We start from the raw sequence: 72,089 nt of genomic DNA on the forward strand, positions 1-72,089 counted from the left end.
TTTTTAGATCAATCATTACCACCCCAACTATATTACCGTTATCAATTGCAACCAACCATTTATCACAAACATTTAGAAGGGCACTCTGAGTCGAATACATTGGCCTAAAACCCGATTGACAATCAGATAAAATTTTGTTCTCCGTTACATAATGAAATAATTGCTTATAAACAATCTTCTCCATTATCTTAGCTAGGATAGGAATGACAGAAATCGGACGATAATTCTCCATGCATGTCTTATCACCTCCTTTAAAAATTGGGGTTACACGTGCACATTTCCATTGATTGGGAATTATACCCGTATGTAAAGATTGATTAATGATGTGTGTTACTGGAGGGGAAATAATAAAAGCTACATGTCTAAGGAGCTTGGCTGGGAGATTATCCGGTCCAGTTGCTTTATTCAGCGGCAACGTCTTCATTATATTTTCAATCTCATCCACTGTAACATCATTAAAAACAAATTGAGCTTTATAAGAACTGGGGGTTCAGTGTGACGCCTCTTTACATTACCATCAAAATTATCATGCAAAGCTTTACCAATTGTTACGAAATATTCATTAAAGGCATTTGACACCTCTTGACCATGAATGTAATTATCATTCACCTTGATAGAAGAAGCACCGCTGTCAGCTTTTTTTTCAGGCGCTAAGTAGCGAAGAGTTTTCCATACCCTTTTAACATCTCCTACGGCAGATTCAATATTAGTGGAAATGAAATTACGTTTTGCTTGACGAATATGGCTTTTAACTATATTTCGAGCTTTTTTATATTTTTTCCAATCATCTATGCTTTTAGATTTTTTGGCTTTATATTTCAAACGATCTCTTTTGCGAATTAATTGTAATAATATCGATTGTCATCCAGGGAGATTCTTTTTGTTTAATTCGTGTATTCCTGAGTGGGGAGTGTTTATCAACAATTGGCATTATTAATGAGAGGAAAGCTGAACAAGCTGCTTCTGGATCTTCAATTTGATAAAGTGAATCAAAATCAATTTCTTTCATATCCTTCCTAAAGACCTCCTCATCGAATCTCTTTAAACTTCTACCTTTTTTGTATTTATGACTTACATTATCACTGCAACTTAGCTTTCCTAAGACACAATAATGAAATTATTACCAAATATGTGTGGCGCTCCGACAAAATGAGTCATAAGTCGCACGGGGAGTTTTCCCGTAATGAGCCGAAAATGAAGGGGAAGCACTACTCGGGTCGAATTTTTTTTATGACGGATTTTGATTCCTTTGTGTTTTATCTGTTTGTACAGAAAATTTCAGCGTGTGAAAATGAGTACAAGTGTCCCAAATCACCGTTTTTCTGAGACAATTTTTTCGGTTACATTTTTTTCGAACGCTCGCCTTTGCGTTGCGTTTCGCACCTATTGTTCTTGCCAGATCGAGACTCCGCCTCCGTTGCTAGGGTGTATGCTAATGAGGCATTGCTCTTGACCCCTTTGAAGACAAAACAAAGCATGGTACGCGCGGCGGCGTCGGCGGCCAAGCGGCGAGGGCTATAGAATTACGCAATAATAGTGAGCTGACCAAGGCTATTGATTGCATGACCAGCGAGTTTCGTTTGATACATGCACTCCATTTCAATGAGTGGTGATTAACATGACGCACAAATCGCACTGAAAAAAATAATTCCAACGAACGATCACGCAAAATTTATGATACTTTATCTATGAGCTAATACAATGATCACATATCGAACTCGAAATCTTTTTTATGCGTGTGTGTACTTTTACAACGGTTATTAATTGGCCTCATTAATGAATTTGTTCAAATAATCATAACTTTCGTTCCCTGGTATGTGACTTGCTGTTTAAAGTTCATCTCTGGAGATATAGTAGGGCCTAAGTTGTCAATTATTCTCGTTTTTATAAAGTCGACAATTTGTGTGATAATTTGCCAAATGTATGTAATGCGTACTATTATTTCCCTGGTTAATGAAACTTATTGCCTTATTACTTATGATGGTTTGGGCCGTGACGGCATGGAGAGAAATAGGAAGACAAACATTATTAATGCCCAGATAGCTCGTGTTCCCTTTGGAGGATATTCTGACTCTAGTCATCTGTGTATTTTTTTTTTAGAAGTAGGACCTATTTGAGAAAGGGACAGAAAGCTGTGTCGCTACTCAAAAGTGTGCTTCTTCATTTTGTTTTGTTTTTTAATCAGAATGTTTGTAATGAAAGCTGTTTGCCGTGTATTGCGTGTAGCTGACATGTGAGAGGTCAAGTCTGCAAAGAATTGGGACAATTGGGCTGGCTAACAGCTTTGCCAAGTAGCCAATAATTGCCCATTGAATTGCGTATTCTGAGGAATTTCGAATGAAAGAACTCGGACGGCAATGTTCACGCCTTGTATCCGAGTAAACCCCGCATCAACGAAGCCTTAAACAATGAAAGGTAAACTTCCTGCTATCAAGGGGTGGATAATCACGCAACCAGTATTCTTTCTTCGCCATTGATAGCAGAATCAATGACGGATGGAGCAACAGTGTTGAAGGATCGGCATTATGTCTGCTAATTTGTAAAGGAATTTTTCAGTCTCCTTTTGTGTTCAGAACCACAGTCAGTGACACTAACTTACTCTATCTCCTACAAGCTATCGTTACCATCTTAAAACGTGAATTTTATGAAAGGCTAAAAGTGATCACGGAATCAGTTCTTCCGCGTGACACATGCAGGCTTTTATAATAGCATACCAAGCATAAATCGTTTACCTGTATAGAAAGGGCGGGGATACACACTTATCGCAATCATCCGGATTTGAGAGTGATACACTCTACTACTTTTCTTCATCTTTCCCCCGACAAAGACCATGATAATTCAAAACAAACAAACAAATAAACAAACAAACAAGCAGTTGATTTATATCAGAACGTAGAGATTTTTTTTTGTGTTTCATGTATGTATAGGTCATCTCTTGATGTATAGTAGGCATTTGTTGTCGTTTTTACAGCGTTTCCTAATAAATGCCTATAGCGAAAACCCAACAAAAGTAAAAAGGAATGGGATATACTTCTAATGATAGTACCACGCCGTACAATGCATTTCACTGTATTTTGTAAAATTTGGTTACGTTTCTGTGCGTTTTACGTATACGGAAAATAAAAGGCAGATTGGTGCTATTAACATGCTAACACGCAACGCATTCAAAATGTTTTTTGAAATACACCGTATACAATATAATGTTTTAGTATACGGTTTGAAACTTTGAATTTGCGAGTCCTTTATGAAATTATGAGCAGGGTTATTACATTATCAAGCAAAAATTAAAGTATTTAGGGATTCGGATTTGCGCAGGAGACTAACAGTGCTATATATGGCGATCGTTCGCAACAGAGACAATCCTCTTCAATAGATATACAATGTAATTCTGTTTTCAGGAATTGAAAGAGAAACGAAAAGAAGTCAACTTTTTAACTTCATTTAGCTTTCTCACCAATTGAACTTGATTTGATCTGCCATGCATGATATGCTGTGTGCTCTATTAATTATATTAAATCATTTAATCGGCGTGCTTGTTTTTTATGCAGAATATCACAGGTAAGTTTAATTCATTGAAGTTCATAATGTTTGTACATATGGCGTGTTCGTTGTTTTCTATTTTCATTTTTATAATATATCACGTGTCCATTATCTGATTCTGACCACGAAAATATGGCGACTGTTTAAATGCGGAGCATGTACTGGAAAACTGTAATGTCTCCTGCCAGTATAGACAAACTAATTTCTAGTCTATCCCCGCTTAAAATTGAAATGAAATTGAACAAAAAACAAAAAACAAAACGAAGTTCGACTTTCAGTAGATTTCAACCGTTTTGTATAGTGCCTGATTCATGTAATGGACACAATTCTTTAGCACATAAGCAATCACACAACTTTCGTGAATAGATGTGTCTTAATGATTGCATCTCATGGAAGAAAACTCGTCTCCTTGCCTGAATTTTAGCTTCTTCCTGTTCAAGCTCGCGTGAAAGAAATAGTTGAACATCAATCGCAATCATTACGAGAGGCACATCCTTAGAAATAAGCACAGGAGTACTGAGACACACTACGAAATAAAAACGGGCCTTTTATCGCTATTGACAACGCATGACATTGAAATGCTTTTTTTTTTTCCTTGGGGGAGGGGGGTAATACAATTGATTATTCTGAAGGTTCGTTAATCACACAATGAAATATGGTTTGCTATTAGCTTAGGTTCGTTAACTAGAAAATTAAATGCGGTTCCTTTCCGGTAGTTCCTTTACCCGAAAGTAATCAAGCAATCATTTTTTTTTTTCTGATAAGGTTTGTGAATACAAAACGAAGTGAAGAAGGCCTAAGTATTAATTCCGAATATTTTTCAGTATTATTATTTATGATCCACTTCTCAAACGCAGAAAGATTGTAACTGCACATGTGATGTAAAAAAAAAAATCCGCTTAAGCTACAAGTTAATTGTTTTTTATATGCTATGCTATTAGAAAAGTGACTGAGAATCATTGTAAACCCAACGTGAAGCTGTCAAGCCTACATCAACCTTTGCTTCTGATACTTCTGATACTTCTGATAAGCGATAATTACTGTGCACGCAACGCCTATAAAGGAAATGTGCCTTTAATATGGCGGGAATTCATAATGTTACGGCTGTATACAGCTGCAGCAGAAAAGACGCGAAAGCAGTTTTTGATGCTCTGCAACATTACGACCATGTGCGTAATTTGAGGGTTTTAAGTACACGCAAAGAACACGATCTCAAAAGACGACTATCGTTAATCAACTTCATTGACTTTTTCTACCGATGCTGTCTTTTGAACCCCCGCTTAGAATAGGTTCTCAGGTTCTATTTAATAGGTATTGGTACTTGCTAAACGCATCCTCTTTAGTTTCCATTGACAACAACATGGGAGGAGAATGGAAGCGATGAACGCCCTCGCTAAAAGACGCTTCTCGTAAGACGCATTGCGTGCCCGCCTACAATAGGTTCTCAGGTTCTATTTCGGTATTGGTACTTGCTAAACGCATCCTCTTTAGTTTCCATTGACAACAACATGTATGGGAGGAGAATGGAAGCGATCAACGCCCTCGCTAAAAGACGCTTCTCGTAAGACGCATTGCGTGCCTTCTTTTCTTTCTACTGTTTCCTATTGTTTGTGAGTTAAAAATTGCGGCAAACCACAACGCAGCCGACACACAACGCGTACCGACTCATTCATGCGGCGGCAGCGGCACGGACACAAACGCGCCGAAGTTTACATTCGGGCTGCCGTATTGGTCAGAATCGTTAATGATAGACCTGTCCTGCGATTGGTTGATTATCTTACATACCCAAGCTATCGCCTTATACGGTAGTGCGTGCGATGGAGCGTAAACGCCGTCGCTAAGCAGGACAGTTGTATTGTTTCGTCCCGTGAAAGAAACAGGTTGTGAGCATGAACATAACCTGAACTTTGAGAGCGATTTTCTCCGTTATTTAGAAAATCAACTGACATAACAAACGTGGTTAATATTCGTTTTTATGATCTATAGGGATGTCGAAATGAGTTGTATTACATATCAGTGTAAAGCTTAGAGTCTGTAGAATTCACATATAGGCATAACTACGATTTCATTTTTTGCGACTTTTGACTCATTCCGACGGAGCGCCACACATATCAAATCAACTGTTGTCGACGAGTTGCTTGTGGTTCGAGTATAATCATTAATATACTGTGTGCAATTATAACACTCCATAATATCGACAAGCCTTTTAGTATGCCAAGCCATACACTTATTACTCACATCACAATTCATGTCCCCTAGTATATAATAAGGAAGTTGCATATCATCAATATTTTGCATTACATGTTCAAAGGCATTAAAAATCTCAAGTTTCGAGTTTGGTGGTCTATACCAACATATTACAAGAAAAGACTTTTGTTTTTGAAGTTTGGTTTCAGTAACAAATATTTCCAAATCCATATTTTGACAGAATTCATCCTTCCGTACAAATAAATCATTTTTAATAAACATAGCAACTCCTCCTCCGTTCCTATTTCGGTCGCGTCGTAAACATGTATAACCAGGAATAGACACCTCATTATCATCAATGCTTGAGCATAAGTGAGTTTCACCGAGAGTCATTATGTCTATATCACTTTGAGTAACTGTAGATCTTAATTCATCAATATACTTTAACTCTTTATATGCCATGGTGGAAACCCCCTGTGTGCCATGTTATTCTGAGACACGAAGGTAGTCATGCTTTGAGAAAGAATTATGTTTTTCCAAGTTGTATAGCTTCTACAGATTTCTGTTAAGCTGGACATAATAGTGAGCAAAGTTAAAGAGGAATGCCAAACTTTGCTTCCATATACAATGTATGACAATTCTATTTTCAACTTTTCTTTTGAATTACCAGTTGCTACATTACTGTAAAAGCATGACTTTTGCACATAAAAATAGCGTCAGAAACTTAGAATGTACAAGCAAATTTAGTTTGGAACACCGCTTGATAGTCAATCACTACATAGAATGCAAGCCGTATGTGAGGGGAACAAAAGCGCGAGAAACGCTTTGATTGTAACCGCGGGATTAGCGATTTTATCGATCGGTTTGGGGGGCTTTGTTTGTTGAGCAGAATATGCGAAGTTGGCACGCCGTCGACTGAGTTGGACGTGCGAACGTGGCACATAAAGAGTTGATAACGACAAACAATTTAAGTGGGCAATTTTCAGTCCCTTATATGATTTCAGTCTATTTAACTCAATTTGAACAGGGTCATCAAGCCCGTAATCAGAATTAAATGACCGATTTAAAACAGGGTGGTTTACGTCATCAAATGATTCATTAGAAATGGATGTGTTTGAACAATCAACTAGTGGTAAACCCTTCCAAAGACAGGCATCACATGTCCAGTCATCATTCGATCGAAAGAACGATTCTGATTTACTTGAGCATTTCAGATGACCCCATTCATGACAAACAATACACAGCATAGCATTTTGGTTATTTCTCACCGTTTTTTTACAGAAAGTACAGGGTTATTTGGGAGGCATTAACTAAGTTAAATTTACGTGTAGCTAAATTAATGCAAAATGTACATATTTAATATCTTTAAATATATATATATATATATATATATATATATATATATATATATACAATGTAAAACAGCTTAATTTGTATTGTGATTGTGAGGCACAAAATTACACTTACACAACTGGCCAATTTGCTGACATTAATGTCAGCAAATTGGCCAGCTGTGTAAGTTCATAGTCCATTTAAGTCACTCTCGTTCCGGATTACTTTGTTTATTGTTCTTTCATTTGTTGCCGTGACTTTCGCGATTATACGACCATCACTGGACCACGCGGATTGGACCTTGCTTTTTTTCTTAGCACTATTGAGAAGATGGAGATTTGCTTTTGTCAACTGTTCCTGAATTACGATGTTGGAGCCTTTCAGAAGGCGACGATGAGAGATTACGGCATGGCGAGTTCTATACTTGGTAAACTTCACCACAATGGGGCGTGGCCGCTTCATGGCGCGCGCACTATTCTTCCCCGGAGATCCTCTGTTGGGATTACCCACGCGATGAGAGCGGTCAATGTCCTGCCTGGAGATGTTCAGCCCGAGTTGATCGTTTGCGATGCTACAAATGAGGTCATCCGTGCTTTCTTTGTCTTCTTCTTTGACACCGAAGAACTGCAAACAGTTTCTACGTGAATACTGTTCCAGGTCCGCGGTTGATAGACGTACATTGTTAATTGTTGAGCGCTAATCCTCTACAATGGCAGAAAGGCGAGCTATCTCTTTGGATTGAAATTTGTTTTGTACCTCGACGTCCATCAGTCGCTTCTCCTGTTCATCCAAGCGATTTTGTAATCTCTCGAACTCCCTCCGAACGGCTTCCTGAATAGTGGCGTGAATCGACTTATTCAGCTCTTTGTTTTCTTTTTGAAGGCGCGAAAACAAGTCATTAATGAGCTTTTCAGTGGCGTCATCAACCCCAGCCGCCGACGTCGCAATATTGGAACTGATGATAATTTACTTTGATGTCAAATATTCAATTCAATTCAATTCAAATTTATTCCGTTTTTCGACAATAAAAAAAAATAACATGACATACATCACTCTTTCTTCAGTGATAGGAATCATATAAAAGAACAAACAAAGTGAGTTTAACAAAGTAAAACAGTCCTTATTATACTTACCGTAAAGATACATTGCAATGCCTGAAGTAAATTGAAATAAAGTGGAATATACAACGTACACAAGGCGAAAAACGGAGGGACCCACTGAAAAGACGGAGCTTGTAGAGTGTGGGCCCCTCGGGAGAGAAAGAATCAGTGGATAATATAATATAGTAATAATAGTAATAATAGTAATAATAATAATAATAATAATAATAATAATAATAATAATAATATAATGGGTAATTGTTGATAACTTGACATCCAGTTTGTTTCAGATCACAAAAAGTCAAATTTGAGTTAGCGACATATAAGCGGAAGATATTGAGCTTCATGAACGGGGGGGGGGGGGGTCCGTTGATTCCAATATACGGCAATCACGGTTGTGTTTCGTAAGATTCATATAATTATAAAGTCATTAACCTCATATAAGTGCTTCATAAACGTATAACGATTTGCCACACTGACAGATGTTACTGACTTGACAAATGTCACATAATGGCAGCAGAAATCTCGGATACAATTATGCTTACTATGAAGGCCAATCCTCGTCCGGTCACTCGTGGCTGACACGCGCTAAGCATACTTGGGACTGGGATCGATGATATAGGGTCCACTCAGGTTAGCAAAGTTCACGTTATACCAGGATTTTCACCAAACTGTCACATTTCCAAGTTCATTTTCCACACATTTCTCGTCACAGAAGAGATTTGAACATATTCAATTATAATCCATGTAACGAATCGCCGAACCAAAAGCTGATTTTTGTCGGTAGGCTAGAGCGAGTTCATCTTGACTCCTCAGAAGATAATTGCAGGCAGTATTCAATTTCTTCATTTCGAAAAGCTGGTACATTCATTTAGATAGCCTGTAAGATTGACTTACTCGCACACGGAGACACACGCTCGGAATTTCTATTTCGTTGCATGACAGAGACAATTTGATCTGAAATATGTTGGTAAATTGATTTCGACTTCACGCATTTACGTAAATATAACTTCAAGTCGCTATATTACATTCTTTTCTTTGTAGTTTTATATTTGTTGGAAATGGCGAAAGGATTGTTTTTCTTATGGTGTGGTAAGCATTCATCAAGTCCTTAGTCATCGTCGTCGAGTCTGAAAGCTGCGTAAAAATATGTTTGACGGCTTTCCGAGGAAATTTTTAAGTCAGCATCGTGATCTACAAGAGCCTCTGTGACAGATGAATGACCGTGCGATGGAGAAACTTCCAATGGTGAGAAGCCAGTACGATCAGCGCTGTTTATGTGCGTATCCTTGAAACAAAAAGTGTAGAAAGCAAGACATGAATTTCATTTCAGCCGAAAACTCCATGATATTAGTTTTAATTAGTATTGTTACACACGTTTGGTCTATTCATAACTATATGCGACCGCGCATCATTAAACGAACATAAAGTCACCCGTAGTGAATTGCGTGAGGACTGAAAATAAGTGAAATAGGTCAACCTAGCCAATCTTGAGTTTTTCATATTTCATGAAAGAGCAAGTCTTCTTCTACATTATGTTTAAGTTTGGGATCATAAAACAAACAGGAAACTGTGCTTTTAGTAGTTTTTCTCAAACACATGATTGTATAACAGTGTGATCAGATATTTCTGAAAAATCTTGTTCACACTCTGCACTTTCGACTCTAGTAACCTTTGACAGGATAATGCTACTGCTTTGAAAACGGTCATTAGTCAAGAACAAAATGTGTTGATAAAGCACGCCTAATTTAAGGATAATCTGATAATCCCTTCATTGTTATCGCTCCGTTGTGTAACACCCTGTTTTTTGTCCCTTTCATGGCACAGCTAGCATGGTTTGGAAAAGATTAAGCGCTTGAATAGACTCTTTACTTCAGAGCCTCTTTTCACAGTTCACACTTTTTCAGAATGTGTGCTTTCTTTCCATCATTTAGATAGGTTAAGAGAGTCCATTTGAATTGAATTATACATCATTTTAAAGCTTAGAGTCTGCTGTTTTAGAATCTACCCCTAACTAAAAATTCATGTCTGGCGACTTTTTGTTTGTTTTGTGGTGCAGGGTCACATATTCAGTAAAACATGTCTTTCTTCAAAGGAAGTATGTTGTGTAAGTGTTTGCTGAATTGTTGATTCATGACAGCCAAAATATTGCTTGTACGGAGAAACGAACATTAAAATACTTGAAAGATATTTCAAAATATTTTTTTATTATTATTTTTCGTCAGATGAAATGGATACATTCACATTAAACCTTCCAAAGCAATTTTCTGCTGAAAAGACATTAAACTGCTAAAAGAGAAACGACTTTGGAATGCACCTCCGCCAGTCCGAGCGAAACATTGATATCATGGAAACATGGAAGTTATGTTCATTCGAGTGAAAGGTGTATTCTAATGCCTGTTGCTTAACTTAAGAATTTATTGACAGATGAGATCAGAAGCAGCATGGTTATTTGAAATAATTTTTCTGTTGTTGTTCGTTTTTGTTGTTGGGTTATCCAAGTAATGAACAAAAAAACCCTATATCTACATATTCGTTTTGCAACTTTAATGACGTGGAGGGTTTTATCAATCCACACAAATGTCCATGCATTGCATTGCATAGGCCCTTCAGTGCTGATTTTTGCAGTTCTTAGTATGCGAAGACGTGAATCCCTAAACACAGCTTGAAAGTTTCAGATTTAATTTGTTTCAATAGTGCACACGTAGAAACGAAACAATGTGAGGAAACCACAAATGATTACATGTTAAGCAGGACTACGCATAAGAAGCAGATAATTCATCAAAAATTTCCACGTACATAATGCCATGGAATTTCTTAAGACAAACAGGTGTACGAGACCGTAACCTCGACCGACACTCGGTATAAAGGCTTTAATTTGATAAATAATACTTCAGAGAAAAACGGGTTTAATGTTTGCAGTAATTGTGTGCCTTCAGCCTTTTGTTTTTGTAAAGAGAGTGACTTGTGATTGTAACGTATTATGTATATGTGACCGTGCATCACAAAACGAACAAAAAGTCGCACACACTGATTTTGCGTGAGGACTGAAAATAGGTGAAATGGGTCAACCTAGCCGATCTTGACTTTTACATATTTTCCGACGGGGAGCAAGTCTTCTTCAACATTAAACTGAAATTTGGGGTCATCAAACGGGCGGGAAATTGTGTTTTTTCGCAGTTTATCTAAAAGATTTGTGGTAGAATAGTCAATAGTGTGATTAGGTTTATCTTTTTTCCCCTTTTTTTCATTTCTGAAAAATCTTGCGCACACTCTTCACTTTCAACTCTAATAACTTTTGAAAGAATAGGGCTACTGCTTTGAAAGTTGGCATTGATTATGGACAAAATGTGTTAATGAGGAATGTTTAATTTCAATTCAATTTGATAATCCCTTCATTGTTGTTACTCGGGTGGTTTCTTCCTTTTTTTTTGTCCCATTCATCGCACAGCCAGCACGGTTTGGTAAAGATTAAAGGGACATTCCAGACGGTTTTCATAATTTCACATCATGTATTACATAAATCAATAACTCCCTGTATAGATTTGTGGCATTTATTGTGGTTCTTGAGCAGAGAAACAATACTTTGAAAAACCTCAAACAAATTACACTGAACAAGGATGATGACATAGGAGGTTCACATATTTCAGAAATGTAACAGTGTAATTTCATGACAATACCGCTTGCTGGCGAGTTCACCTGTGTCTAATCTTTGCATGCCTTCTTCTTTTGTTCTGCTCCCTTGAGCCCCAACTCATGCATTCTTATGGTGACTCTGCCATGTCATCATCCTTGTTCATTACAATTTGTTCTAAATTTTAAAAATATTCTTATTCTTTATCCCAGTTAAAACAAATTCTGAAACTCTGTCCTCAGTACAACTAATTTATAGTTGTTCAAATGTAAAAATCTGAAAATCATCCGGAGGTCTCCTTTAAGCGCTTGAAAAGACACTGTACTTCAGAACCTCTTTTTTCAGTTCACACTTTTCCTGAGTTTGCATTTTCTTTCCAATATTTAGATAGGTTAGGAGAGTCCATTTGATTTGAGTTATACATCATTTTAAAGCTTAAAGTCTGCTCTTTCATAATGTGGTCATAACTAAAAAAAAAACTCATGTCTGGCGACTTTTTGTTTGTTTTGTGGTGCAGGGTCATATATATATATATATATATATATATATATATATATATACATAACAATTGTTTTAGAAAATTTCATCTCAAATGCTTATCTTAATCCAAAGCTATTACAAAGTTTATACAGATGGACCTTTTTACCTTAAACTGCGATCGAAATCACTGACGAGATTCCACGATAAAAATCGTCTATCTTCAAGATAGTCGATTTTACCATGTGAAAGGAACTCCTCCTGGGTAAGTGTAATCTAAAACCGTTCTAGACCAAATGTAGACTTATTAGAATACAAATTTAACCTCAGACACCAATGGATTAAAGCTTAGTGTTTTAAAGCCATGTTAAACCCACTTCACAGCTCCTTACAGACAGGACACTGGTGTTAAATCAGTTAGCGTAAGTTTTAAACAGAACACGGGCCTTAGTTTAGGATACGGTACTTGAAAATCGGCTAACTTTTAAGAATATAACTCATGTGGTGACCGTAGTTGGCTAGCTACGAGTTAGACGGTACCGTGACTGATATTTATGGTAAAAGGGTCCAACTTGAAGTTAGCCGACTTTACCGTAAAAGAAAAAAACAAAACAAAACGAAACAAAACAAAACGATTTGCGGTGGGAAAAAATTCTCTAGTAAAATGGTCTAAGTCAAAGATAGCCCGTTTTGCCGTGTAAAATATTACCTATATAGTATGTATCATTTATCTCTATCTTAAGATAGAAGAAGGATAAGAAATATCTAAACAACGAAACGTTTTTGAGAAAGCCGATGTCACCAACGGAAAGTACACCTAGAATTAGGTAAACATTAAAGTTTTCACAAAAGTCCCGATTTTCAAGATAGACCCTTTTACCATAGGACGGACGCGTTACTAATATGATGTTTGTCTGGTATGAAGAACAGCTTCTAGGTTGTGTAGTCTAAAAAAAAAAAATAGAACTAAAATACTTTATATTTAACTTGGGGAACGTCCATTATATACATGGAGAGAAATATAAAGAACATGAGTTTCCGAGTAAATTCAAGAGCACAACACAAGGGGGATATGACGGCCTTGAGGAAAGTTGAAGTTGGTATATGAAACTCTGAGGATTTGATTAGGACTTTATTTTTATAAGGATTTCAACATTGTAGAAAAGATCTGCGTCCAAGCCTTCAGTCATTGGGTTGTGTAAATCAAGGCCAAAATGCCTAATAGATTTTTGAACAATGCTAACTTTAGGATTTCGAAATGATGACCTGCTGCACGATGGGTAGAATATGAGTGATTGTTAAATTTTTAAAATAATACTCTTTTCAGACATTTCAGAGGGCTGATGAATTACATACTCATGCACAGATATTTCTTTCCATGTATGCATGTAAGTTAATCTAAGAATTTTTGAACACTCCAACGATCTTTCAGTGTGAGCTACGTACGTATTGAGAACCAGAAATAACTCTTCCCGCACATTTATTGAATTACAATGTATGAGCCTACATTACGAAACGAACAGAAAATCCACAGGCATGGATGTCTTCAAAGGCAGCACCTGAAAGAGCAGACTTAAGCTTTAAAATGAGTCCATTTGTTATACGTTAAACATCATGTAAACATTTAGAATCTGCACTTAAATAAATCTAATGTTTAACAGCGTTTTCCTGGTTTTGTGATGTAAGGTCACATAATGATTGGACCATTTGAGGTGTGCATCAATAGCAACCCCACCCTGAAAGTCGTCCACGCACAAAATTTCCCAGGACTTTAAGATATAGCAGAAGTAGAAACAGGGGTTTAACTCTCCGTTTGCGATATATATATATATTTTTTTATATTGATACTACCTTTTGCCTATTTTCAATAAGATTCGACATTTACCAGAAAGAGGCAATAGATTAAAACTATGGGAGAATGGGTCTGTTACAGGACAATGTATCTGCTGCATAAGGTTAACATTAATTAACCAAGTATATTCCTTGGAATTGCTGGGTTTAATTATTCACTGTCATCAGGGTCAGGGTAATTGCATGACGATTGAAAGGTGTGAGAAATACAAACTTCCAGGAGATGTCGGTAAATTAATGGAGTAAAATTGGCATTTTAAGCATTTACTGTGAATGCAAAATGAGGATCCAGTTAAATAAAATATCAGTCAAATTCTATTGCGGTTTTTGGATCCTTTTCCCACTCATCATCAATGTCTAAATACTTTCAACGTGTATCATTATTGGGTCTTTTTTACGCATTAAATTCCTTTGGGTTTGTATTCCAATTAACATTTATGTTTATATTTGTTTACGTAATTTCAAGTTCCATGAGTAATGAAGTCATCCAGATGTCATATTAATGAAGTCAGTCATATATATATGTATATATATATATATATATATATATATACATGTATATATATATATATATATATATATATATATATATACATGTATATATATATAATATATATATATATATATATATATATATATATATAAAGAGTTTGTTTGCAAAAACCGATAAGTCCATATTTGCCAAATGGATATATTTGCGATTAAAGGTCAAGAAAAATACAGAGAATGATAAGAAAATGTTTGCTTCTTTTGACTATAACTCAAAAAATATACCTTTTTTATGTAGTGACCAATATATCATTTAAAAGGTATTATTTTGTACTTTATGACAGAGATCGTACTTCAAAATCTTCAAAAATGGACCTAACGGTTTTTGCGAACAAACCCTTCATGAATATATGTACATTATATGTATATATGTTTATATATATATTCATATATATGTGTGTGTGTGTGTGTACATATAGATCTCAGTAGCAAAAGGTACATGTATATTCAGTATCTCAGTAGCAAAAGGTACATGTATATTCGATCAAAATCCACCTTTTGGTCTAGATGTACTCATTTTATGACCTCTTTACACCTATTTTAAAGTTAGTTCGGTTTCCAAAGTACTACATCCATTTTTGTTGGGTTTCAAAAGGTACTACATCCACGTCAATGACATCATCGAGAAATTGACCAATCAGAGAAAGCAATGACTTAATTCTCTATCATTGTCTACTGACTTAATCTGGGAACAATATAAGTTGGCTTTAGGCTTTTTGTCTTTCTGTTAAAATCACCACGCAAATCTGACAAGTATCTTGAAAAAACTCATCAGATTTTCATCAAATAATGGAGGCAAATGAAAGAAAACCATTTGACAAAACAAACCATCCCAAGATGGATGAGACATTAAAAGCAGTACACTAGAGCAAAGGAGAAACGGCGGAGAGACTGGAGATTTTTCGAGAATTTCATGTAGTAACACGTGCTGCATTTACTGTTAAATACCTCGGTGCTGTCCGTTACTGCTAGGGTGTTGAGTTTGAGCCATACATTGTCCCCAGAATTAAGTACAAACACTCTTTAAGCATGAATTATGCAAAGCTACTTTGTTCAATGCCAATGGCCTTAAGTTCTGACATCCCTACTAACAGTGCTTTACTAATGGATATGCTGTGCTACGTGCATAATGTAAAATACCAGGGCTGGAAAGTACGTAGTGGCATAAAGTTTTGAACACTAGATCCGTAATCATTCTGGTAAATGACACCTTTTACTTATACAATGTCAAAAAGGTAAAACCAAATGTGTGTTTAGTATTGGTAGTCATATTACTCGTCGAGGGTCTTGATTTTATCAGCTTTTAGATTGTCAGATTCATCTTACCTGATAAAAAACATACCAGATCAAATTTATGTAATGGATTTAATTACAGCGTTGAGAAAATACAGCATATTCAGATGCTGCTTGAAGAAAAAAAAAACATAAAGAAAATGAAGGGAAAAAAAAGAGATACCGGCAATGAATACAGTATTTTTTAGACACGTGAAAGGAAAATTCACAGAAAGAAAAATTGCCAAAACCAAACTAATACAACGAAGAAAACGACAAGAAATAATCAGATAAAGTAACCGTTTATGCACAATGAATCCCCTCCCGGCCACGCGGGTGCACGTCACGAGACCGACACCCACGAGTCATACAGCCCCCAAGTTATACAGCTCACAAGTCATACAGCCCACGAGTCATACAGCTCACAAGTCATACAGCCCACCAGTTATACAGCCCACGAGTTCGACACTGAGTAAATAAAGCCCACGAGTTCGACATCAAGTAAAATAAGCCCAGAAGTTATACGGCTCACGAGACCGACACTATGCACATAAGGCTCATGAGACCGACACTAAGCAAACAAAGCCCACGAGACCGACACTACACTTAAAAGGCCCACAAGACCGACGCTACGCATACAAGGCTCACGAGACCGACACTATAAAGCAAAGAAGGCCCACGAGACCAACCGGATGAACAGCGCCACCTATAGACTAATCAATTGTATAGGGTGTCCTGATAATAAAGAGATGAACTCAAAGGAAAGTTGCCAGGATGTAACCCCATCAGTTGCCCCCCCCCCCCTCCCCTAAAATGATCAGGATCTTTAATTGTGATTGCGTGGGTGTGTGTTTGTGAAAAAATGAACAAAATTCAGTAAAAGTGTGCAACAGATCTTTCCGTAATAAACCTGCAAGGGTGTTGATTTAGTATGAATTGAGTATCTGAATATAAGAACGACCCAACTCCATGGAACACCATTTCGAGTAAACTTAAAAAAACTTCATATCTTTTTTATTTGTCCAATGATATTCTATTTAACTGTGATGGGAAGGCAACATTGCATATACAAATTAGAACATATATTATTATGACAATTAACATTTACATTAATTGTGGAGAGGCCATTTTGTGTGATGGACTTTGGTCGTTCTTTGAATCATATGGACTTGGGTCGTTCTTTGATTCATATACATGATATTCTGCTATAGAGATGAGAAAAGGGTGACAGAGGGCGCTATAATATGAATGTAAGAATGACCCAAGTCCTTCATTCCTACATTCATATAAGATTTAACTCATTCATTTCAGGCACTTCCGGGGGTAATTAGGATTTATCATTTATACACAAGATGAGTCCATGCATAAGCTACAATTTCCCATGTCAAACTGAACTTGGCCAAAAATTGGACTTGGGTCGTTCTTATATTCAGGTCTTCAATCAAAAAACAATAACGTAATCGTCTATGAAGGTAGCGTTAGGGATTCCGAAAAACAAGATGCATCCATGAAAATAGCTAGTGTATTTCACGAAAAAAAAATGTACTGATTAGAGGAAAACAACACAAACCACAAATCGAGGTGAATCCCTACGATATAAAACGTTTTCATCAGTTTAATTACATTACAGTTACAGAAAAAATTACAAATAGATCTTACTCCAAAACGTCTAAGCAGGAGAGTAGGATATCTAATATAGCCTAAGTAACTAGTAAATCGAGAAAGAGAAGAGGTAAAAAGTACATCCTGTCCATCTTCTAGCTAAAAACTTGGAAAGCATATTAAAAATAGCACAATGGCATTATCAAAGCTCTAATATTAAACCATACATCGTAGATTGTCCTCTTTTATTGATTCATTTGTGTTTTTTGTCTTCTTTTTTTTTGGGGGGGGGGGCATGAAGAATACAATTCTACTTTTTTTTTTCAAATCGATAATAATGTCGCTCCCTGACAGACCTGCCCCTCTAGAACTAGGTAGAAGTACTTATTTTACGTCGTTCATAGTAGATGGTTTACCATCTTTCACTTGATAGCGTGACGAAATGGCACCCGCCAGCATAATTATTTTTTCTGTTCATGGAAGACCCTGTACAGGTAATTGACATGTAGATGGCGCTGTTTATCCTGTCTGTCTCGTGGGCCTTTTTTGCCTACTGTCGATCTCGTGGGCTTTCTTTGCTTAGTGTCGGTCTCGTGGGCTATGTTTGCCAAGTGTCTTTCTCATGAGCCTTTTTTGCGTATGACTGTATGGACTGTATGACTCCTGAGCCGTATAACTCGTGGGCTGTATGACTCATGGACCTATTATTGATGTCGGTCTCGTGGACCGTATGACTCGTGGGTGTCGGTCTCGTGGGATGCCAGAGGTAGGGGTGCACGTCACGAGACCGACACCCACGAGTCATACAGCCACAAGTCATACAGCTCACAAGTCATACAGCCCACGAATCATACAGCTTACAAGTAATACAACCCACCAGTTATACAGCCCACCAGTTCGAAAAAGAGTAAACTAAGCCCTTGAGTTCGACATCAAGTGAAATAAGCCCACGAGTTATACAGCCCATGAGTTCGACATTACGCACAAAATGCTCACGAGACCGACATTAAGCAAAGAAAGCCCAAGAGACCGACACTGTCCTTAAAAAGGCTCACGAGACCGACAGGCAAAACAGGCTCACGAGACCAACACTAGGCAAAGAAGGTCCACGAGACCGACAGGATGAACAGCGCCACCTAAACACCAATTAATTGTATAGGGTGTCCAGATAATGGCGTAAAGAAGGTAAAAGAGATGGAAAAAGAGAGTTGCAAGGGTATTACCCCGCCAATTGCCATCCCTCACCACTGAATGGTTCAAGATCTTTAATTGTGTTTGCGTATGTGAGTGTTTGTGAAAAAATAAACACAATTCAGCGAAAGCGCATGAGATGTTTAAACATTACTTTCAAAAATGCCCAAACACCCCCGTGTCTATATCTGCAACGCCAATACCAGTATACCTACTTAGAAAAAAAAGTAATAAAATGATGTGGACATTCAGATCAACCAGGTCCGAAATGAAGTTCACTACAAGAAAATTATTCACAAAATGTTGAATGATGTAGTGCACACCTGCTTTACACAAGGGGGGGGGGTTGTCAACTGCAAAGGTGTTGAAATAATAAAGACATCACAGAAAATTTTGTAATCGTCAATGAAAGCAGCGTTAAGAAGTCGGAGAAAGAAGATGCATCCATGAAAATAACTTTTCTACTTCATGAAAATTGACTGTTTAGTGAAGAATAATTATATAAAGACAAGCTACTGAAATCGAGGTGAATCGCTGCGAAAAAAGTTTTCATCCATTGAATTTCATATGTTAAAGTGAAATAGAAAATAACAAATTGTACTCTAAACAGGTGTATAAAGGCAGGCAGAAATGATATCTTATAAGGCTTACTTGAATTGTAAAGCGAGAAAGAAAAGGGCGAAAAAATTGCTGTTCCCGTCTACGTAGAAATTGGAAAAACCTATTGAATATAGCATGATGGCATCTAAAAGTAAACCATTTATCGTTCTTGTGGTCTATCATTTTTTCATTTTCTTTTTCCTGGGGGGGGGGGGGGAGGTCCTATGAAGAGGACATTTCTATTAAAAGAAACAAACATATTAACAATGTCGCTCCTCGTAGCGTGCTTGAACTGCCCCCTCCCCCCTAGAAACCAGACGTGTAGAAATACATACTTAATGTCGTTGATATGCAGATGGTGCTGTTATTAGTTAATCTAGCTCAACAGCGTAACGGAAATGCACCGCCAGTATGTAATTTTCCCCTTAAAGGAACACCCTGTACAGGTACATATTTGTAATTGATATGTAGATGGCGCTGTCCATCCTGTCGGTCTCGTGAGCCTTCTTTACCTAGTTTCAGTTTCGTGGGCTTTCTCAGACCCCGTTTACAGTGCGAGGCTCGGCCGCGGCCCAGCCCACCTTCATTTCAGTGTAAACGCGCAAAAGGCCAAATGCGAGGCAAAAATTTGCCTCGCATTTGGTCTCGCTCTGGAGGTGGTCTCGGTCGCGGCCGAGCCGCGGCCGAGCCCGGTCTTTTCTCAGTGTAAACGCAAACTGGGCCAAATGCGCGGCCAATTTTAGTCTGGCTTCCAAACCCTCTGCCTGCATCTTTCGCTATTCAGGACATTAACCTTCTCAACGTCGAAAACTAGTATAGTTCAAGGTGGTTTTGTCCTGCAAAGGATTTTTTCCTTCGGCAAAGACCTTTGCCCGAACGGCGACTTCGTCGCCACAGAATTCAGTTGGCAAAGTGTCTGAAAACCAGACAATACCAAATTGCGTTTGTTTAAAAGCAGAGCGCCACTACGACAAAATATTGAAAGGTTTGAATAAAACGCGCGGCCGAGCCCAGCAGTGTAAACGGACAAAATTGATTTCGAGGCTCGGCCTCGCAATTGAGGCCGGGTTCGGCCGCGGCCGAGCCGCGACCGAGCCCGGCCCCGCACTGTAAACGGGTTCTTAGCCTAGTGTCGGTCTCGTGAGCCTCTTTTGCCTAGTGTCGGTCTAGTGAGCCTCTTTTGAGCACTGTCGGTCTTGTGAGCCTTAATTGTGTAGTGTCGGTCTCGTGGGCTTCCTTTGCTCAGTGTCGGTCTCGTGAGCCCTTTGTTTCTAATCCCCCAGTCACATATAAACACGGATGCTCAAGGATCTACGCGGTGATCCGGGGAAATCCGGGGACGTCCGGGGAGATCCGGGGAGATCCGGGATTTTGGTATGACTATACACACGGTATCAACACGGCAGCTACACGGATAAGTCCGGCAGAGCGCGGCGTCTACACGGACAAACACGGCATCTACACGGATCAACACGGCAGCTACACGGATCAACACGGCATCTACACGGCAGCCACACGGACCACCCCGGATTGCTCTGCCAACACGGCAATCCCCGAATGACGCCGGATGTTTTTGACCTGCGAAAGTTGCCGTGTTGGCCACCCGGCGTAATCACGGATCTCTCCCCGGATCAGATCCGGGGTGGTCCGGGATGATTCGGGATGTCTATGTGACTGGGGCATTAGTCGAACTCATGGGCTGTATGACTCGTGAGCCGTATACTAGTAACTCATGGGCTGTATGACTCATTGACCTAGTTTTAATGTCGGTCTCATGGGATGACCCCATTCATGTGCCTTGAAGCAGAACTCTGAACAGGTTCATTATAAGCATGCACTCACATACACATCATTGGTTCCTGTGTAAAGTTCAAGTTTTGTACAGAGGGTTAATTTTTCATCACAAACTAGGACTTAACATTGAAACAAATCACGGATTTCCTGAAACTTGAATATAGACTTTCATATTCAAATCACCCCCAACAAAATTGTTCACTGTCAGTGACTATTCAGCTATTACTCATATCAATGAAATTTTATCCGATATAGTTTTTGAATTATTAAGGATAAAAAAGTTTGATTTTTTTAAAACACCTAGAACATGTTATTCTTTTTGAAACACCTACAGTGTAGTACATGTTATTCTTTGGGAGTGTTAATGGTTTTGGGGGTATTGTGCCAATTTTCTGCTGGTTTTTGTTAGTGTTAACTGTATTTCTTTCTTACTTAGATTAATCAATCTTGAAGATCTATATTATTACATGTATCGGCATCATAAGACACCTTTCTGAGGAGTCTGCGTCAGACATTTAAAGCTCGATATTCGATTGGGCTTCTTTCTTAAACACTATTATTTGACATGCTATAATTCGACAGATTCGATAGTCTCTTGAGATTTCAAACGTTTATGTAGAGTATTCACTGAAAGTCATGATTTTCCTTAATCATTCAGCTTTATAGGTTTTACTAAACTTTCGCGATTATAGGCAAGCAAAAAAAAAAAGTTGAGGCTCTCTTACTGACAAATACACGGATTTCAATCATTCATAGGGGATATGAAATATCCCAGGTTACTCAAATGTCGAACTTTCAACAGTGAGTTTATGTCTTTGAATTAGCAGTTACTATAGAAAATAAAATGGTCAACCCTTTAGTGTATTTAGGAGCAAGAAAAACTAAGCTTAGAGTCTGCTCTTTCAGAATCTGCTTTTAACTAAAAATCCATGTCTGGCGACTTTTTGTTGGTTTTGTGATGCAGGGTCGCATATACTAGATTGGTGTCATCGACTGTACGGTTTTATATTCATGAAGAGCTTACCACTAAAAGGCGCTAAATCGATTTTTTTTTTATCGAACTGCATGCTTTGCATGATTTGAATAGAGCTTTGGCATGTGCATTTACGTAAAATTTAGTAAATGTTGTTCCAGGAAATAGGAAAAATTCCAACGTGCAATTCACGCTTTCGACCAAAAAGGCGCTATATCTATTTCAGATTTCGACCAAAAGGAGCTATATCCACTTTCTCTATTCCTGTCTCTTATTAGTCTAAGCACGCTAGCCAAGGATATGCTGACCTATAGGAGCATACTACAGGTAGTACTACATGCAGTATAATACTGTCTAAAACAGTTCTTCACGTTCATGGATCACTCACTACCAATGTCGTCTGTAGTGTTGTTCATCACGATAACTAAGTTGAAACTATATGGAAATTTCATAATAGATGAAAGACCAGATACTGCTAGCGACCTCAAATGTTACGAAAAGTGGGAAAAATGTAACAGAGTTGAAGAAATGCAAGGCTTGACAGCCGAAAGCAATTGTGAAAGGTGAGTTTACTATTCTTAACGACTCCTAGATAAAGTCAATCCCATATGTGAATCTTGGTGTATGGACCGAGAAGTGCATATCATATACAGGTGGAACCTGTTGCGTTAATGATGAGCAACGTAGAATATTAGATTGTGGATGAATTACACATTTGTATAATTAAAGGGATCGTACAGTTTTGGTTGAGACCTAATTTGGGGTTTCTAACATTTTTTGGTGAAATAATGAGAAACCTCTTATGAAATATGAAAGAGCATGTAATTTTATGAGGAATTCAACGTTTATTTGATGAAAATTGGCTTTGAAATGGCTGAAATATCCAAAAAAGAGCGATTCTAATAAAGTGTGGGACCCACACTTTATTACGATCGCTTTGTTTTACTTTGTTTTTGGATGTTTCAGTCATTCCAAACCTGATTTTCATCAAATAAACTTTGAATTCCTCTTAAAATGGTATGCTCTGTACTACATCATAAGTGTTTTCTTGGTATCTCGAAAAAAGTTAAAAGCCCAATTCTCATCTCCACCAATACTGTACTATCCCTTTAAATGTCACAAAGACGCTGCCGAAAACTGCTTATCCAAAAGTGGCGAGCAAATGACGAAACATGGTGTCAAAGGAGGCCTGAGCTCTCGATCATATGACAAACAGAAAGGGAAAGCAATCACACAATCGTAAGGACTACATATACAAGAACAGCAGAGGAGGGCTAGGTCGTGTCGGTACAATCAGTTTTATACCCCCATTGCACAGAGATTTTCTCTCACCGGTCATTCATTGGAAGGTAGGTTTACTGCTCCCAACCACCCACTGGAGTTTATCGGATCGCAGACTGATGATTCCGACCTCGGTAAGTAGACTATAAAGTCAGTGTCAAACATGTCGGGCGGTGATCCGACGAGGCAAGATCGTCGGAAGATGTGACACTCACCTTCAACACGACCAACCAAGTTGAATTCTTCAGACTTCAATTTGATGGACTTCGATGAGGGGCGGAAGCAACAATCTTTGCTTTCGGTAAATGACCGATGTGAGAAAAAAAAATCTCGTGGAATGGGGGTATACGGCAAAATATGATTGTAAAGAAGTATATGCATACCTGCTTCGTACTTCCATGTTTGTCACCGAGCAAATGGTTCAATGGTTTCTCATTGATGGTGATGCTCTCAATCTGTAGCGAGTAGAAGGTGACAAAGAAACAAGCAAAATATAATTCTAACATTTTCCAACAACATAATCGTCTCAGATAATTATCGATATAATCTATTTATCTCTCTCTCTTTTTTCTCTCTCTCGTATGCAATTATTGAGTGACAGCATGGAATCATATACTTTGCTATATCATAATTAGTCGAATAAATGTGACTCTGCACCTCAAAACAAACAAAAAGTCGCCAGACATGAATTTTTAATTAAGACCATATTCTGAAAGAGCAGACCTTAAGCTTTAAAATGATGTATAACTCAAATCAAATGGACTCTCCTAACCTATCTAAATATTGGAAAGAAAGCACAAACTTGGGAAACGTGTGAACTGAGAAAAGAGGCTCTGAAGTACAGTGTCTATTCAAGCGCTTAATCTTTACCAAACCGTGCTGGCTGTGCGATGAATGGGACAAAAAACAGGAAGTAAACCACCAGAGTAACAACAATGAAGGGATTATCAGATTAAACTGAAATTGAGCATGCCTCATTAACACATTCTGTCCACAATTAATGCTAACTTTCAAAGCAGTAGCACTATCCTTTCAAAAGTTATTGGAGTTGAAAGCGAAGAGTGTGGACAAGGTTTTTCAGAAATGAAAAAGGGATTCTAAAGACACACCTAATCACACTATTCTACCAAAAATGTTCGAGATAAACTGCTTAAAAACACACTTTCCTGCCCGTTTTATGATACCAAATTTTAGCATAATGTAAAAGAAGACCTGCTCTTTTAGAAAATATGAAAAAGTCAAGTTCGGCTAGGTTGACCCATTTCACTTACTTTCAGTCCTCACGCAAAATCAGTGTGTGCGACTTTATGTTCGTTTTGAGGTGCACAGTCACAAATGGTCTCATACCACGCAGAGGACAAGGGATTTTGTTTTGGTTTAACCCTTTATGTGCCACGTTCGCACGTCCGACTCAGTCGACGGCGTGCCAACTTCGCATATTCTGCTCAACAAACAAAGCCGTCAAAACCGATCGATAAATTACTAATCACTGCTAATCCCGCAGCACAATGAAAGCGTTCCTCGTGCTTTTGTTCCTCTCTTATACGGCTTGCATTCTATGTGGTGATTGACTCTCAAGGGTGTTCCCACCTAGATTTGCACGTACATTCTAAGTTTCTGTCACGGTTTTATGTAATTTTGCAACTGGTCATCCAAAAGAAAAATAGAAAATAGATGCGTCATACAATTTATATCGAAACAAAGCTTGGCATTCCTCTTTGACTTTGTCTACTATTATGCCCATGTTAACAAAACTTTGTAGAAGTTATACAAATTGGAAAAAACAGAATTCTTTCTCAAAGCATGACTACCTTCGTGTGTCAGAATAGCGTGGCACGCAGGGGATTTCCACCATGGCACATAAAGAGTAAAGCTTTATTGTCACCTTAAATATATCTTGCAGTGTTGATTACTTCTTCATAAGATGAATACATGGATGTAGGCAGTTATCCTTGACTGTGGGGGTGTCATCATCACATTTTAGCCTCCAAAGTACTTTAAAAGACTATGTTTGTCAAACAGACTAATTTTATGCATTTTGAGCTGTTTCAGTGGAAGCCAAAACAAAGAAATACATTAAAATGACACAGTCATTCAAAGTTTTGTGATGCTGATGACTGCTTTGTACAAAGATCTAGGGCCTAGTACCACAACAACATAATAAGAAAATAAATTGTAACCAAGCAGGGGGAGGGGGTAGAGGAGAGGGATAGAGGAGAGGGGTAGAGGAGAAGGATGGAGGAGGGGGAAGGAAGGAGAAGGGGATTGGGGGAAGAGATCTGACACAATAGATCAACATTAATCAGCAATTGATCAGTTCTTCATGATGACTGCTATAAGATCTAGGGCCTAGTACCACAACAGCACGTTCTACAGGGATGTTTGCATACCCCACTTTTCTTTTCATTTTTTTTTTCTTAAAATAAAAGATGGGTGAGAATTAGCAACAAAAGTATAAAAACGTTTTTGTTGTTGCTCTTTTCTTTTGTTTTTCTTTCTGCTTGGCAGACGATTTTCACAACCCCTCCACTTTCTAAAACGTAGCGTTTCCCTGCATAATGCGCAGTATGGTAATATGGATATGAATTTGTTTGTATCTAATAATAATAAAGAATATAATCATTTTTCTAATAGCAAGTATTTTTCAATTCTCTTGATTTAAGCCAATAAAGCAAATCTCCCCAGTGGTATTTTTCCGTCTTTTTGATGGGGATGGGGCAAAACAGATAATATGTGCTAGGGAGCGGAGCGAGCTAGCGGGGGAGAGTGCGGAAGGGGGCCCCTCTCCCACACAAGGAAGAATTTGCATTTTCAGACCTGAAATTCAGCGATCTTGTGCACTCTTTGGTGAAATTTTGGATTTTTCTTGTATACAAATTAAGAAAAAAATAGATATTAACAGTTAATTGAATTGGTAATCGCAGTATCTCGGTTCTTGTTCCGCGTGTGCGACATCACTGTATAGGCCTACTTTGTGATACATGAAAGTTATCAGGGGAATAATGGAGGGGAATCGAGCGAGGAAAAGGTAAATCACAAGAGGATGAGGGAACTTTTAGATTTTTAGGATTGAAGTGACGGATTTAGCGCACGCCTAACTTTGAACGTGTCATGGTCGCCAAACGGCGACCTTAGTCCTGAAGTGTCATGGTCGCCGATCGGCTACTAAGAAGAGAGCGAAAAAACATTGGTCATTCAAGTTCCTGAGGTACCATAATTTGTTACACCAACAAACTCCAAATGAAATATTCTGGCAGCTGGTTAGCATATCCATCATTTCCACTAAAACAATGAGTATTCTTACACAGGATAATGTTATTGTCTACTCGTTTCCACTCGTATTGTTCAGCTTGGATGCTGTCATGCGGGAAGCTGCTTCTATTTTGTCACTGAAAGAGGATTAGTTTCGGTCAAGACTTTCATCCTTTTATCTTGGTGAGCATCACTAATCGTCCAAACGCTAGCCTACAAAAAAAAAGTTTTTGTTCTTGTGTATGCACGTGCATAGTGAACGGAAAGTAGACCTGTAAACCATGTCTCTTGGTACCACACGTATGCCCCAGTATGTTTTTGCGTGAGTGTCATCTCCTAGTTCGAAGTGAAATGAAAATCGAAGTAGAAATGTAATATTTCGGAACTACAGACAAAATATAGAGAGTTAAAGATGAACATTATTTTGCTTAGCTCAGTTTCAGAATTGTATTCAGCGTTTGCAAAGCTTAAAGAGAGTTGTTTTGAGCGACGACATGCGAATAGTACAAGTGCTAATCAATGCTTGTTTTGACACAAAATCGAATTGTCTCAAAACTTACGAAAGTTACTGGAAATAAACCTATGTAAGATTTTATGTGATTTTGACGCAAGCTGGCTTCATTGGTTTTGATACATCTCCACGAGTACGAAAGTACATTATAGCGCCTGATCCTCTGTTAGAGACAATGTGCAGTATGTTTTTCATGTAATTGTTTCTGCCGCTTGGGTTCACTGTTGCAATCCTTCTTTTTTGTTTTTCTTTTGAAAGTTTCTCTTAAGTTGTTCTTGATACCTCTTTTGGCATGCATTCTCTCTTGTTATGTGGCCTCTTCTTTTTTCTATACATTTAGAAGAAAAGTAGTTTTTAAAGAATTGTGTATGGCTTCATATCCTAATTTGTCGTGTTGTGCCATTTCTTGTCGTTATGACATTCGTCGTCAACGTGTTATGACATTAGTGGTTGTTATGATATACAGTGGTCGATTTTGACAGCGGGCTCCCCGGGGTCTCACCCTCCCAAGGCCCCCACGCTTTTGCATTTTCAGAATTGATATTCAGCAATCTCTTGTTGCATTTAGATAGAATATCAGAACACTTTTCTATGAAAAAAAAAATGCCCTAATTTCGGGAATCACTGGAGAACAAAATGACATATTGCCCCCCCCCCCCTCGTACTGCAGGACGTCCCTGCATAGGGGAGGGGTCTTATGCATTTGCAGAATACAGATTAAAATTTATTTTAGGTGATACATTTTGAAATCTGCAAATTTAAAAGTGGTCTTTGTTTGAATGAATAGAACCAAACGGAGGATGACGTGGGAAGGGGCATTCCCGTCAAAGGAGAGAGAGATTTTGCAAGTTTAGATATGAATTTCAGCAATTTGGAGCTCACTTTGGATGTAACATTTAGGCAATTCTTTATAAAAAATACAAGGAAATTTTCACGTCTTTGGAAACATGGGGGGGGGGACACAAAATGATATAATTGTTTTCATGGGGGGGGGGGGGGGGACTTCCCCCTGTCCGCCATGCTCGATGCTCCTAGGGAGGGGTTACCCATTTCAACATGCGGGTTATTGTTCAATTTCAGACCTGAAGTTCTGAGATCTAAGTGCACACATTTTGGTGAAATATTGCAATTTTGCTTCTGTCAAAAAAAAATAGAAACATTTATATTCAGATAAATAATATCTGCTGTGAAAGGGTGTGGAAAAGAAATAACCCCCCTCTAGCACAAGTTAGATGTCACAGTTTCATTCCTAAACTTCATATGGCGCACACTTTTGTTGAGATATTTGAGGTTTGTTTTTTTATGAAAAAAAAAAAAACACTGACTGTGGCTACTCCCACACAAGGGAAATTTTACTCTTTTCGGATCTAACATTTTCGGTTTTTCCCCCAACACAAGACGGAGTGTTTTGCATTTCTAGAATTGAACTAGAACAATCTAATGCACGCTTTTGTGTAATGTTCGGGAAAATGTCAATCCCAGGCCGTGCTAGGTCTAATTTGTTTTATGATAACTAAGTGGACCTTTGGAATTTATCATAATTTAAGTGACACATTTACGAACCTTCGTAAACGAACCCTATTTCATTTTCGGATTAACGACCCTCGGATAACGAACCTTTTGAATAACGCCACAAATGTTCGGATTAACGAACCCTTTTTCATTTCCGGATTAACGAAACCTCAAGGTTAAGGGAATTTGTGTGTTTCGGATTAACGAACCTTCGGAATAACGAACTTTCGGAATAACGAACAGCACCCCCTCCAGGAACGACACCTCTGCATACAAGGAGGCTTTATGCTGAAAATAATTCGTAACCATAATAGAATCTGGGAAGATTTTCAATCCAAGACGTGAACTAAATCTATGGGAAAACCCCTCCGTTAACCAAAAGTATCTATATATGGTACGCATAGTTACTTTCTCTTTCTACCCACCCGACGGAACTACTCCATTTTTTTAAACCGAAGTAACAGACCTGGCGCACACGTTAGGTGAAACATTTAGAAAAATATCAATCTAAAAGTGCACTATGTTGATAAGGCCGAAAGGGGGATGGTATTGATTGGGTAGACTTATCCCCTTCCCACACGAAGAAGATTTTGTATTTTCAGAATTGAATTCAGCCATCTTTGGGTGAAATATTCAGACAGTTTTCTATCAAAAAGGCAAGAGAATTCCCACATCTTTGGAATAACGAGGAGGAGAAAATGATATGTTTGTACTCTATATTTTCATTGGGGAACCATCTTCCATCATCACTATTGTGGCATTAATCTTCATGTGCATGTTTGTATAATACTCACTTTTTGTACTGCGCCTTGAGCACAGGAATTGGCGCATTATAAGTACTCTGTATTATTATTATTATCCCCTTCCCCATCCCCTGCCTTGCCTCTGCATATGAGGTAACTTTTATAAATGAAAACTCACATGCTTTGATAAAAGTGCGTCAATCTACAAAAATTACAAAGTCTTTCGAAAGCGACCCGGTGGGGAGGTTTTGTATATCTATGATTGCAATTCAACTATCTGGGGCATACTTCAGGTGGTATTTGGCAAATTTTCCGACAAGAAAGTTCGAGATTTGTCCTCATCTCGGGAATTGTTTTGGGGGATAAATTATCTGTTTCCCCCCAATATTTTCATGGGGCAGGGAGAATGCCCCTTTGCACCCCTCGCAGAATCGACGACCCTGATCATCCCTGTGTACTGGTGTATGCCTACAGATGTATCCTGACTGATTCATAATCGCTTGCTCAATGATTCATGCAATGGAAGGGGGTTAAATTATTGCGGTGTAGCTTTCTTTTTGTCTGTTTGTTATTGTACGTAATTTTCAGATGATCCTGAGCTTCACGCGTCACAGCATGCATAGATAAAGGGCTACATTATCTAAATGTTGTCAACGTCGGGATCAAGCAGATACGTGTGTTACCATTTTGGAGGGTGCGAGGTGAGCGAACATACACCTCAGAAAATTATCTATATAAAGTCTAAAAGATAGGACACTCTTAAGATCTGTGAGCTCTTTGTATGCAGGAGTAAGAACGTCATGCAATATACCGAAATTGATACAATCACATTTCTGCTTCTTCCCCCCCCCCCCTCGGGGAGGGGGGGGGGAGGGGTTGGGTTGGGGTGATTGTGCAGGCCATTCCCATATTCCATTTCCGATGAGGGGGGGGGGGGATACATCACCCATCCACCCGCGATTTACACCATTGCCCTGTAGAATTCTACGTCTAGCCTTAGGCTATTTTCATCGTAAGTGATAGGTATAGATGTGTCTAACAAGTTAGTGGAATATGACATGTGCACTGCATTGTATTGGGTATATGTATTCATATCCTGCATCTTAATTGGCTTATCAAGCTTCTACTACGTCGTCCTGCGAATAGGATAGGCGTATAGGTCTAAACCAAATCCTAACCCTACCGGCACTGTTAATACTACCCGATACAAGGCTAAAATAGACTCTTTTAAAAGCACCGTTCTCTCAATAGTAGGTCTAGAAATCTAGTGTAGATCCTCTACAAAAATGTGTGTATCTCGTGATCTCGTGTACTGAGTATGTTAGGCTTTCGCTGGTCATTCGGTTTGTCCGCTCAGCATCCGTTGGATGGCCTGTCTGAAAAAAATTTACTTAAGATCTTATATTTTAAGACCCTGAGGTAGCATTCTGAAAGTTAAATCATATTGGAAGTTTTCAATGCAAAAATCTGGCTGTACTCTTTTTTCTTTTTCTTTTTTTTTTCTTTTTGGACATACTGTCGTGTGACGGGGCCTTGCAAACTACTTTTATAGACCAAACACTGGTTTTAACTCAGTTAAGTTCTTAGCAGAACACAGTCACAGTCTAGGGGGTACGGCGTCGGTCTGAAAGGGTCCAGATTGAAGGTAGCCGACTTTACCGTGAAAAGAAAAAACCTACCAACAAACAAACAAAAGCCAACAAAAAACAACAATGTGCGATGGAAAGATTTCTCTAGTAAAAGGGTCTAACTCGAACAGAGCCCGTTTTGGCATGTAATACACCACCGATAGTACCGATCATTATCTCTATCTTACAGTTATTGACCGTTTTGCCGTAACATCAAACAAACCTAAAAAAGGGTAAGAAAGAGCTTAAAAAACACAAACAAACGAAGCGTTTTGGCTACCAGCCGATGTCTCCAAAGGAAAGGGTGCCCAGAATAAAGTAAATATTAACGTTTTTACAAAACGTCACAATTTTCAAGACAGACCCTTTTATACCATGTGTCGGCCGCAAGTATTGTACAGCTAGAGCTCCACGTTTCCAGCATTGCAACGGAACTAGCTTTTATTTGTTTGAACCATTCTTAAGTCTGTTTTCTCCAATGGAAGCAATCAATTGAGAAGTTTGGCTTAAACTTGAGCAATTGATTTCTTCAGTGAAATACGTTATCACCAGATATTTATCTTAAAGCAGCTTCTAAGGGACGTCAAACAGGGCCAGAGGATCGGGTTTTTCGAAATAATCATTCAAATATTTAGTTAATCTTTTTCCTAACCTTTACTAATGATGTATAATTCATAACAGGACACGCTTTACATTCAGATATATTTGACATCTATTATGTCAAACATTGTTTTGCGACAACGAAATACGGTGAAAACCGCTCCTAAAACTTGCTCTCGCCGTTTCTCTTTCAAAATTGTCCATGTTCCTGGACGGAAATCGTTAGGCATAAACTTCACAGCAGGTACAATGTGTGATTAAACCATTATTTATATAAAAAAAAACTAGAAAAAAAACATACTCCATTTATGGCATTACAGTACATAAGTTTTTATAGTCATCGAAATAAGGAAAGTGTGAAGCAGGATTTTTTTTTTATATCAGAGTTAGAAAAAAAAAGAGTTTCTTAATTCAAGTAATTTTTACAGGACATGTTGTCTGGTAGGCGAGTATGTAACTCAAGCCTCATTGCTCTGCTAAATCACGTGATGCAACAAGGGCAGCTTCTTTACAGGGCTACTTCATTTAACATAGTCGAAGTGCGACTTAATTGAGTTACCCGTAATTAGGATGTACTTAAAGATGTGAGAATTTATAATTGTAGCCGTACACCTTGTTTGCTTCTGCACCCTTTATGCAACGTTAAAAGTTCTCTTTTCATTGGTTAGTCAGTGTCGTTACCATCTGAGAATAGTCATTCCTCCGAACGAGAGGAACATTATCTGATATCTGATAATATTCTGCACAATGAATCACGAACACAGGAAGCCAGAAATCTCCATGTCTACCGTCGCTCAGAGCCCAATCACCAACTAACTGTAACACGCTCTTCCGCGCGTCCGCCCCAGCACCCATCTTTGGCTGCGTTTATCAACTTTCCCTTGTTTAAACAGCTTTCGGTAGCCCTTTACAAAGCCCTTTAGAAACGGCTTTCAAAACAGTTGCGTTTATCAACTCTCTTCGCGAACACGATGATTTCAACTGGCCTGTCACTGCACAGCTGCATTGCGCTATTCTACCCGAGGAGAAGTACAAGTACTGAAGTACAAGACTACAAAGCCGTTTTGAAATAGCTTTGCGTTTATCAACTCCCAAAAGGCTTTTACAAACAGGTTTCTGAAAGCCTGTTTAGGAAACCTGTTTGGATAGCCATACATTTGGGGCTTTCGAAAAGTTTTTCCTAAAGGGCTTTCAAAACACCTTTGCATTATCAACTCGTAAAAATTCCTTGAAAGCTGTTTGAATAACCTGTTTCTGCCGAGAAAGGCGAGTTGATAAACGCACCCTTTCGTAACGGCTTTCCTAAAGGACTTTCATAACAGCTTTGCGTTTATCAACACGTAAAAATTCCTTGAAAGCTGTTTGGAAAATTTGTTTCTGCCGAGGAAAGGAGTTGATAAACGCACCCCTTGATATACCAAACTGAATGCTCTCAAGCCGGCCGCCTGCCTCGCATAGTGTTAGCACTTGATATGCGCGATGGCAATTGTTAATAAATGTTATTATTATTATATTGATACATAACCCACATAGAGTTTCGTTGTGCATGAACTCATTACATCATACAAAGTCAAATCAATCAGTTGATTTAAAACATCATGTCACTTTACCAACTAGCAAACCGATGGTAACATCTCACTTGTTCTTTCGATGTTGTGATCTGTGAAGCAATCGTCGTGAAGAATGTCCTGGGTAATTTGTCGCATGTGATACGGGCATGTCTAAAATGGGGAATATGACACAGAAATTTGGCTGCTGCTATTCCGTCCGACTCTGGAATTCGACCTGATTCAATCACCACCGAAAGTTCACAGACCTGGAGAAAATTGAATGAAGCAAACCCCAAATCAAGACAGAAATAAACCGAAATAGAAGAAAAGGACCCTGACATCCTTTTACCCATTTATGTGCCATATTGGTTTGACGGAATAGCAGCACAAAGTCACTCTGCTATTGTTATCTGTTTTGTTTTTTTGTTGGTGATTCAGCAACAAATTGTAAAAATATGTTTGAAAACATAGTGGAAGTCCCTCGTAATGACAATATGTCTTTATGACAGTGTTTCGAATATTATAAAATCTTGCCATGTCGAATGAAGATGTTCTTCTCCCTATAATGAAATATTGTTGTATCGGTGTCCTTAATGACGGGTTTATCTCGGTAAGTATGAAGAGACCACACTTACACACACAGACTTACACACAAAATCATTATTACTATATATATATATATATATATATATGTGACCCTGCACCTCAAAACAAACAAAAAGTCGCCAGACATGAATTGTTAGTTAAGATCATATTCTGAAAGAGCAGACTTTAAGCTTTAAAATGATGTATAACTCAAATCAAATGGACTCTCCTAACCTATCTAAATATTGGCAAAAAAGCACAAACTCAGGAAAAGTGTGAACTGAGAAAAGAGGCTCTGAAGTACAGTGTCTATTCAAGCGCTTAATCTTTACCAAACCGTGCTGGCTGTGTGATAAATGGGACAAAAAACAGGAAGTAAATCACCAGAGTAACAACAATAAAGGGATTATCAGATTAAACTGAAATTAAGCATGCCTCATTAACACATTCTGTCCATAATTAATGCCAGCTTTCAAAGCAGTAGCACTATCCTTTCACAAGTTTTTAGAGTTCAAAGTGAAGAGTGTGGACAAGGTTTTTCAGAAATGAAAAAGGGATTCTAAGGCCACGCCTAATCACATTATTCTACCAAAAATGTTCGAGATAAACTGCTAAAAAACCACATTTTCCTGCCCGTTTTATGATACCAAATTTTAGCATAATGTAAAAGAAGACCCGCTCTTTTAGAAAATATGAAAAAGTCAAGTTCGGCTAGGTTGACCCATTTCACTTATTTTCAGTCCTCACGCAAAATCAGTGTTTGCGACTTTATGTTCGTTTTGAGGTGCACGGTCACATATATATATATACATATATATATATATATATATATATATATATATATATATATATATAAAGTATATACATATAAACTTTTATATATAACAAGTTTAAGATAAGTCAACAAGCGGAGGCCCTGTCAACTTGTACATCGATGATAATTCTTATGGCATACCATGGCAGAAGCCATCCGTATGAAATTTATGGATTAAGAGCTTAAACGTAATCGCATTGTTCGAGCAATACAATTCGTTCTGACTTATATGAGCACAGAAGCATAGAAAAAAAGGAAAATGTAAGGTTTACTGAAAGTGTGTCTCAGGGGCACAACTCAGGGAAGTGAGGCTACCATCTACACACTCTAATTCAGTTTTAAGTAAATATTAGTGTATAGACAGAATGTATATTGTTAGTGTATTATCCGCCCCGTTGTTGGCGCAACAATTTTGCATTCTCAGTTATGAAATTGACCACTTTTACTGTTTGGTGGATACTTTATTTTCTGCAAATCAATATATACATGATTTACGTAATCACTTTTTAGACGAGGAAAGTTTTTTTTTATTGTTCGTTTAGGTCTTTAGAAACTTATTTATTCATTCATTCACAATATCTTTTAACAGGGACATACCGTTCAGTTCAACTGACGACCGCAGACCTGCTTGTCAAGGAAGCCCTATATACAATGTATACAGACAGGGGTCAACAAACTGCGGTTAATGTTAAGTTTTTACCGCGTGTTCGATTATGCCTATAACTTTTGATCCATATGTCCATTTGTGACCAAACTTGGCTGGTAACTGTCCCTTGGGAGTTGAAGGTCACGCCAAGGTCAAAGTTCATAGGCGGGGTCAATGAACTTTCGGGAGCTAGAAAAAACAACCTAGAAATGTTGCTAAGGCGACTGGTATGCCTCCGTCATAATGCATGATTCTACTTATAGGTCTATAGTTCATGTGGACAATGTGTGATTACATTTTCACAAAATTGGCAAAATACTAAAATGACAAGTTTGTCACAAATGTGTCGAATGTTCATCTTCCTTGACCTAGGTTTAATCGGATGAATAGGAGAACATGCACTTGGGGATTTAAGGATTTCAAATTGACTTTGACCCATTCATAGGTTTATGAATTGAGTAAAGTTTCAAGGTATGGAGAAAAAGTGTAATTTCTGTATGTATATCTGTATTTCTGTAATCACTGTCAGGCAGAACATGCATAAATATGTAATAAGTTTCAAGGTAACTCGAGCCACTTCCGAGATATGGAAAAAAAAAAGTTAGTTCAATACTTTCTCTTGATCTGTGACCTTTTGACCTTTGAGGTCCCCCTCCCCCGAAAAAAAGACAGTTTCCAGAGAATCTCTATTAGTTTATATATGCATACACAAAGTGTAAAAAAAATAATCCTGCTGGCATTGCATAAATATGAGGGAAATAGTAAAATTTTGAATTGTTGCCCTAGACCTTTGACCCCTAACCTTTGACCCATGAACCTAAATTCTCTAGATGATTACTGCAAGTTAGTACATACATATATACTTTGTTCCATGAAGATACCTAGAACAATTTCCTAGGTATGGAGCGAAAAGGGAATTTTTGATATTTTCACTTGACCTTTTGACCTTTGCCTTTGACTTCATGACCCCAAACTTTCGCCAGAGAATCTTAATAGGGTAATACATGTATACACTCAGTTTCAAGAAAATATCTGCAGGCATTGCATAGATATGGTGGAAATACTGAAATTTTACGTATTTGACCTCGACCTTTTGACCCTTGACCTTGAGCATGTGCACCCAAAAATTGATAGGCACAACTTCACCCCATAATACACAAACATGGCAGGTTTCATTTGGATACATCATAAGGTTTTGTAGTTATCCTGTCCACAAAATACATTACGGACGGTCGGAATTACGGACGGAAGGACGAACGGACAGACGTACAGCCCGAATTCATAATGCCTTCGGCACCACTTTGTGGCGGAGGCATAAAAGCATTAATCTATTCTACGCGAATCTGCGAGACACATTTCGGCACTTGCCTTGTTGTCTCTTATAAACTTACCTCATTTTAAACGAAAAGGGTGATTTTTTTTTTTGCAGTAGATTAAAATAGGGAATGATATTAATTTCATATTTGGAATGGCGATATAAAACTATTAAATTATAAGTCATGTATCATTTTTCTAAGCACATATATATATATGAATATGATATCTTTTTTTGAGCACACTCCTTTATAGGTTCTTTATATTGATATACAATGTTTGTTGATCACTTTTTTTATGTGCCTCGAGCCGGTAAAATTATCTTCTTGCTGCCTTCTTTTCATTAAATCGAGTTTACAGTTCATAACTTTCTGAGTGTTAGGCAAATATTAGAGCCTTCATCCAGAGGTGCTTCTGAATTTTTTAGGTGATCCGAGTATCCTCTCGGATCATCTTCTGTATCTTTACTGATTTTTGTTCCTTTTCTTTCCCTTCTTCTTTTTCTTTTTCCTCAAAAGTTGTGTAGAGGTTAGCTCAGAAAGACCTCTGCCTATCAATTTCAAAATTATACCATAAATGTATCGTGTCCCAAAGATGACAGATCTAGTAAAATCAGTGTCATCAGTCGACAGTAACGTCACTATGACGTCATTATATGAAAACATATTTTCATTTATATCTCATTAATGGAATGAAATTTTTCAATGAAATTTACGTCACTTATAGTTCAAGTCAAGCTTATTCTACACACATTCTCAAAATTGTTATATACCCTTAAATCGTGCGCGTACGCGCGCGTTGAAATATTTACATGCTGCAATCGAGCTTATTATTATTTTTTTTTTTTTTTTGCACACGTTTCAGACCATTTGGAGAATTTGTCTTGAAAAATAAAAAAAAAATGGACGGGTGCATACTCTCTAAAAAAATCGAGTGGAGATTTTCACTCTTGAAGGAATGAATACAAAAAAGAGTGAATTTAGAGTAAAATTGAAGTGAATTTTGAATGAAAATATTCCTTTTCTCTCATTTTAGAGTGACCTCAGGGATCACGCGAAGATTTTGGAGTGATCCACGACGTCACTCTAAAACGAGTGAAAATGAACGTTTTCACTCGAAATTCACTCCAATTTCACTCAAAATTCATCCTTTTTTGTATTCACTCCTCCAAGAGTGAAAATTTTCTATTGATTATTTTAGAGAGTACGCGCTCGCGCATATACGCATGCACAGCTAAAACGCAATAGAAATGTCCCGTTTTTTTTTTCACTTTGATCGGATGTCTGAAATGTCAAGGAATATCTTTTGCAAGTTTCAAGTCAGTCCAACTCAATATGACGTCATACAGGCCCGTCAAAGTTGAAATTCCGCGCGCGCGTCTGTGGCGATATACAGTGCAACTATGCAAAAAAAAACCCGCCAATTTTAAATCCGATTTTACTCGTCAGGATGGACGGTGACCCCCCCCCCCCGGTTTTTTCTTTACATATTCTTAAAGCTGATGAGTTGTACATGTCATTTCATGGGTTGGCGATGCTAAAAAAAGTGATTAAAAGATATCCAATTCCCTAATAAAATAACACAGTAAATTTTCGAAATTACGTCATCAAATTTCAGGTTTACTCGAGCGTATCTCACTTATCCTTTGCCGATTTTCACCCAGATTTCAGTATGTTGTAGCTTATCAAATGTTCCTTCATAGTTTTATAACAATTTTTTGATTGGATGATTCCATCACCTTGTAAAAATGGATTAAATATAATCTTGTCAAATTTGACCAGTTTACGTGTTATGTCTATGGGAGTGCAGTTTTTCTGGAAATGAAAATTGACATGACTATCTTTATCGGGCACTAGCTCACTTATGAATTTCTCCGAGATATTTATATGTTGTAGTTGAGACTTTTGGCTATAGTAAATGTGCCCTCCCTTTTATTATTTGACGTCGGCATCACGTCGAAAAACTTTGTTAAAATTGGCACTTGGCGTCATTTTGCTTAATGCCCAGCACATGTGGAGGATGAAATAGGTCGGTATAGCGCATCCGACTCGTAATCCTAAAGTCTCCGGTTCGAGGATCACCCCTACCAATATTTTTTAACACTTGCTATTTTTTTTTTCTTAAGTTAGCCTTATTCATCCTTCCTAACTTTATCCTTTTGTTCCATGCTTCTCCTTCTAATTTCTATAAAATAACTTATTTTTTCTTTATTTTTCTTTCTTTCTTCTACTTTCTGTGCAATAATTCAGCAACAACACCCGTCCGGCTATCAACCCCATATTTTGCACGTGTTTAGTTCATGTCACGTACATTGTTTCATAAAATACAACTACTTGATGGGACACCATCTTGGGTATGTAAATTAGGGTCAAAGGTCATAAATGTTTCATTCTGTATCTTGGTGAATACACGTCCTATCTTTCCAACATTTTACACACGCAAAGACCATGTTACAAGACTCATTATACAAAATAACCGCTGTTTGCTCAGATGCAATCTTGAGTGTGCAAAGTGGGACCATAGGTCATATGTACTCTTGTATGTATTTTTTTTTCTGTATCTTCATTAGTGTATACGGAATTCGGTAACAAGATGGCAGCTCTGACTCCCTTTTCTAAATGAAAATCTAAACATCGCAAGGCCAATGTCCCCTCAACACAAATTATACCGGTATGGTCATGCCAATTGGGGTCAGGACTCAAATAATTGATTTCCGAATAGATCGGATCACCTAATATATATATATATATATATTTTATTCACGTTCCATATTCCACATTTCGTACAAGTTTTATATTCCACTTGATTTGAAGCAGAAATGTTTTTCACACAATGGTCAGTTTGAACCAATAATGCACAAATATATAAGGACATATAATTAACGTGTAATATGAGGAACCCACTAAAAAGCAAAGCTTGTAGGATGTGGGTTCCAAAAATATAACATAGGGTTTTAGTACAGTATATCAAAGTCAGAAGTGACGTAACATGCAACATTCAAAATATCGAGAATATTACAATGTTTACGGGATGTACAAAGTATAGTATATAATGTTTTATGACTAATATGACTAATATGTCAGTGTTGACAAATTGTACCTCTAGTCATACATTTTTGTTCTTCAATCATTTCTTACTCTTGATTTTTCTTCCCTTGAGATGATAGAAACAGGAACTCATGCTTTTGTGAAACCAGTGCTGCATTCGAATCAATAAATGAACAAAAATGAATGGTTACAACGCCATCTGGAGGTTGATATGCTAAGAACTCATAAATATTACCTCAGACATTGAGCGACAAGTGAGGTTTCGTTCTCGAATGTGATGATTCGCATTATAAGAGGGAATAATAATTTATAATGGACATCAATCTATAATTATAGTCGCATTTGTACAAGGTGAACGATGACATACCTGGCAGGATTGCGCCATTTCAGCTGCTGTTGACAAGAAACCATTGGGCAAGTTGTGACATTTCACATGAAAGGTCGAAAGATGTGGCATAGTACAAACCCAACGCGCCAAATCTTCTCCCATCGAGGACTGATATTGAAAATTGTCATTCCAGTAGCCAATGGACAACGTTAGATTTTGTATCTGAAGGAAAAAAACAAACACAAACCGATTAGATAATAGACAAAAAAAAATATGGGAGACAGATATATCTTTTTTCCATATCACATGATTTCACATATAGGTTTTCAGTACACATTTACAATATGAAAGGGAAATTTAACATATTTGGCTGAAAAAAAAAATGAATGGCACCTTTGAAAACATTATTTTAAGGTAATTCATCTATTAAAAGAAAGAGGACGTTTTACAATGCAGTAGCTGAAAAGAAGATTTTTGCCGTTTTGTGTATACGTTCATAATAGAGGAAAGTGTGCCATGTAGACATTGCACACTTGTAAGCATATTCGTTTCAACTGTCCCAGCCCGATGATTATATCGTAATCATGGCTGTCACAATACAAGATCAAATTTCAGTAATGCATTTTATAAAAGGATATGAAAACGAATTATCAAGATTTACCGTATGCGCACGCAATCACAATTGCAAATGAATGAAGAATGATAAGAAAAGGGTTACGGTTAGTGAACTTAGCAAAGAAACGAGGTAGTCTTGTTGCAAGTTATATATATAATGCATATGTGACCCGCTACAACAAAATGATCCTAAAGTCGGGCGAGGTCGATTATTTGAAAATTGCATGACACAATTCCCTAATCTTTGTGATTTAAATTGATATATAACACATCTTATAAAAATAATCGGCTGTGGAGATATCGATGTTTAAAAAAGAGCATGTCGAGACGTCTAGGAAATCACTGTTTCGAGAAAAGCGCCCTAAAAGTTCTCCTTGCGACGCAATCACGATCAAGGGACACGCAAGTCAGTATTCACCTCCGGACAATAGAAGGTAAGCCCTAGCAACCCCCGAAATGTTCATTCAAACACAGCGTCGACGGTCTCCTCACCAACCAATCAGTGACCAGGAGACCAGGAGAAGTGGCTGGGCATAGCGCACCCCGCCAGCACGCACCAGTCGACTGGGCAGTGTGCGAGCTTCACGCTTCGGTTAGCGGCAAGCAGCATACTGACCAATGACATCACTCTGGTCGTTGTTAGGGGCGGAGCCTATGTGTGGCGCTCAATCCAAATGTTCGAACCAGTTTCTGCTTCGTTGAAAAGCCAAAAACACATGGCCAAGAAAAACGCTATTTTTTTAATCTTTCCTTCCGTCATTTTGCTTCAAAATTTCGACAGATGATAGAAGACATGTCAGACTCTAATAATATGTCAAATTCAGAAAATCGTAAGTTTTGATCAATTTCGATGCTCTGACTTCAAACTCGATTTTCACGGCTTCGACCGTGCGCGACTTTAGGACCATTTTGTTGTAGCGGGTCACACACACATATATATATATATATATATATATATATATATATATATATATTTATATATATATACATATATATATATATATATATATATATATATATATATATATATTTGTGACCCGCTACAACAAAACTATCCGAAAGTCGGGGGAGGACAGTTTTCAGACATTGCCAAGCTATTACTCCCGTACTCTTCTACTTTAATTTAATGTATAGCACAACTCATAAAAGTACTCGGTTGCGGAGATATCGATGACTTTGTCAGCGCATGTCAAGTGCTGAGGAAATCAGAGCTTCGAGAAAAACGCCTTCAAAGTTGTCCTTCCGACGCTGATGGTCATGGGAAGGAATGACAGTTTTCACCACCTGACAATAGAAGGCATTCTCCTATAGCGACCTCCGCCATGTTCAGTCAAATTTAGCGCCAGCGGGCTACGCACGACCAATCGGTAATCAGGATGCCACGCACTGACCAATAAGATCACTCCCTCGTTGCTAGGGGCGGAGTCTAGCTGCGGCGCTAAATCCAAATCTTCGGACACGTTTCTCTTACATTGAAAGTCGGAAAATCATGGCCCAGAAAAACGCTAATTTCTTGCCTTTCCTTTGATTATTCAGCTTCGAAATTTCGGCAGATGATGGACAAAACATTAGACTACGAAATTATGCCGAAAACAGAAATCCGATTGTATTGACCAATTTTGATGATGTGACTTCAAACTCGATGTACAATTGAGCCAAAACAAGGCAAAATTTAAAAAGTAGGAAATTCTCCAAATTATTCATTTTACCTGAAAGAGTATAACTCAAGCTTTAATATGAACCCAATTATACTAGGATTTTCCCAGAGGAACAAGTTTTTATTCACCGCTGAAGTTTACCATGTCCAGAGCAGCGAACGTCCGTGAGGAATAGTACAGCACATACACTTGAATACCATTTAACATAGTTTGCAAAGATCTGATTCAGTTCAAAATCCTAACAAAATATCTTAAGGGACATGTGTTCGTGCTAGAAGAATATTAAGCTTGTACTCTTAACCTGTACGTAATGGTAGACAACTGATGATTTAACTAAATTCGTCGTTTCTGTTGAAATATTGCTCTTCCGCTAAACACTTTCTCCACTTTACGCGCATTTTACAGAAACTCAATATTTTGACCTCTTATTTCACTATCCCATACTTCAATCCCCACTCCCAAATAATAACATACCTTTTTAAGATGTATCTGATCTAGGCAGTCTCTATAACCCAACGTACATAGCATAGTTTTCAACACGGAGGTTCGCATGTAGCTCACGGACGTTCGGAACAAACAAGATGCAGCTCTCTAGAGTTGGAAACGCATTCTACTCACAACAAACAGCAATTTCATGTCGAGAACAAACTCCTCTGCAAAATCCTGAACAGATATTACCAATACTCAATCATATAAGCTTGTTTATCTTCTCATACTGAGGAATCAAAGGAAACAATTTTTCCATCTCTCGTAAATGAACGTACAAAAGTACGTGTAATCTCAGTGACGTAGTCCATCCTTGAGAACGAATATATTTATCAAAATTTCGTTATCATGAAGTAAAGATTCAGGTCCTAAATTTGTTATCTAAAGTCTACAATGCAAAATTTGCTTATAACGAACATGGTCACAGCTAAAATTATGACAAAGAATTAACATAGAACGACAACAGAAATGTGCTCCGTTATAGAAATACGAAGTTTAGCTGGAGAGAGCAAACGAATACGTTGGGAAGAAATCCCTCTATGTTTGCTCCTTGTGTTACACACAGTTACCGAGGAGAATTCGTATTATTATATTAGTCAGAAATTATAATAGGTTCGATACTGCGAAGTTTCGTCATAACAAGACACAATAAGTCCATATTACTTGGATGGATGTTTGTGACTTCGATATTATACAATATGGTTTGTTATAACAAACATTTTGTAGCGCGTCCTTTCGGAGGCTCGTTATTCATGCAGTTTGTCAATACGAAAATTGATAGAGTTCGTATAATTATGAAGCTTTTTTATTCGGTAAATGATAGGAATCTCCGAAGGTTAATCGAAAGGTTTATTAATTGGAACATGAAAAATCATGTTCGCTTATCCAAATGTGGAGAAACAAGTTAACAACTAAAATCCTCCAAATTTCAAAACCTCATAATAACCGTTTTCACCTAAACGAATATCAGGCCCTTTCCACTTTTAGAAGAACGGACGTAAAATAATGATCCTTAGTATTTATCTCTCGGACTAACAAACTTTCGGAATAAGAAAATTTTTGATAACAAACCTCCTTAATTAACTACAAACTTTTTGTTTTCATTTTCGGAATAACAAACCTTTGGACATCGGAGTAACGAATCTTAGGAAGAGCGAACGTATCAAAGTGCAACCTTAAACCTATTCTTAATCATTACTTTTTTTAACATGTGTTTTCAAAGTAAGCACAAAAGCACAAACAAATTGACGATCTCTCTGTCTCTTAAATGTAAAATGAAAAAAAAAATCTTGGAAAGAATTACAAATGAACATTGCTTTTCATTGATGAGTATAAAACAACACCATGTGATGATAAGCGGAGGATTTGTTTGTTTTCATCAAACAATAATTGCATACTGCATTATTTTTGTTCGCTTGTGACGGCATTTCGATGAATAAAAAAAACATAAACAAACAAACAAAAACTTCCCCAGAGGTGGTACAACGGGAGTGCACTGGCAATTCTTTTTTCTGTGTGTTGGAGCTCGATCCCTTCTCTGTTTCTCAGTCATTTTTATTCAACTGCTTCCACGTCCTTTTTAAACTTTTCCATTTTTTATTCAACACATGCCCATTACAGACTTCTTCCGTCATTATCCTGCATGTGATTACGTAGCACTTTTCGGATTTGTTTTGGTTTGTTTTGCTTTGTTTCTGTTTTCTGTTTGGTCGCAGCATGTCCAGGCTATTGAGGGAATGAGAGAAAAATCGTCATGAAGAGAAAAATAAGAATGAATTAAGGCATTTAATATCATGACAATTACAGCGAACGTCCGTTATGGAGGCCCAAACTGGATGTGTTCTGTTTGAGACGGCAGCTACCATACTCAAAAGATAAACACTTGGCGCACCTGTCACTAAAAAGTGGCACTGATCCTCTTTCTCTCACTGTGTAATCCATTGACTTATTCTACCAACGAACATCCGTGACCAAAACGTTTTCCTTTTGTTATTACAAGTAAATTGGGTGTTGAACATTATTCACTTTTGGGTATGAGCGGCTCGGTGATTTGGTAATATTTTCAACTAACATTAACTTTATGTGCAGTGATATATTTGTAATTATCAGCAATTTCCTTTCTCGGACAGAACGTCCGTGAGAGAAACTTTCAGAACCTGTAACAGTACAAATTGTCTCCAGATCCTCATTAGAAAGAAATTTAAATGCACAGAAATTACAGATTACGCAAAATTCCATTTCCCTATAACTTTGTTTTCAGTGTTTAGCTGTTTTTGAATAATTAGAGGGAAAACAAGCGTAAAATTATGAGTAAATTTTCAACTGTTTCTTCATCATGATCACATAACGCCTTAAAAATTCTGAAACTACTGCTCTAAACTCATTATTTATTTTGTAAAACTTTATTTGTGGCTATTAGAGCTAAAAGTTTTAAAGAATACAGGACACTTTCGGGACAAGTTATCCCTATCGAAGGGATTGCATACGTCACGGACGTTCGCTGGAATTGTCACGGACGTTCGTTCTACAGATAGGGTCATGTTCCCGGACGGATAACTAATCGGCAGAGAGTACCTAGCTTTCCTAACTCTTTCAAAAATTTGAAAAGGTATTGTCAATGCAAGTTATAAGAAATTTGACATCCTTACAACATATGTATTGCTCAGAGGGGATCACGAGGTGAATTTTCAGAGAAAATATTAATTATTTGCTTGGTTTTCGGTGAATTGCAAGGTCCAAAAACTGCGGACAAGCCTCAGTCCGCTCCAAAAATAACATACAGCTCCTCGGCTAGAGAGCCAAAGGTAAAATGCACCTTCGTCATCAAAGCAAGATGGTGTCCCACTCGAAAACGTTTTAATCATCACGGACGTTCTTTTTTTCTCGGAGGTTCGTCTAGAAATATAATTTCGGTTCCTATTTGACAAAGGATGGACAGAAACTCAAAACAAACATATTATCGTGTGGCTAGATCTTAGTTGATTACGACTCAGAACAATATCACCAATAGCGTTTAATGGGATACGATCTTTATTAGAAAATAGCGGAAGCACGTCCGTGACGAAAACTGAGTTTAATTTTGCATAAAAGAGTATTACGTCCCATGTACAGCCAGCAGACGTACAATTTTTGCAGGATATGTTCATTAGGTGGAACACCAAATTTTCGTATACATTACAGTTGGGACAACAAAGTAGAATTTGCAGCAGCGATAGAAATAAAAGCACCACGGACGTTCGTCTGTTTAGGACTTTGATATTTCAATTGTTCTTTGTGATTTTATACGTGCTCATAAAGTTCTTATAATTTTGTGGTTCATACCCATGATATGTCAGATCCAGAACATGGTCAGATATTAGATGCCACGTACGCTTAAAAATGCATATCATTAGTTTGAAAAACAAAAATTATTGTGAAAATAGCGTTTTTACCGTATTTTTACGCTTTAAGTCCTTGTCAAATGAAAAATGTCAGGCAAAAGTCAACCAAACCATATATTTCCTGAAAGGAAATTTACCAATCTTTGAGATGACATGAAAAAATCTGGTTTCTTAGATCATCCTGGCGTGTTCTAAGGGAAAGAATGTCATAAGGTGCGAAAATTGGCAATTGTACATGGTTCAAAATTCTCGCCCATATATATATATATATATATATATATATATATATATATATATTTTCTTTTTCAGAATCTTGGTGAAATAAAAAAAAAAATCAACAAATAAACAAAATGCTGCCAGCCATGGATATTAGGTTAAGGGCATACTCTCAGAAAAAGACCCCACACGTAAATACAAATGACGTATATGTCAACCCAACTGACCCTTCCTAATCTGTCTAAATAATGGAAACAAACTACGCATGCACACTGGTAGAGATAACTTGGAAAAAGTGCAATTTGTCACTGTTGTCTTTAACGCCCATGAGCTCAGTCATGTGTGGCATTTGTCAACATGATTAGGTATCAATGAAAAGAAGCAGAGTTCTTCGTTCCTCACAACCAACTTTGCACTCTCCAGAGTTATTAGTTTTGAAATGGTAGCCCTCTAAAGTTGGATTGCCTTTTTTTTATATACACTCTGTATAGTAATGCTCGCTGGCTATAGAACTATTTCTGAAGATTTTACCTGACAGGTCGAAGCCTTGTCTGCAACGATCTTGTAGAAGTCCATTTGAAATTTTGAGGCAAAAGAATCCATTGTTACTTCGCGCAACACAGAGCTGGAGCACATTCCCTCCGCCAAGTCAAGTAACAGGTGGGTTCTTCGGCAGTTGAAACGGTCAATATGTAACGATCGCTTATGGGAAGAAACATCAACAGATTGAACAATAATTGTTATCAAATGTGGAATACTAAAATTCCAAACGCAGTCATTTTTTGAGGAGGAAGAACGATATTTCATTATATTCTTCTACATTAGCCAGGGCTAAAATTTTGCATATGACTTTATGAACATAATATGTCACCCTGCATCACAAAACAAACAAAAAGGCTCAAGAAGTGGATTTTTTTCGTTTACGGCAGCTAAAAAAAAAAAAAAAAAAAAAAAACATACTCGAAGCTTTAAAATGTTGTATAGCTCAATTGCAATGGATTCCCCTAACATACCTAAACATTGGACAGAGAGCACACAATCTGGAAAAGGGCTTACTTCGTTCCTTCGGGTGTTCGCGTTACCCGACATTTCGTAGATTAGGTGCCCTAATCTACGAAGGGTCGGGTAAGGATGGGTAAAATAATCACAATTTAATACAGATAATCCTTGACATAAGGCTGATCGTTTAACGCGACTATACGTAAAAAAGTGTTATTCAAGTGACGAAGTATCGGGTGAATCAGGGACGGCGAAACCAGTGAATAAATCAAAGCAAAAGACATTGAAACAGGCCACAAAATAGCACAAAAATGGCAATAACAAATAAAAGAGCATAAAATATCCTCAGAAACATAATTTCATGGCTAAATAAAAACAATAACATTACAGGATGGAGAATGAATACATTGTATCTAAACTTCCGAAAATATCCTCTTTTAGGTCTGATGGAACAGTAAAACACGCAAAAACCTACAGACATGGTTGTCAGTGTACGCTCGCTATGGCAACCAGATACATGTATAATATGGACATGGCTAAATTATGTTAAAATGTTTGCAACAAAATCACGACGGTACACAGAATCTATGCTCATTCAATCCCAAAGTTTGCATTTTGCACAGTTTTTAGGGTCGACAAAACATAGAATTGCATAGGCGCCGGAAGTGGGGGGGGGGGGGGGGGCGGGGGTAGGGGGCCCCCCCCCCCCTCCCAATCCAAAAAGTGGGGGGGCAAAACGCATTTTTACCTCCCCAAAAAGCCCCCCCCCCAAAAAAAAAAAAAAAAAAAAATAATTATAATAATAATAACAAAAATAAATGAATAAACAAAGAAAATAAAATAAATACATGTATGTATATATATGAATAAAAGGGAAAAAATATGGCTACAAACGGCAGCTTTTGGACTCTAGAATGTCAAAATTTTCAAGCTCGCTCGCATTGAATCGTTATGCCATTCTCCTAATGTTGCTGACAGTAATTGCTAGTAGTTGCGCCCGATGCCCCCACCCCTTAATTTCCAAAGCGAAAGATAAAATATAGCTACAAACGGGAGTTTTGGGACTGTAAAATGTCAAAATTTTCAAGCTCGCTCGCTTCGCTCGCTCGCATTGAATCGTTATGCCACTCTCCTAATGTTGCTGCCAGTAATTGCCAGCAGTTGCGCCCGATGCCCCCCTTAATTTCCAAAGCGAAAGGTATAGTTACAAACAGGAGTTTTGGGACTGTAACATGTCAACATTTTCAAGATCACTCGCTTCGCTCGCTCGCATTGAATCGTTATGCCACTCTCCTAACGTTGCTGCCAGTAATTGCCAGCAGTTGCGCCCGATGCCCCCCCCCCCTTAATTTCCAAAGCCAAAGATATAGCTACAAACGGGAGTTTTTGGACTGTAACATGTCAAAATTTTCAAGCTCGCTCGCTTCGCTCGCTCGCATTGAATCGTTATGCCACTCTCCTAACGTTACTGCCAGTAATTGCCAGCAGTTGCGCCCGATGCGCCGCCCCATTAATTTCCAAAATGAAAGATATACTGTAGCTACAAACCCCTTTTTGGGACTGTAGAATGTCAAAATTTTCAAGCTTGCTCGCTTCGCTCGCTCGCATTGAATCGTTATGCCATTCTCCTATAGTCAAGGCGCTAATTCCTGTACGGGCCTTAATTAAGGAGTTCGTTCAACCCACCCCGCAGAAAAAGTTTGACCACACAGAGTGGTAGATGGGACCTCCAGGAACACCCCCAGGTAGTATGTGAGTTGAAATTGTGGTATCAATAAAATTTTACAGGCCATTTTAGTTGCGACAAGACCTTATTGTTCGAAAAAGAGTCTGCGCACGCCAAGACTACTACACGCACCACTAGCACTGCTACAGGCGCCAGTGCCAGTGGTGCGTGTAGTAGTCTTAGCGCACGCAGACTTTTTCCTCGGCAAACAAGGGTTTTTGCCAGCAAACTCACTAGCTGAGGTCAGTGTAGTTTAGTTTCTAGCCGTTTTTATTTCGTGTATATTTTTTCCGAGTTGCAGCAAGCCGAGTGAGGTTGCATACCCAGTGATTGTGACCCCAAACCGTTCGGGCGTCGCAATCACTTGGTATGCGCCTTCACTCGGCTTAGCACAATAAAGTGGGCTTCTACACATGCGCAAGCTGCAACTCGGAGAGATGAAAACGAAATAAAAACGACTAGAAACTAGACTGGGGTCGGTTACGGCTGGCACTGAAAATTACAACATAATCACAGTTTTTTGCAGTTATTTCATGAATAATTCCTCAGAACACCGTAAAACCATATATGTATATGTTGCTAGAGATGTCAGCAAAACAATGGGATACATTGTAAGTTAAAATATTGTGCATGGTTACCATGGTAACCAGATGTATACAGGTGATTGATAATCCAAAAAAATGCCTCCAACTGCTGCAAACTTTGGTATTTTTTGTTCAGTTTTTTTTTTTTTGTAGATAGGTGAATTAAAAACAAACATTTCTATTGATTATTGTTCAAAAAAGTTTTTTCCCTGTTGCCATGGCAACCAGTAATATCCAATCAGGATTCAGCTGTCAATACTTAAGAACTAATGCCCATATTTTCAAAAAGCTCAATAAGCATGTCATTCTGCATAATTGTACCATTTACCGTACTTTTAACACATATTTGACTTCAAATTACAGGCAAATGTTGTTTCCAGCAATGTATGGACACAAAATTCCCTTCAAAATCTATGTTAATACAGAGAGCAAAGCCGACGATATTCTGATATTAGCTTTTTAGAGTATATATTTACAGAGAAATGGTTATTCGAAACAACCTTGGAAAAGAGCAGAAGAAAGCAATTGATTGTTCTTGTTCTTAAAGGAAATTTATTCAAGAATGCAGATAAATTCCTTTCTAAAGAAGGAATATACACGTACACTGCATTGTCCATCAATGGAATTAAAAGCGTATTTTTTCGTTGGTAAGCTAGGGTTAAAAATAAAAAAAAATAAAATGAAAAGTCATGACATGTAAATTTGTATTAAAACGTGCAGTAATGAATTAATGATATTAAGGAGAGAATGAGGGAAAATCTTAGGGGTCCTATCCGTTTTATCCAGGTTAACTTTGTAGTGTTGAGGTGTGTAGTTTAACCTTATAAAGCCCAAGGGGGGGGGGGGCACATTGTGCCCTCTACCATATCTTCATTTGCCGCTCCTAAACCCTTTACCCGATTTCAACCAAATTTGGTGGCTTTTCCTAAAATCTTATTACAAACATTTTGATATATAATTTAGGTATGTCCGATATCCCTGTTTGCTATGGCAACCGTAAACTGACAACCATGTTAGTCAGATTTTGTATAATTTTCTGTTTCAATTTCAGTTAACAATATAATTATGGATGAAATGGGGTTTTCTTGGCTATAGTTTGCTAAAGGAAAGAAATGTGAAGTAATTATGGTTGAGAATTACCCTGAAATGGTCTTCTTATTATTTCCTTTATTTTCTATATAATATAGGCATCAAACAATAGATATAATAGAAATAATCGAAAATACAGCATTTTTCAAAGATTACCTTTTTATTTTGTGTTATCTTAACACAAGCTTTGCCTGGAATATCATTTGTTTATCATAATATCAATCTGTAAACTTAAAATTTCAGTATTTTGGAAATATGAAATGTGATACAAATATAAAAATTATGCACCCATCCCAAGCATTACGTAATAAGTTTCATATATTTCTTTATATTGCAATGAATTACGCCCCCACATGTTGACCTTGAGAAATTTCAACCATAACAAATAGTGAACGTTGACTTGCTCTTCCTTTGTAGTAAATAAGAAAATGGTTAATATAAAATAACAACATATTTACTGGGGATAAAGAAATAGAAAGAAAAAACATGATTTTAGCATATTTCCTATGTATTTTTTATATTTTGGGAAATAGTGTCCTCAGTGGGTAACCTTGAGAAATGTTGGGTCATGTAGAGCATGAGTTGCTCTACCCATGTGCCAAATATGACGGTCATACATCATATAATAAAGAAGTTATGTAGGGGGGCACAATGTGCCCCCCCCCCCCCCCCTTGGGCCTGGAAGGGGTCAAAATAGCTTGGGCTTTATAGGGTTAAGACCCGACCTACAATGGGTGATCATGAGCACGTAAGGCAAAATAAACAAACGTGTCTGGATTCCAGATATTTTTTTTCACTTTATCCTACTTTATTGTGGCAAACTTATAAATGACTGTGGAAAATAGAAATTTATCTGAGCCTGAAATGTCCTTAAAATACCCTGATCCACAAATAAAATTGTTGAACAAAAAAGTTACAAAACTTGTACTGTAATGTATAACAAAGTACTGAAAGTCAGTCACACTGTGAGCTCTAGTAACAGGCATAACAAGAAATTCATATCTAACAAAGAACTGACGATTAGAACTTGGTTATGAAATATCACCATAAGTTGTCCAAATAATGATACCCTATATCGACAGAATGAATCAAATTTCGTGCACTTACAGTCCACGAAAAGCACAAAAAATGTATCTACACTTCAGATATAGCCTATAACAAACAGAATGATTCAAATTTCGTGCACTTACAGTCCACGAAAAGCACGAAAAAGTATTTACACTCGAGATATTTTTTTTTTCACTTTTATCGCACGCTGGTGAGGTACAAACATAAATGCTGATGGTATATTTGAGACAGAAAGTTGTCTGATTGTCTGAATTGTCTGACCCTGAGACGTCCTTAAAATACCCTGATTCACAAATACCTCGATCCACAAATAAACTTGTTGAAAATAAAGCTAAAATACTTGTGTATATATATGCATAACGAAGTACTGAAAGTCAATCCATCACACTGTGAGCTCTAGTAACAGGCTTAACAAGAAATGAAAAATTGAATTCATATTTAACAAAGAATTGGTAATTCGAACTTGATTATGAAATATCACCACAAGTTGTCCAAATATATATAGCTTACCAACGAAAAGTACGCTTTTAATTCCATTGATGGATAATGCAGTGTACGTGTATATTCCTTCTTTAGAAAGGAATTTATTTGCATTCTTGAATAAATTTCCTTTAAGAACAAGAGCAATCAATTGCTTTCTTCTGCTCTTTTCCAAGGTTGTTTCGAATAACCATTTCTCTGTAAATATATACTCTAAAAAGCTAATATCAGAATATCGTCGGCTTTGCTCTCTGTATTAACATAGATTTTGAAGGGAATTTTGCGTCCATACATTGCTGGAAACAACATTTGCCTGTAATTTGAAGTACGGTAAATGGTACAATTATGCAGAATGACATGCTTATTGAGCTTTTTGAAAATATGGGCATTAGTTCTTAAGTATTGACAGCTGAATCCTGATTGGATATTACTGGTTGCCATGGCAACAGGAAGAAAACTTTTTTGAACAATAATCAATAGAAATGTTTGTTTTTAATTCACCTATCTACAAAAAAAAAAAACTGAACAAAAAATACCAACGTTTGCAGCAGTTGGAGGTATTTGTTGGATTATCAATCACCTGTATACATCTGGTTACCATGGTAACCATGCACAATATTTTAACTTACAATGTATCCCATTGTTTTGCTGGCATCTCTAGCAACATATACATATATGGTTTTACGGTGTTCTGAGGAATTATTCATGAAATAACTGCAAAAAACTGTGATTATGTTGTAATTTTCAGTGCCAGCCGTAACCGACCCCAGTCTAGTTTCTAGTCGTTTTTATTTCGTTTTCATCTCTCCGAGTTGCAGCTTGCGCATGTGTAGAAGCCCACTTTATTGTGCTAAGCCGAGCGAAGGCGCATACCAAGTGATTGCGACGCCCGAACGGTTTGGGGTCACAATCACTGGGTATGCAACCTCACTCGGCTTGCTGCAACTCGGAAAAAAATATACACGAAATAAAAACGGCTAGAAATTAAACTACACTGACCTCAGCTAGTGAGTTTGCTGGCAAAAACCCTTGTTTGCCGAGGAAAAAGTCTGCGTGCGCTAAGACTACTACACGCACCACTGGCACTGGCGCCTGTAGCAGTGCTAGTGGTGCGTGTAGTAGTCTTGGCGTGCGCAGACTCTTTTTCGAACAATAAGGTCTTGTCGCAACTAAAATGGCCTGTAAAATTTTATTGATACCACAATTTCGAATCACATACTACCTAGGGGTGTTCCAGAGAGTCCAACCGACCACCCTATGCAGTCAAACCTTTTCTGCGGGGTGGGTTGAACGAAGTCATTTTTTCTGGGTCCCTGCGCCTGGACTACTAATGTTGCTGCCAATAATTGCCAGCAGTTGCGCCCGATGCGCTCCCATTTATTTCCAAAACGAAATATATAGCTACAAAACTCCAGTTTGGGAACTGCAGAATATCAAAATTTTCAAGCTCGCTCGCTTCGCTCGCTCGCATTTTATTGTTATGCCATTCACCTTATGTTGCTGACAGTATATAATTTGTCGATCGTTTCACACCGTCATTCCATAATCCATGTAAAGAAAACTTACAATGTTCCTCAATGACTGCGTTGTTGAATGTATCACATTCCGTAATGTATTGTAGTCCCATCGATGCTCGCGCACACACGCACAAGCATACAGACCGTCAAAATTACTTTATGGTTCCCCCCATATTTCGACCCACCGTACGCCACTTTACATATATATATATATATATATATATATATATATATATATATATATAATAGATGTGTGTGCGTGTGCGTGTGTGTGTGTGTATATATATTGTGTAACATATGCATGGTCTAATCTTGAGCCCCCTCCAATGTTTGCCCCCCCCCCCCCAATCCAAAACTGCTTCCGGCGCGCCTGTAGAATTGCATGGTAAAGCAGAGAACGTGAACTGAACCAATTAATCAGAGTTCTGTTTGAGTCTACAGGGTGCGTTTATCAACTCCTTTTCTCGGCAGAAACAGGTTATCCAAACAGCTTTCAAGGAATTTTTACGAGTTGATAAACGCAAAGCTGCTTTGATAGCCCTTTAGGAAAGCCTTTTACGAAAGGGTGCGTTTATCAACTCTCCTTTCTCGGCAGAAACAGGTTATCTAAACAGCTTTCAAGGAATTTTCACGAGTTGATAAACGCAAAGCTGTTTTGAAAGCCCTTTAGGAAAGCCTTTTCGAAAGCCCGAAATTTGTGACGATCCAAACAGGTTTCCTAAACAGGTTATCAGAAACCTGTTTGTAAAAGCCTTTCGAAGTTGATAAACGCAAAGCTGTTTTGAAAGCCCTTTAGGTCGCCCTATACTGCGGTTGCGTAACCATACGTTTCCAGTTTCTGAAAAGACGCGCGCCACGTAAAGTGCACACGAGTACGTGTACACAGGTGTATACATACAGCTGTGTGTAATGCACGCATATGCTTGAACAAGGAGATGTTTCTCTCACCAAGAAGGTTTGAGAAATAAAGTAACAACAGTCTCATTCCCTTTGATCCCATGTCTCATGCCGCTACTCAGTAATATTTGAAGTATGTGCTAAACTGGAGCTGCCTCACAGATAGGAAGACAATTGATTCATGTGGCATTGTATCATGACTCCTCACTCTCAAAGGAAGATATGTCTTTATGATGGTAATTGCTTTTCGCCGTCCCTTCTTAGAAAACAAGCGGCACATTAATAGTACAGGCAGTCAGGGCTTTGGAAAGGGCTCTCGAAAGGGCTATGGAAAGGGCTATGGAAAGGGCTATCGAAAGTTGATAAACGCAGCCGACGAAAACAAGCGGCAAATTAATAGTACAGGGAGTGGACAGGGCTTTCGAAAGGGCTATGGAAAGGGCTTTCGAAAGGGCTATGGAAAGGGCTATGGAAAGGGCTATCGAAAGGGCTTTCGAAAGTCGTTTAAACTGGGGAAAGTTGATAAACGCAGCCTACTTTGACCAACCAAACAAACTAATCAGTTTTGAAAAATGTTTCAGAAAGGGATTAAAAAGGTTTCACAATCTTATCAAATTTTAAAGGGATTATTTCATGCACCGGTAAAGAGATTCTGATCATATCTGAAAATAATTCCATCTTTTCTGTCAAACAACACAAGTATTCGCAGTGATGTCAAAGAATGTCTCCATATCGATACTATGTGGTTTTGTACAAGAAAGGACATTTATCCTGAAATAGGTCCCCACTCCATTCACCGCCATTCAGTTACACGTACAAGTGAACATACAATGTACTTTTTCGTCATAGTGCAGCCGGTGACTGCTATCAACCTCCATAGACTTTGCACATGGTAAAGACACACGCACCTAGAGGGGACCGATATCACGATTCAGCCCAATAAAGTCCATGGAGGTGGTATGAGCTAGCTATCACCAGCAGTGAAGAAATAAGTGCAGACAGAAACCACGATAATGCCGATAACAATGTTGTCAAGATGTTCAGATGGACCAGATCGTTATAATCTACGAGTCGAGACGACTTAAACTTTCGCCGCACATACTGTACAATATGAATGGTCGTCCATTGAAACCTGCATGATCACTTTATGGCACGCGAGCGTATCACTTTGCCATAGTTATGCACGGCGAGCAGTATGTGCTGCTAGCCTTGTATACAAACGCTTGTGATATTTTTTTCAGTGTAAAAACATAGGAATACAATCGCGTATTCGGAGATAAACACGCGAACTTTCGTAAATTTGCACTGGCTTTTTCTCGAAGATTCGGGTAAGCTGTACCCGATACTTCGTAAATAATAGGGGTCTAATTCTCAAATGCTCCACCCGACCCTTCGTATATTAGGGCATATAATCTACGAAAGGTCGTGTATCGCGACCACCCAACCCGAACGCGATCACCAGATGAAACGAAGTAAGCCCACCTGCACGGCGTGAAACACACGTCCAAAGTCCAGATTTGTATAATCGTGTCTACATGTTCTACTGCAGACGCTGTTGGCATGATTGTTCAGCACATGCATTTGGAAACCAACAGACCCATTGTATAAGAGATCGGTATAAGAGACAGAAGCAACCACATCCAATATTTCCTATGAGTTTTGCCAGAGAAATCACCAAGAATCTTCAAACTGAAAGTCAAGTACATGCTAAATGATAGACTTACAGCGATATTATGAAAACAGCTTTATGTCGTGTTCGACGAAAAGTTTACTGAGTATTTCGCACCTTGCACCAAGAAGAAAGGAGAGGTTTGACGTTTTACTGGTACTACCAGGATATACTTGAACGTAAGTCTTTGTCTCCGCTTGTATAGTTTGATTTTAAATGCTGGGGATTCATATTTTGAGATATAATATAGTAAGTTACAGATAAAAGTGTGGTAGACACACCTTGAAGCACATAGGATATACACAGTGTAGAAGGCACTCCTTATAACTCAGACGATACACAGTGCAGTAAGCTCATTATTATTGTATAACACAGATCGAAGGAAAAGCACGCTGGCGCGAATCGACTATTGACAAAATTTTATCGGCGTCTTCGTCTCTCCCCCACCCCCACCCCCGCTCCCTGCTCAAATGTTTCTATATACACTGTATGGTCTAATGCTCATGGTCCGAGAACAGAAATGATATAGCTATCTCGTTTAGAGCTGTGTTTGGATTCGCTTTGAGGAATTGAACGCTTTATTTATTACGTGTGAGTTGATGTTGGAATGGAGGGGTTTACCCGTTAAATATACAGACAAAATTGTGACAAGTGCATACACATTCAAATTCAAATTCAAATTCAAGTTTATTCCGTTTTTCGACAAAAAAAAATAACATAACATACATCACTCTTTCTTCAGTGATAAAAATCGTATCAAAACACAAACAAACAAAGTGAGTTTAAACAGAGTAAAACAGTACTTGTATACTTGCAGTAAAGATACATTACAATGCCTGAAGTAAATTGAAATAAAGTGGAATATCAACGTACACAACGTACACATTATAAAAATAGGCGGCGATTCAGGGAGGGGAGGACGCTGTATCCTTAGTTTGTTTTTGTTTTTTTTTTCTGTTTTTTTTTTCTGGGCGGAGGGACCATCCCCATTCCCTTCGATCTTTATTTTGTTAACACCTTTTGATAGAGATTGTATCTGCAAACCTGTTCAAAAGGTTTACAAAGAAAAAAACAACAGTGATTGTAACTTTTCCAAATATCCCACCAATAGTGTGCGCCAGATCGTTAAATTTCATTTCTAAAATTGCGAAAGCTCCGTCGTCTTGACGCCCTCCCACTTCGGTCCTACCCCTCACACAACGCGAAGACGCACAGACAGATTCCACGATTTGGGGCATTCATATTGCTAATAGATATTAGTCTTTAGCATTTTCCTTTTATTTTAAAAATTTCCAAAAATACAATCAAATCATGCAACTAGATCGTTTACTTTCAATTCTTACAAGCTCCTTCATTTTTGAGGGAGAACTGTCAAATCAAATCAGTATGCTTCTTGTGCGTTTCGTGTGACAAAGGGGAATATCTATCGCTTTCCTCGCTTCATACATGTCAAATTATCGAGTGTCAGCAACTCATGACGAACTTTCTTAAGCGTTTTTTTTTTTTTTTTGCAATATTCATTTATTTTTCAATATACCTCCCCCCCCCCAAAAAAAAAAAAGAAAGAAAGACAGAATATAAAACAAAACATAAATAATTTCATGATAATTGGAGCACGGGCAAAGTTACACGCCATTTTGGTTCTGATAACAGAGATGGATGAACATCAATAACACTGATGATATTACAGAGCGTAACAAAATGTAAATAGGGTGACATTTGATGACAATCTTTCTTGGAAGGAATACAGTAAAAGGATGGTGATTATAGTATTAGTTGAGGTGAGGAATGAGGTGTTAAAATTGTAAAATGTGGAAAGAGCATGGAATTCGAAGACCAATTCAAAGTTTATTTGATGAAAATTGGTTTTCAAAATATGGCTGAGATATCCAAAGTTAAACAAAGCGATCCTAATAAGATGCGGTAAGAAGTGGGTCCCACCTTTTATAAGGATCGGTTTGTTTTGGATCTGTCAGCCATTTTAAAACCAATTTCTATCGAATAAACTTTGATTTCCTCTTGGAATTACAATGCATGTGCTTTTTCATATCTCAAAGGGGGTTCTCATTATCTCATTAAAAAAAACACAACAGTTGTTACCTGCAAAGACTCAAGATTCTCACGCATTATGTTGGGCGTGGTAGATGTTTGATTTTATAACAGGGAATTAAATTAAAAATAGACCGTTAGAATGAACGCTGGAAAAAGTATGCACGCCGTATAGCTCAAATTCACAAGGTCGTTCGCAATTTATTACCTGAAAGTCTTTTGTTAATAACGCGTTGTATTAAGATTTCATATTCGTAACCGGTAAACAATAATGATATTGTAACCTTGCTCAAAACGAGGGCAAAAATAATTTGAAGCATATAGTCCGTAACACAGCCATATTGATATGGTAATTACAAATCACCCAAAAATATTTGAATCATCGATAAATAGATGGGATGGTATAGTTTTGGCTGAGAAGGGGATTCAGATTTTAACTTTATGTGAGATAATCAGAAACCACTTATATGAAAGTTTAAAGAGCATACAATTTTAAGAGGAATCGAAAGTGTATTCGATGAAAATCATTGAGATATACCAGTACAAAGCAAATCAAAGTGGTCCTATGATAAAAGTTTGGTTGTGGGTCCGATGTTTTATTAGGACCACTTTGTGTATTCTTGTTCTTTGCTCACAGTTGAAGATCCAGTCTTGCTACCAGCTCCTCTGTAGATGGATGGTGTAGGTGACGATGAAATTTGCAAACTCGCCGACGAGATCGGAGATAGTGACAGACTACCTCATCTTGCGAGAAAACTCGGTTTCAACAGAGCTAAAATCGATGCTTTTCGTAAAACTAATTATAATTTTGGAGAAGTGAGTTTTGACGGAACACGCAACCTTCTCTTTGGTTGGAGAAACAAGACTCCTCTTAAGAGACAGCGAGAAGATCTCAAAAAAGCACTCAAGGATGCTGAGCTGGGTGGCATAGCTGACAGCTTTTTTCCAAATGGTAAGTCAAGAGTTTCATACATGTTAACTAACACCAATATTGATACACTGCAAACAAAACACTGGTATTAAGATATCCTCGACCTGTGCCTGTAGCCCAGTGTAATGTTGCACAATTACGATGTATCCCTCAGTGTTGCCAGGTCTCAACAGAGCAAAATCACCAAAAGGCATGTGAAAAATCACCAAAAAATCAGACAAAATCATCAAATATGGAAAAGCGTAGTTTAGGGTTCAATTTCAAGACAATTTTTTTTTTTAGATAAACCTTAATCAAACTCTGCGCGAGTCTCGACGCACAGATTTACGGCACGCACGTAGTCACACACACTAAATGCAAGATATCTACGATGTGTATCGATCTCCATAGCTGCGCTCTCCATAGCTGACGATTAATAGTATCCTTCGAATGTTGGGTTACCTTTATTTATTTTTTTTATACGCGTTGTTTATGTAATAAAAAAACATAACTTTTCATCAAACTTGAATATAGGCGCTCACAGTTCACTTAAAGTGTGTAAGAATAAGAGAAGAATGGCAAATGATCAACCACATGGTTGCCTTACATTATTTCGTTGTCATGATGGGCAAGCACCAAACGCCATGTGAAAACTGCGATCGGAAAAACGGCCACCAAACGCCATGTGGAAACTTCGATCGGAAAAACGGCCACCAAACGCCATGTGAAAACTTCGATCGGAAAAACGGCCACCAAACGCCAAGTGGAAACTTCGATCGGAAAAACGGCCACCAAACGCCATGTGGAAACTTCGATCCGAAAAACAGCCACCATACCCAATGTGGAAACTTTGATCGGAAAAACGGCCACCATACCCTGTCACGTCACCTTTAAACCACTCCGGGTGAGCTGGACTAGACAGAATGACAAAGGTACCGATGTCTTGGTGGATTACCAGAACGAGTCGTTTGATCTCGCCGGAGACGACCGTATCACCATGGACTCGAGTTTTGCTCTGAACATCGAAAAGGGTCAGGGAGTCAGACGCCGCGACTTATACCTGCCTTGTTGCCAATGAGGATGGTGTCGAGTCCAGGAGTTCGACAAAGCTCTCTGTTACGGGTATGGAGACCGAGGACATTTCATGAAGCGTTTTATCATAATTATAGTATTTTTTTTCGAGAAATTGTTGTAAGCTCTACAAATCCTTTCATCTGATCGGCTGAGAACAAATTTGTCCGAAAAAAAAAATGTCCAACAAAACGCTTCATGAAATACCCCCAGCATAATTTTTTTTTTTTTTTATTTTGGAGAAACACCGTTTAAGGGAAATTAAATTGAATGTGACCCTGCATTACAAAAAAGAAAGAGCAGACTGTAAGCTTTAAAATGATGTATTCATTTCACTCAAATCAAATGGACTCTCTTAACCTATCTAAATAATGGAAAGAAAGCACAAAGTCTGAAAAGTGTGAACTGAGAGAAAAAAAAAAAAGGTTCTGAAGTACAGGGTGTATTCAAGCGCTTGATCTTTATCTAGCTGTGTTAGCTGTGGTATGAATGGGACAAAAAAACGGGATGTTAACCACCAGAGCAACAACAATAAAGGGATTATCAGATTAAGCTGAATTCAAGCATGCTGTATTAACACATTTGCCCTTGATTAATGCCAATTTTCAAGGCAGGAAAATTATCATTTCAATAGTTATTAGAGTTGAAAGTGAAAAGTGAGCAAAGGGTTTGAAAAGGGACATACATGAATACCTGATCTCACTACTGTAGAGACAGTACAAAAAAGGGTTGTAGAAAAATTGCCAAAAACACACTTTCCAATTCATTCTATGACTCTAAACTTAAGGATAATGTAGAAGATGAATAGCTCTTTCAGAAAATATGAAAAGCTTATATTTGACTTGACCGACCCTTTTCATCTTTTTTATTAAAGTCCTCACGTAAAATCAAGGGGTGCGACTTTTTGTTCGTTTTGTAATGCACGGTCACAAATGTGAAGAAATAATTGTTTGAATTGGTAATCGTGTAATAGGCTTTAAGTCCCTGAAAGTTATTTCCAAGCCCCTACTGTCTCTCTTTTTGCATTAATTGTAAGCGTAATTTCATTTTTGTATGTTAACTTTTGGATGTGCCACGTACGCACATTCGACTCAATTGACGCCGTGCCAAGTTTGCATGTTTGGTCAAACTCACAAATCCGCCCAAACCGATCGATTAATCGCCAAATGAGGCAGTACATTGGAAGCTTCAGTCACGATTCACTAGCTTGCATTATGTCGTGATTGAATATCTCGCTGCGTTCCCTTTTGGATTTGAGAGTAAATTCTCATTTTTCTGTCATTGTTTTTGTGGACGAAAGTGATGCTTTGACAACTCCCTACCAAACCTACTGGTCATTGGTGAAAGAAAAATAATCATAGATTTGTCATTTGTCATACGTCAGATCTTGCCGTTTTCTCTGCAACTTTACTCATTGCATGTCCAGGGCAGCACAAATCTTTAGAAATTTACATGAATTTGAAAAAAAAAAACAATAACAGCATATAGGCGTACCTTTAGACCTTTAGACATCTCAGAATAATGTGCCACACTAAAGGGTACAACGTGACGCATAAGCAGTTAACGGATTTAGATTATTGTGCAAGTTCGTCAATAATGTACGGTACATAGATGCACATTGACCACGGCTTAAAGGTAGGGAATCCCATTTGCACGCCTTAAATGAAGAGTTGTATAAATACAGTGGTATGTTGAAGAGAATATCATTTTAGAAACTCCCATAAAGTATTGAAAGTGGAAGGTAACATTTAGTACATTTTTTTGACGGTTAGATTTTGAATTGAATTGTTTTCGGGGCTCACCGTAAATTCCAGTACATTACTAGGCTACCTTTGCAGACCCATGTACTGCATGTGTGTCCATCATGTATATTTTGTGAAGAAAGTTCATCAACACTTACAAACATTTCTATATACATTCTTACCACACACTCTATATGTTATTACATCAGCTCTTGTACTTTTAGATTTGTGTTTATAGATCACAAATACAGAAGAATGCAACAAAAAGGCTTAAGTGTGGCTGACACACAGAACTACTGAGTAGTTGAGTTTTGTGCATTATTCAAATTTTAGATAACGGTTGACTTCCAAATTTCTAAGCAGTGGCCTAAGCAAGTCCCCTGAGGTTCATATTTAATGTTTTGCTGCATTTTGGGAGGTCTGTAAAAGGTATCCCCTACCTTTAACGCTGCTTTTAGAGAATTTGACATTTCCATAAACTTTGTACAATTCTAACTATTATGTTTGTGTAGACTATACCGTGGGTATTCTCTTTATTGAGCACCGTGAAGGCCAACTGCAAGCAAATTCTTCCAAGTAGATTCTTCCATGTGATTTCATGTGCAGAAAATGCATATTTCTAGGGGCCATCACATCTACATAATGATTAATTTTGCTCCGTTTCAAAACATACCTATATAGAAGTAAAAGATCAAAGAAAAAAAAAAAAACAACAAAGCGAATTCTGAAATGTCAAGTCAGCTACTTAGCTCTTCCTGACTTCTTGAAATACATGTGTATAGGTATTGTATTTCGAAGTGAATTGCAATTGATTTAAAGCTTCCATCTTCCTTCAACCAGCAGGAGATCATGCAGTTTACTTCAAGTTTGTATTCTTTCTTTCTCTCTTCATTTGTCAGACCCTTGGGTTAACGAACTTTTAAAGAAAAGAAGAGAGATCGTTGATTACAATGTAGGCTCACTGACTGGCTACCGCTTACCTGCTGACGTCATTACTCTGGGTGTCTTTGGTTCGGTCGCTGCTGGCAAGTCTGGCTTCATAAATTCTCTGAAGTTTGCCATCACAGGTTTCTAACCCTCCTTCGATTTTTCAAGATTTTAATAAATATAGAATAGATGCTTGACATATGCCTTTATGTTTGTTTTGTGTGTGTGTGTGTGTGTGTGTGTGCGCGCGCGCGCGTGTCTGTGTGTATCCAAGAGAATTGTTGATAGCATGAAGCTAATGGAAGACAACCTTACTCATTACGTAGACTCGTAAACTTGCAAAACCAAATTCTTGTTAAAAGTATCTGCAATCATTTAAATCTGATAGGCCTTTGCAGTGGTTAATAACGACAACCGTTTGTTCTGCCTTTTTTGTTTTTAAAGACATATAAAGACAAAGAAAAAAATCTTGGCGTGAAGGCCCTAATATCTCTGTGTCATAAGATGGGGCCCTAGCTGGACAAACCTCAATCCTACGCGATGAAAGCATATTAGAGATACATGCATTTCCATTATTTTTCATGAAGTGTGATGTGACTCTTTTTGAAATGAAAGAAAGGAACTTTCCCCTTCTTTGTTGGCAGGGAAATACTACAAGGTAGCGGATGAGACAGCGATGACAGACCATGGTGGCCATGCGCCAGGTCAATTCAAACTGACAGAGTCTATTGAAATCATCGATAATCAAGGAATATACGATTTTGATTGCTGGTGCTATGGTTCTGTGCAAGACTTATTTGCTCAAGTCGGTAAGGCAGCTATGTATAAAGCCCTGGTCACAACTCGCCGTGCGTTCTTTTAGTCCGTACGTTCTTGGCGGAGGCCACGGCATTCACGTTTTTTTTTTTTTTTTTCTAAAAACGTGGGGAGGAAGTGACTAGCGCAGGGAGGAAGTACGTCAACGCACGACACTCGCACGGTTGCGCAGGGTGTAAGTACGTGGCCCGCACGCTACGCCTCGCCATGAGGGGTTACGAGCATCGTACGTTGTGCACGTGGTATGAGTGAGTTGTACGTGCTTACAAGTTACAATCTCGTGCGTTGACGTACTTCCTCCCTGCGCCATTCACGTTTTTTTTTTTCTTCTAAAAACGTGGGGAGGAAGTGACTAGCGTAGGGAGGAAGTACGTCAACGCACGACACTCGCACGGTTGCGCAGGGTGTAAGTACGTGGCCCGCACGCCACGCCTCGCCATGAGGGGTTACGAGCATCGTACGTTGTGCACGTGGTATAAGTGAGTTGTACGTGCTTACAAGTTACAATCTGCGTGCGATTGCCACGTTCTCTTGCGGAAGCTGTAATTACACGTGCTGCTCACGTACGGTATCCCTACTCTGTCGCATATTGTAAGTGCGTGCAAGTGCGATGATTTTTCCCCCGTCAGATGGTAGGGGTAGCCTAATTATAGGACCACCATCCGAGGTTATTCAGATGTATAGTCATACGTCTTCTTAGGGGGGGCGGTTAGTCTGCGAGGGAGCGAAGCGACCGAGCCCGAGAGAGCGGAGCGAGCGAGGGGGGGGGGGGGAGGGTGTGGGAGGGGGGTGTCTCCCCTCCCACGGTAAGAACTTTTTGCATTTTGATGTTGTAAATGGTGCAATTTGATGCATGTTTTTGCGCGTTTTATCGATGTGAAACAGTCCCACTTGTTTAAGGTAGCAGTTTATTTTGATGTCGATTATTATTGAACAATTTGCCTGTAAAATGGTATAATTTAAATACACTTCTTGTATCAATTCTTTTCACTGAATCATGAACGCGACTGAACCCGAGCGACCGGAGCGAGCGAGGGGGAGGGGAGGGTGTGGGAGGGGGGTGTCCCCCCTCCCACGGTAAGAACTTTTTGCATTTTGATGTTGTAAATGGTGCAATTTGATGCATGTTTTTGCGCGTTTTATCGATGTGAAACAGTCCCACTTGTTTAAGGTAGCAGTTTATTTTGATGTCGATTATTATTGAACAATTTGCCTGTAAAATGGTATAATTTAAATACACTTCTTGTATCAATTCTTTTCACTGAATCATGAACGCGACTGAACCCGAGCGACCGGAGCGAGCGAGGGGGAGGGGAGGGTGTGGGAGGGGGGTGTCCCCCCTCCCACGGTGAGAACTTTTTACATTTTGATGTTGCAAATGGTGCAATTTGATGCATGTTTTTGCGCGTTTTATCGACGTGAAACAGTCCCACTTGTTTAAGGTAGCAGTATATTTTAGTGTAGATTATTATTGAACAATTTGCCTATGAAATGGTATAATTTAAATACAATCTAGTATCAATTCTTTTCACTGAATATCATGAACGCGACTGAACCCGAGCGACCGGAGCGAGCGAGGGGGAGGGGAGGGTGTGGGAGGGGGGGGGGGGGGTTGTCCCCCCCTCCCACGGTAAGAACGTTTTGCATTTTGATGTTGCAAATGGTGCAATTTGATGCATGTTTTTGCGCGTTTTATCGACGTGAAACAGTCCCACTTGTTTAACATGTTTAAGGTAGCAGTATATTTTAGTGTAGATTACTATTGAACAATTTGCCTATAAAATGGTATCATTTAAATACACTCTAGTATCAATTCTTTTCACTGAATATCATGAACGCGACTGAACCCGAGCAACCGGAGCGAGCGAAGGGGGAGGGGAGGGTGTGGGAGGGGGTGTCCCCCCTCCCACGGTAAGAACTTTTTGCGTTTTGATGTTGCAAATGGTGCAATTTGATGCATGTTTTTGCGTGTTTTAACGAGTTGAAACAGTCCCACTTGTGTAAGGTTGCAGTATACTTTACTGTAGATTATCATTGAACAATTTGCATATAATATGGTATGATTTACATTCACTTCTTGTATTAATTCTTTTCACTGAATATCATGAACGCGACTAAACCCGAGCGACCGGAGCGAGCGAAGGGGGAGGAGAGGGTGTGGGAGGGGGTGTCCCCCCCTCCCACGGTAAGAACTTTTTGCATTTTGATGTTGCACATGGTGCAATTTGATGCATGTTTTTGCGTGTTTTAACGAGTTGAAACAGTCCCACTTGTTTAAGGTTGCAGTATATTTCAGTGTAGATTACTATTGAACAATTTGCCTATAAGATGGTATCATTTAAATAATCTTCTTGTGTTAATTCTTACACTGAATATCATGAACGCTGTCTGTTCAGCAATCAAACAGAAAAATCATGCACACGATGGTGTAGATAGGGGCATATCCCCTCCCACACGAACGTGATTTTGCGTTTTCAGACCTGTAATTCAGCGATCTGGTGCACATTTTTGGTGCAATACTTTTTCATCGAAGTGTTAAAATCACGGAATTTTTGCAAATCTAAAAAGTGTACTAAGCTAGGGAAAGAGGCACAGAGGGGGAGGGTTTGGGAGGGGGTATCCCCCTCTCAAGCACGAGAGATTTTGCATATTTTGAATTAAAATTCAACGATCTGGTGCACACTTTTAGTGAAATATTCAAAAAAAATATCTTATTTGATGAAAGGTTGCAAAGGAAACCCGCTTCATGTGCATGCATACAGATATACACGCATTTTTTTTTCCGCCTCCCAAATCCCCGGTCCAAATCTTGGGGGGGGGGGGGGCGACCGCCCCCATCGCCCCCCCCCCCTGGCTACGCCAGTGAGTGTGTCATATTCATTTCATGTCTATAGGTTTTTTATATAATTTTGAAAGAAAATGAGATTGAAATAAATGAACTAAATGAAATACAAGTGTACGTGAAATGTGTGCATATAGACTCACTGACAGAGAAAGAGTTAATAGGCTATATCAGGTATAGGACATATGTTACATCACGTATAAAACGGCATTGTATACCTGATGTAGGCTAATGTAGGCTACTGTCAATATCAGGTATACAATGACATTGTATAACATTATTTTGGTTGAAACATTCTAACACATTGGCACTGGAGGTGAGATGCATATGATTTGCTGTTATGAAGTCTGCCATCTTTCTACCCAGTTTCAGAGGTGGTGGCATTTCAGCCATGGAGGCTTTTTTGAGCTAGATTTATCAGCATATTACTAGAACAATGAATGTAGGCCTATGGTATTGCAGTTTTATCTGAGTGTCACGTTTGCAATTAAGGCCTTATATAAGGTAATACTGTCATAGAAATTTCTTCCTTGCTTAATTTCAAAATATGCACATTCTCAATTTCAGAGAATGGTGCTGACTTTATCACTGTTCTGCATACACAATGATGGTCAGTGCCTTTTGACCACGCTTGTGCAGCTCTTAAATGTAAAAATTTTTAAAAACTCCAAAAACCTGGTCACTTCATGTACTGACCACTCAGAGCTCAAGATTTCTATATTATGCTTTGCTTCTTCAAGCAGTTTTTCACTGTGTCTTATATGTGCCGCAAAATATGATACAAGTACATATATATGATTATACATGTATATATATATATGTGTGTATATATATATATATATATATATGTTTATATATATATATATATATATATATATATATTTATTTATTTATTTAATAACCGTGGTCATTACTCATCGCCTACCAAGCAGAAGGGTCCTGTAGCATGACATTTTGGTTTGTGACACAATTCGAAAGAGTTTTAAAAGCCCTTTCTAGTGATATAACAATCATTTTTCTGTGTATGCGATTTTTTCGATCCCATAATCCTTACAGTGCATTTCTGCCTGGTAGGTGAAATAGAACAGTATGAATATATAATTGCCAACATCAGGACATCTTGGAGACGGAATGATGGTACTCATCCGTCGGCTCGGCTCGTGTACATTGCAGAAATCACTGCGCACAACTTGCGTTTTAAGTGCGGAGCAAGTGCTTATTCGGCACGTTCGGTGCGGTCTGCGTGCTCTATTGAACAGTTGAACTCAGGGAAGTGTCGAATAAGCAAGGGCTGCGCACTTATTACGTGCTCAACACGTACGTGCTACGTGCGCCGTCCGTTGAGCACGTGACGGTGGGAAAATTTTAAAAGACGCACGAAGTCAGTGCGTTGTACGCACGTTCGCTTTAGAGGGCATGTACGTTGCCCGCACTTAGGGTGAATCCGTAGCCCGAACACAGCGAAAGTTCCTCGTGTCCTAAAAGTGCTACGGCGTGTTTGCGTGCTCCAAAATCCGTACTGAGGCAGCACTTACTACGTACGGATCCCCAAATTTAGCCAACGTTTTTGCAAGTAGACAGCACGCACTTGCAAGTACGGCGAGTTGTGACCACGGCTTAAAAAAGAGAAGTTTATGTCGAGATAACTTGTCGAGATGTCCATGGCACTAATGCAGCAGCATTATGTTGATTAAAAAAACCCACAACAATTCATCACATTATGCCAATCAATTTTTAATCAATAATTATGTAAATCATTTTTACGTTTTACACTTTATCAACATGTAAATAGAATAAATTTTGTCAGTCGAGTTATCGTGATCAGTGAACCTATAGTAAAGGGAAACATCAATATCTTTCCTATTTACCACTGATGGTTTCACACTCTATCTTTTATTAATAACAGTACCTGTAAGAAAGGTGGTTTGTTGAGCTTCATGTCACTCACTTCGAATATGGATCTTCTAGGTAGATTCATTTTAATGTCAGAAGTTTTTGAGAGGATTCTCTATCGAAATTAAGGTCCATAATAGAAAATAGTATAATTACAGGTGGAATATACCTACCACCAAATTCAAACTCTACTGAATTCATGAAATATTATTTATTCGATAAACACCACGAGAATGAAATACGTGTCATCACAGATGGGTGACTTTAATGTAAACCTTTTACAAGTCCTCGTGCCAGACCTTCTCCATTAAATGCTGTCTAAGTCTTGTTTTTTCCTCTCATAAAAGATCTGCTAATATTCTACTCGAAGTTCTGATAATATACAGCAGATATTATCAATATACTATTTGCAATTTGTGGAAAAAGTCCTTTTTTTCAAAATCACGTCTGGCTTACTCTCTAAAAAAAAAGAAGAGTGAAAATGTTCACTCTTGAAGGAGTGAATAACAGGAAATAGCTAGTTTCGAGTGAAAATGGAGTGAATTTGGAATGAAAATGTTCATTTTCACTAATTTTGGAGTGACCTCAGGGATCACTCCTAAATCTTCGAGTGATCCATGAGGTCACTCCAAAATTAGTGATAATGGAATTAAATGGAATGTAATTGAATTGAATGACAAACATACTGGCACTGGGTGATTATACATGTCATTATTATGTCTTGTAGCCTATAATAAGCAGAATGCATGGATAAAATGGTGACTAGGATGTTACGGCAAATTTCGACGCGTGATTTTCATATACATGTAGATTAAAGCAAAGGTTTATGTATCAACCTTTTGACATTGTGTACAAGGCATTCATTGATGTCCTGATGATTTTTAATTTTATCCATTATAACAGTAGGAAAGCGTGGACACGGTCCAGGTGGCAGGCTTAGGTGTGGCAAGACCATCCACTGCCCAATATTCGTCTTGAAGTCAATGTGAGTCTCACTAAGTTATCTCTCGTATAGATAGCGATTCATGTTCTGTGTCAATATGTAAGCTTATTTGGTGTCACCTGGACAGACGTGCAATGATCACAGAACATTGTTTTCTCATCCGTTCGTTGAGACAATGCTTCAGGTCACATATCTATTTAATTTAATTTTTTTTTTTTTGGCAAGAAGAATTTTAAAAAAATTATTAAATGAGTTTGTGAATAATTTTGCATGACTATATTATGGTATCTAAATCCTTAATTTCAAGCCATTGTTATACAATCTTGAGTCTGTTTCAAGGTACGTTGTGGGTGATTCTGACTTCAATTATTTCCTTTCTCCTGTGCCATGCAGTCACACAGCTCAGCGGTTGCTTGACGATGACGTCGGGAACTATATTAAGAAATTCTCGGAGAAAGTTTACCATCATTACGGTATTGCTATTTTCATATATTATGCAGAGCGTGAACTGGGGATGAGTGGATTGAATCGTTAGTAGACAAATATAAACGCATAAAAATTAAGTTAATATAATGATAGCAACTATGTAATGCGTTATCATCATGAGCTTCTACATTTAGGCATAGAGACTGATTCAACTTAAATAATGCTGAATAGGTAGAGATTACATTTCCTTCTTTCAGAATGGGCTTGGTTTTGTATCATAAATTGGTGTAATTCTGTGCGCGCTATACAATAATAAACCCTAGTTACTATAGTCCGTCTCTTTGACACAATAAAAGTACCCTGTGTTCTGAGTCTGTGAGTGCTAGACGAGTCAGCTCTTAAAGAACCTCATAGTGTTTATTGGACTATTAAAATTCCCGTTCACAGGTCATCGCATCAGCCTCGTGGTGACGCACAAACACAGACTTGATTCCACCGACAAGCTTAGAGAGAAGCTCCATTTGAGAACGCATGTTCCAAAAGATAATATATGGATCGTGGACAACTACAGCAGCAATGACTCCTGTAAGACACCGAAAGAAGACCCGGAAAGGAGTGTCCAGTTTCTAGAAATACTCTTGAAGTGCCTTCAACTCGCGGAAAAAAATATCACATACAGAGAGAATCTTATAACCCCGGACTTCCCGTACCTAAGTACGGGAAGGGGCGATTCTGGTATTGCTTGGTACTTAGGAGCGATTCTGGTATTGCTTGTGGCACTTTTCTTGTCTTTATCAATACAATGGAGGAGTGTAAACTGATGTTGTTTGCGGGGGAATCTGTGTGTTTCCTTCACGAAACAAAAACGACATGGGTTAAACACAATCTGCGTAAAGTAGAATGGGAGATTTCGACATATCAAGTTTCCCTTACTTTGACTAAGATGTGACAATATCCCTGTTTGGTTAAACCCTTTGAGGACGAGTCCCGAGTATACTCGGGCAAGTGTCTATGGGAAATGCATGTTGTAGCAGAATCAAACCGTCCTCAACGGATTAAAACATGTCAAACTATTTCCAGTCTTGATGAAATTTCTACGGTTATTCTCGTTTGATATTACATATTCAGTAAAATCACCAATATGCAATACACATATAAATTTACGTTATTATAGTATACAACAGGAGGACTCATCAAACATTGGCCAATATTAGATGGGTTTAGTCAAGTACCATTTAGTGATTGGCTAAACACAGTCACGTGATGAAAGCACATTCGTTATGTTCGCCCATGGGCCAACATTCTTTGTAATGTTCTCACACGGGAAAACATTTTTACGTAACAAAATAATGGCAGAAGGCTTACGACCGCGCGCGCACAGTAATTATAAGTCCCTCGACTTCGTCTCGGGACTTATTATCTCTCTCACTAGCATTTCAAACCCTTCGGGTGGAACATTCCGTATGTTCCCTCCCCCGCCAGTCATCATCTATATTATTGTTGCATAATAACACCTTCATATTTCTTATAACCAATAACACGCGGATGTTCAGCCTGACATTATTGTAGAGACTTTTCGATTTCACTCATTGGACGTGGACGTCGAGGTACGTCATTTTAAGGAACTGCGCATGACGTCATCGCTTGGCGCACCAATTGCCAGGCCGCTGGAGGGGACGGGAGGTCATGACGTCAGCAGTACGTCATGAACGGCGTGCACTGAAAATTGAAATAGATGATAACACCGCGGACGTAACGGGTGGACTGCAGCAAATTGAAACACATGTTTTGTACTAGAAATTTGGCCACGTAAACACCATCGAAAAGTCCCTATGGTTATACCCAAATGAAATGTAACTGATAATATGAAGTGATTGATTTTCATTATTGTCGTATCTTGTTATACAACTTTTATGAACCCTTTGATAAAATGACCCTCATAGACTCACGCTGTATCACCTTTAAATGTAATATCAACGCTAAATGTAATATCGACCCTAAACGTAATACACCTTAACCCTAAATATAATAACAACCCTAAATGTAATACATTTTAACGCTTAATGTAATAATCGGGTCACCCTAAATGTAATACACTTTAATACTAAATGTAATAACCAGAGACAACCCTAAATGTAATACGTGTAAACCCTAAATGTAATACATCTTAACC

The 72,089-nt window shown here is 38.2% G+C and overlaps 1 protein-coding gene across 1 annotated transcript; it reads right to left on the minus strand.

Annotated features, from left to right (window-relative positions):
• Window positions 1-9,270: 9,270 nt before the first annotated feature.
• LOC140229847 (uncharacterized) lies at window positions 9,271-46,904 on the minus strand. The gene is made up of 6 exons (XM_072310070.1): window positions 46,800-46,904; window positions 39,953-40,135; window positions 33,269-33,445; window positions 23,767-23,838; window positions 19,059-19,061; window positions 9,271-9,447 (listed from the first exon to the last, which is right to left on the minus strand). Exons 1-6 carry the CDS (start codon window positions 46,902-46,904, stop codon window positions 9,271-9,273), a joined length of 717 nt encoding a protein of 238 aa, XP_072166171.1.
• Window positions 46,905-72,089: the final 25,185 nt, after the last annotated feature.

This window comes from Diadema setosum, chromosome 6 (assembly GCF_964275005.1).
Source record: "Diadema setosum chromosome 6, eeDiaSeto1, whole genome shotgun sequence".
Lineage (NCBI taxonomy): Eukaryota > Metazoa > Echinodermata > Echinoidea > Diadematoida > Diadematidae > Diadema > Diadema setosum.

Coding starts and splice junctions, on each gene's coding strand:
- LOC140229847 (XM_072310070.1), bottom strand. CDS start 46,904: ATGTGCTCCAGCTCTGTGTTGCGCGAAGTAACAATGGATTCTTTTGCC. Junction 33,446..39,952: donor AAATGGCGCAATCCTGCCAG/GTATGTCATCGT, acceptor AATTTTCTCCAG/GTCTGTGAACTTTCGGTGGT. Junction 23,839..33,268: donor TCACAACATCGAAAGAACAA/GTGAGATGTTAC, acceptor TACTCGCTACAG/ATTGAGAGCATCACCATCAA.